This window comes from Polypterus senegalus, chromosome 11 (assembly GCF_016835505.1).
Source record: "Polypterus senegalus isolate Bchr_013 chromosome 11, ASM1683550v1, whole genome shotgun sequence".
Classification (NCBI taxonomy): Eukaryota; Metazoa; Chordata; class Cladistia; order Polypteriformes; family Polypteridae; genus Polypterus; species Polypterus senegalus.
The window spans coordinates 148463216-148526400 of NC_053164.1; the positions used below are offsets into that span (position 1 = coordinate 148463216).

Genomic DNA, 63185 nt, shown 5'->3' on the forward strand with positions numbered 1-63185 from the left:
TATTTCAGATTTGACCAGGAGATTAGAAAAATACGAAAGTGCCCAGGAAGCATTTCCTATCTCCCATTGACATGGAAACGATTATTTTTACATTTTTTTTTTTTTTTAATATTTTTTCCCCCCAAGTATGATTGCTTTTCTTCCTTTGTTGCCCAATAGTGACTGCCAGTATATGCCTATACATACAATATAAACTTCCCGATAACACACGTTAATAATCTGGTGAAAGGCCAGCATACCTTGTGAGAACTCAAGAATATATATTAGTATTATAGGATATTGGTTCATTGTAAAGAGCACAAAGATGAAACTTACACTGGGCAAATTTGGAAGTAGCAATGGACTTTACAGAGTGCCTTGGTATTTTGAGGGTAGATCTTTGTTAACTTTTGGAGTACATGCAGGCTTTTGATTATTATTACATTGTGTTATATTTCATTGTGACAGGCTGATCTGCGAAAGATTGATGTAATTGACTGGCTGGTGTTCGATCCATCACAGAGGTCAGAGGCATTGAAACAGAGTAATGCAATCATGAGGATGTTTATGGGTAAGTGGTAAGCTTTGCTAGATGGCAAAGTATTATACTGTGTGTTTTATTTTTTCACATTGTTTTTCATAATTAAAGTTCAAGCAGGTTATATTGAGCATCATGTCCTAAACATGTCCATATCAAAGTGTAGACAAATGTGTCTTCTGTAAATTAAAACTGTATATGTGGTATCCACTTGTATACTTTGGTACTGAATGTGGAATTATTGAACTAATTTAGAGCCATTGCCTTAATTTCACAATTACTTGTCTGGAATGGAAGTGGTCCAGGTGGTGGTCGATCTTGTGCCTATTGAGTACTGGTATTGGCTTCAGGTTCTCCATGACCCTGCCCTGGCTAAGACTGTCAGGAGAATAAATAATGGCACTGAATAGTGTAAATTTAATAAATCGGGCACCTGAGAGACTTGTAAAGGACTCCAGACTCCAACCCTTTCAGTTATGCAGAATATTTAGTTTTCAGAGCTCACTTTTCTCTATGGCCTTTTTGGATTTCATTTCATTCATTTCAGATGCTAACATTATGAAAGTGATAACATTAAAATGTTTGGAGTTTAGTTCCTGAAACTGCATAGAAAGTTTCACCTGACTCTCGACATAAATTCATGTGACTTTTTGAGTGTAATACTTGGCAATGTAAAGATAAAGAGTAAAGAGTTTGTATGCATCAAGAGTAAAACTTGATTTAAGTATAGCAGATAATTAAGCATATTTATTTTTCATAATCTCTGCCAAATAAACTTTTAATAAAGAGAAGTGCCCATTATATAGTTTAAGATGGTTTGCAACCCTTTGTTGGTGAGATATGGTAAACAAAACTAAATGTTTTTGCCAATTTGGATATGATTCAGGTAATCTGAATTATTACTTGAATGCATTTTGTGTGTTACCCATGGGCTCACCACCTATGGGAGGGGCCAAGGAGGTCGGGTGCAGTGTGAGTTGGGTGGTGGCCGAAGGCGGGGACCTTGGCGGTCCGATCCTCGGCTTCAGAAGCTGGCTGTTGGGACGTGGAAGGGGAAGGAGCCTGAGCTAGTGCGCGAGGTCGAGAGGTTCCGGCTAGATAGTAGGGCTCACCTCGACACACAGCTTGGACTCTGGAACCAATCTCCTTGAGAGGGGCTGGACACTCTCTACCACTCTGGAGTTGCCCCCGGTGAGAGGCGCCAAGTGGGTGTGGGCATACTTATTGCCCCCCGACTTGGAGCCTGTTCATTGAGGTTTACTCCGGTGGATGAGAGGGTAGACTCCCTCCGCCTTCGGGTGGGGGGACGGGTTCTAACTATTTTTTGTGCGTATGCGCCGAACAGCAGTCTGGGGTACCCACCCATTTTGAAGTCCCTGGAGGGGGTGCTAGAGGGCATACCTTCTGGGGACTCCCTCGTTCAGCTGGGAGACTTCAATGCTCACATGGGCAATCACAGTGAGACCTGGAAGGGCATGATTGGGAGGAATGCAATCCCCCCCACCCCCAGATCTGTACCTGAGCGGTTATGTTACTGGATTTCTGTGCTCGTCACGGGTTGTCCATAACGGACACTATGTTCAAGCATAGGGGTGTTCATATGTGCTCTTGGCACCAGGACACCCTAGGCCTCAGTTTGATGATCAACTTTGTGGTTGTGTCATCAGACTTGCGGCCACATGCCTTGGACACTCGGGTGAAGTGAGGGGCGGAGCTGTCAACTGATCACCACCTGGTGGTGAATTGGCATCGATGGTGGGGGAGGATGTCGGTCAGGCCAGGTAGGCCAAAATGTATTGTGAGGGTCTGCTGGGAACGTCTGGCAGAGTCCCCTGTCAGAGGTAGCTTCAACTCCCATCTCCGGCAGAACTTCGACCACGTCCTGAGCAGGGCTGTGGAGTCGAGGAGTCGGAGTCAGAGTCGGCAAAAAGTTAACCGATTCCGACTCCTACTAAATTTAAATGGGAATTAAAAAAGTAAGTTGAAATGTCCCAATTCACAAAGTCATAATGAGCTACTTCTCTGCTGTAAGAATAAAGCCCAATGCATGCAGTGCATAATGTTACCACAAAACGAACATGTCAAGTAACCATGAAGCATGCTTTTAATTGACTGTATGCGTCACTATATGGGATGTAATGCACAGGTAAGGTGGGGCACCGCTTTCCATTGTGTTGTGTTCCACTGTTACAGGGAACTGTGAACCTAGCCTAAAGCCCCCCATACATTTACAGATGCACTGCCGATTTTTCGGCCGTTCAACGAGTCCTCACGCCAAACGCCTGAAAATCATCTGGTGTGTTCTCAGCTCCGTCGGCTCCCTTCACTATGCGCTAGTGATGGGGGCCGAAGGAGCCGAGAACACAGATCTCCCTACCTGTCTCCAGCAGAGGCTCGTTCTGCTGATCAGCTGGCCGGGAAGTGACACAATGCACTAAACTTCCGGCTGGCTGACAGAGGAGACAGCCACTGCAGCAGACCGAGGCATCACATTACTTTGGATTGGGGCGGTGGTCGAGATTTTCGGCAAGCTGGATCTGCCCGTCCATGTGGACACCCGCAATCTGCGGCTGCCAATCAATTGTGTTTGTCTTTAATCTGGCATTATAGTAGAATGTTGGCTTCCTAGCCAGTAGTTCTGTGGTGAAATGACATGTATGTTGCCTTCCTTTCCTTCAATGGATGTAGAAAATACATTAGCATAGTATATACATACAGAGGAGTCGGAGTCAGGGACTCGGAAGATTTAGAAACTGAGGAGTCGGAGCATTTATCTACCGACTCCACAGCCCTGGTCCTGAGGGAGGTGGGGGACATTGAGTCCGAATGGGCCGTGTTCCGTGCCTCTATTGTTGAGGCAGCTGTCCGGAGCTGTGGCCGTAAGGTGGTCGGTGCCTGTCGTGGCGGCACTCCTCGAACCCATTGGTGGACACCGGCGGCGAGGGATGCCGTCAAGCTGAAGAAGGAGGAACAGTGTGGTTTTTGTCCTGGTCATGGAACAGTGGACCAGCTCTACACCCTTAACAGGGTCCTGGGGGGTGCATGGGAGTTTGCCCAACCAGTCTACACGTGTTTTGTTGACTTCGAAAAGGCGTTCGACCATGTCCCTTGGGGAATCCTGTAGGGGGTGCTCCGGGAGTTTGGAATACCGGACCCCCTGATAAGGTAAGGGCTGTTCGGTCTCTGTACAACCAGTGTCCGAGCTTGGTCCACATTGCCGGCAGTAAGTCGAACCAGTCTCCAGTGAGAGTTGGACTCCACCAGGGCTGCCCTTTGTCACCGATTCTGTTCATAACTTTTATGGATAGAATTTCTAGGCGCAGCCAGGGTGTTGAGGGGGTCCAGTTTGGTGGACTCAGGATTGTGTCACTGCTTTTTGCAGATGATCTTGTCCTGTTTGCTTTATCAGGCCGTGATCTTCAGCTCTCTCTGGATCGGTTTGCAGCTGAGTGTGAAGCGGCTGGGATGGGAATCAGCACCTCCAAATCCGAGACCATGGTCCTCAGCCGAAAAAGGGTGGAGTGCCCTCTCAGGGTTGGGAGTGAGATCCTGTCCCAAGTGGAGGAGTTCAAGTATCTCGGGGTCTTGTTCACGAGTGAGGGAAGAATGGAGTGTGAGATTGACAGGCAGATTGGTGCGACGTCCACAGTGATATGGGCTCTGCATCGGTCTGTCATGATGAAAAAGGAGCTGAGCCATAAAGCAAAGCTCTCAATTTACCAGTCGATCTATGTTCCTACCCTCATCTATGGTCATGAGCTATGGGTAGTGACCGAAAGAAAGAGATCGCGAATACAAGCGGCTGAAATGAATTTCCTCCGTAGGGTGTCTGAGCTTTCCCTTAAAGATAAGGTGAGAAGCTCATTCATCCGGGAAGGACTCGGAGTAGAGCTGCTGTTCTTCCACATCGAGAGGAGTCAGATAAGGTGGCTCGTGCATCTGATCAGGATGCCTCCTGGACGCCTCCCTGGTGAGGTGTTCCGGGCACGTCCAACCGGGAGGACGCCCTGGGGAAGACCCAGGACATGCTGGAGGGACTATGTCTCCCGGCTGGCCTGGGAATGCCTCGGGATTCCCCCTGGAAGAGCTAGAAGTGGTGACCAAGGAGAGGGAAGTCTGGGCATCTCTGCTCAAGCTGCTGCCCCCGCGACCGATCTTGGATAAGTGGAAGAGGATGGATAGATGGATGGATTTTGTGTAGCTGAGACTCATGAAGTCTAAAAATTGTCAGTTAGTTGACCTGCATATTCACAAAACCAAATTGTGTACCATTCACATACTTCTGCTACTTAAATTACAAAAATGAAATGTCAACAGAATTGCCACCATTTTGTATTACATGCAGAATTAGCAGTTGCCATATAATTCTGAAGCATAGTTTATTTTGGGGTTCTCCATCAATGTGTGAACACTACATTTGCAGTATGTGTATTTTTTACTTTTAGACACCCTGAAGATGAATTTTAAAAAATCATTTTGACTGTATTAATCAGGGTTGAGCAATTTGGAGAAAATATCTAATTACAATTTTTCTGTCAGTTATTGCTATTTGATTTGCAATTAATATATATTTTTTTAAAGTTGGGCATCAGTTCAGTATTCATTGTGTAATAGATTTAAAATATTATGGAGCATTACCACTTGAGATACCATCAATAATTAATACAAGCACTGTGACTTGTGGCTCAGGAGCAGTATCAAAATATTTCACAATCTATAATTAATAGAAAGTTATTTATTGATATCCAGCATTTAGCTTATGAGTTGAAATAAACAGAATAATTATCAAAAGTGCACACTAAATACACTGGCCCAGGATTATGAGTTTTTTTGTAGGCTTTGGGGTTTCTGATTTTAAACAATAGTTAGGGTTCCTAGGTTTAAGAGTAAATAGGACAGAATCAGATGTGAAATTATACTTTTACATAACCGCATAAGAACACTTGTGGCAGAGCTATTGCCTCAACCAAATCTTAAGGCAGTTGCTCCATTTCTCTGGGCAAACACTAATAAATATGAATTTCTAAGTTTAAAGTGAATCCTATTGCACTTTTTTTTCAACAAAGCACTGATTTCAAAATAAACAGCAAAGATGCTGACATACTAATCAATTAAGCGGAAGTTTAAAGAGGTGATTTGTAACAAGAGGTTGGTGCTACTTTGAGCAGCTGACAAGCTCACATCAACAGACAGACTTCTCACTCGGACGCCACACGACCAAGTTAACAGAGGAACAGCATTATGCCAAGGCCTCCAAAATAATAAAACAAGGCAGTAAAGTCATTGCATACACAGCTTATCACAGAAAAATATGAAAGTAAAAATGTGCCTTATGTGGAGCTCCTTTAGTACAACTTGGTTAGGATCCATGCCCAGGTCATCTGCAGTGGTTGACCTTGGCACATGTTGTTCTGTCTAATTCTGTTCTGCCCTTTCGCAAATATTGAGTAGTTCAATCATGTAATTAAGGAGCAAGGGCAATGCCTGGCATTTTGCAATATCTTTATTGTAATTTTTTGACATTGATGCACTATGCTTTTGTAATTATTAATGGTCCACATTAGTGACTTTGAACGTGTGCACAATCACCTGCTGGAGGTAATGCTGAGTTACTGTCCATGCTGATTGACCAGTTTGGGAATGATATGTGATCATACTTGCTAGAAGGGTATCAGTAAAAGAATCACTTATTTGATTCTTTGTAAATCTACAAGTATGTACAGTGTATAATTTTTTTACTAAAGAATTTTTTTTTCTCATTTAAAAAAATTAATGGATGGTCCTAGCGGTCTATTTGGATGGGCACAGCGACAGGTCTGACTTGTGAATCAAATAGCACAGCGGTGGGGCAGGGGGAAAAAAGATTTTTTGAAGGGGTCTAGCTGTAACTTTTATTAATGTGAAAAACTAGCTAACCAATCAGAATTACAAAAAGGCCAATCATGGAAGTGAAGGGCAAAACAGATCTACAAAATCCTGCAGCTTTACATAACACATCTAGACTAATTCAGTGCCACAATTAGTGCAGGTAAAATAAGCAACCATTCTTTTACAGTTGAATGTCAGCAGACCTTTTTTAAATAAATTTAAATTTTATTCAAATAGCAATGTTCAGTCTGACAGTCCTATTGGTAATACACACTGCATGATATATATACCCTAAATCATAGCCTTTGCGATTTGCTAATCTCATTATTTCAAATTGCAATTTCAATTTGAAATCAATTAATCGTTCAGCCCTACTATTAAGTGTAATATTCATTACATCTTATGTTCAACTTCAGAAAGCTATTAAAAAAAAACTAACAATATCACAAGTGAGATTATGCAAATGCAGTGGGTCAGGCTATTTCAGCAATTATTGCTAAGACAAATACGTTTTAGGAAATAGAATTCTCGATAGGTTTTGAAAAGCTTTGTACTGTTTTTAAGTTCTTAAACCAGCAGATTTTAACCATCCCTCAACTAATTTATTTTATTTCTTTCTATTAAAGGTTCAAAGAAATACGAAGCTGCCAAGGGTGTTTTCATTAAGATCCCAGAAGACTCTGTACATGAAATCTATAAGCACTGGGGTGATCAAGGATTGGTTGTTCCTGCAGAAGATAAAAATGCAATTCGTGAGCACCTCTGTATCCGAGCGTACCTAGTGAGTGCCTGCTATATTAAAAGATTTTCTTAATGAAGAGTAATGTAAGAGAAAACTTATGAATACTATGTAAACAGAAAAAACATCACTGAAGAAGGTATGAAATTACTATATTGATAGGTTTATTGGTTGATATTGACTATTTTGTTTTGTTGATCAAGGGGTTAGCAATACATTAAGTTAAACAGTAAGAAAAAAACACTTTAAAATGTAGATCATTCATTGCATGACTTAAACCAAGGATGTCAAACACATCTTGGAGGGCCACAGGGGCTGCAGATTTGTTACAGTCACTTATTAATTAGTAATCAATTACTACAGATAATGGAACTGATTTATTTTTTTTTTTTTTTTGTCTTAACATTGACTACCTTTTTAAGATTGATTGCTCTTACAGTGGGTATAAAAAGATTACACACCCCTGCCAAAATTGCAGATTTTGTGTAATAAAAAATGAAACCAAGATAACTCTTGTCAGAGCTTATTCCAACATTATTGCAGTCTATACAAAGAAGGTGAAAACAAATCAGAAACTTCAGTGAAAAAGGAAAAAAATATTATACAAAACTAGACATTTTATATTCACAGTAATTAATAAATATTTTTCCTTAATCAGCATCCAAACATTAAGATAAAAAGCAGACCAATAGAAAACCATCTTCCTCAATCACATTTGCACCTTATGTGTTTCAGTAAAATATATGAAAACAAAAAAATGAAGATCTAAATTATTGTATACTAGCAAAATACCCACGCTTCGCAGCGGAGAAGTAGTGTGTTAAAGAAATTATGAAAAAGAAAAGGAAACATTTTAAAAATAATGTAACATGATTGTCAATGCAATTGTTTTGTGACTGTTACGAGTGTTGCTGTCATCAAGGATTTGATTATCATTATTTCTTTCAATCAGGTTCGTATTTGGAGGATTTGTTGTGTTCAAGTTACATTCCGTGTTTATCTAGTCTATCCCTGACCATCTCATCTTCGTTGTCAACCGTTGTAAAGATAACAGGTTTCATTCATCGAAGTGATCACTACCCAAATCGGTACTCGTGAATCTAAGATGTTTAACAGGCATTCCCGGTATTAAGTTGTGGATTTGCCTGCAAATATTTAGCGGCAGCATGTCTATGAATGTAATTTAAACTTAAGCTTTACACCTTGCTTTCCTATTGATATGTGTACAGTGGCTTGTTCGGTGTCAGAGGGTTGTTCCTTTCCTACTGCATCAATAAGCAGCTCGTCTTCCTCTTTATCTGAGACATCACACTGCATACACGGGTTTACCTTTCCCAGTCCTGCAAAGTCAGTACTGCAGTACTGCGTACACAGTCCGTTCACGTGAGCCGCTTGGAGTACATGCATCGAAGGTTCTTAGCTGTGCTTGTGCTATCTTGTGCAATCTTGCAATGTCCACGGCTTTATTTAATGTTAGCTCAGACCCGGCACTTAAAAGTTTCTCTCGCACTTTTCCTGAGTTTGCGCCAAACACTATTCTATCCCTGACCACCTTGTCTTCGTTTGCATAAGCACAGTCCTTTACCAGCAATTTTAACTCCGTTACAGCAATTTTAACTCAGTTACAAAGTGATCAAAAATCTTGTTTATGCCCTGCTTCTTCTCATTAAACTTGTATCTCGCGAATATCGTATTCATCGTAGGCATGACAAACGCCAGCGGCAGCCTGTCTATGAACTTAATTTAAACTTAAGGTTTACACTGTGCTTTGTTTCTGCAGTAGCTGCACTTATGAATATGCTTGTATGCGTCACTCGCTTCATATTCTTTTGCTGCCTTCTCAATTGTGTAATGCGTTTTTTGTTCCACGCTCTTTGGAGCTCTTGCTTGTTCTCTACGTACTGCGTACACAGTCCGTTCACGTGAGCCGCTTGGAGTACATGCATCAAAGGTTCTCAGCTGTGCTTGTGCTCTCTCGTGCGATCTTGCAATGTCCACGGCTTTATTTAATGTTAGCTAAGACCAGGCACTTAAAAGTTTCTCTCGCACTTTTGCTCAATTTGTGCCAAACACTAGTTTATCCCTGACCATCTCATCTTCGTTTGCATAAGCACAGTCCTTCACCCGTGAATATTTAGTGGCAGTGTGTCTATTGGATTGCTGCTGACGGACGGCCTTATATATGGGCAGGCACTCAATTACTTACATGGGAAGTTGGAGAATTAGTGATGAGTCAGTCAGTGAGGGCTTTGCCTTTTATTAGTATAGATATCAACCTGGTCAGGTCAACCAAACAATTTTATAGTGATCTCAGGAAAAAACTATTTTGGAAATGTCTGATATGAGAAAATGAGAGCACTAAAAAGACACAGAATTAAGATGTTTCATTAAGAGCATTGCTTGGCTTTTAATTAAGAATTAGGTTGGTCTGCAGGTTGTGTCCTATCGGTAAATGGATTTGAGACTACCAAGCTATTTACCTCGCTTTGCATCTTGTTGTTTGATGACTGGGTAAAGAAAAAATAAGGGCTTTCAGTCTTAAAAAAAACAAGTGAATGAAATCCCACAATCACTACAGCCCTCCACAACCATAGTGTGACACCCCCAGCTAGCTTAAAAACATTTGGACTCTTTCTTACTAAAATAGTTGAATTTTTAAAGTTAGTGGGGGTGAACTGTAACATTTGACTTGTGTGTGCTTTTTCTTTTCTGAACTCTGTTGCCTTTTCTGTTAGGAAGCCCATGAAGCCTTTAATGACTGGTTTAAGCACATGAACACTGCTCCCCAGAAGCCAGTCCTGCCTCCACAGGCCAAGTTCAAAGAGGAGGTTGCCTATGAGATGAAAGTAAAAGATTATGAAGTAAGTATAATCAAAAAACGTACAATTCTTGAGTCCTAGGAAGTAAGGTATAATCGTCAGCATGCAATGCTTACTATGTATAAAGTAAAGATTTTTTTTCCAAATCATTTGCCAATATTTTTTTTTAACTTTATTTTTTAAAAAATACTAGGGGGCTTCTCTTCGCTCGCCAACCCCTGTGTTTGGTTAATCGAATATACAATTTGAATTTTTTTTTTTCTTTGGAATTGTTTCAATTTCATTATTTGCACTTTTACTTTAAAGTTTCATTAAAAACAATATTTTTTGGAGACACATTGTGACAACTCAACGTATAATTGCCTGTGAATGAATATTGTTTCTGTTTCTCTAATAAATAATTCGACTTTTTCTAATGTTTGTCCCTGTGATTTGATTGTCATAGCAAAAGCTATTCTCACAGTAAACTGTAAACATTTTAATATGAATGGCATATCACGATCTCCTTTGGTGTGTAATGTTATTCGCGGAATATATACATTACCTTTCTTTTTGCCTATTAAAATTTGCATTGTTTCTCTGTGATCGTAAATATACACCTGACCGAATTGTGTATTCATTGAAATTCAACTTGTCGTTGCTTTAACTTTAGCAGGACCACAGATTCTCATAGCGTATGGTCTATTCTTGTGTAAATCCACGTTTTGTGCATAAGAATGATGCGAATGCGAAATGACTTTGCCTTTTATTTCTGACCTCGATCCTGCTCTTTTTTCAGTTACACCTGGTTCTGATGATTAATCACCTTTTGTTTTGCGGTAATGCAATCTTTTCTATTTTTTCTTTGATACTGTAGTGATTGACATGATAGTGTCACAAAAGTTTTACTTGAACAATTGCTGACTTCGCAACCCCAAACACAACTTTCTAGCACCCTCTACAATCCCTCATCCCCTGTGTCTCGCCCCCCCCCCTTACCACATCAATCAATACCCCGCTATCAGTCTTCCGTGCTGTACTACACCCTCCCTCAATCAGAACGAACAGTCACTTAAAACCAAAAAGGCCGCAGCCTGGCTGGGACACTGCAGTACTTGCAAATTTTACAGGTTTCATAATCTCTTATCTGCCTTTTTTTCTCTCCAACGCTTTTGGGTGTCTATTCTCCGTATTGTCCTTATACACTTTAAATGTCTTGAGAGCACAGGATCTGTGTGCACTATGTTCTTTTAAATGACTGACTGTTTTTTGATGGATGTACTCTTATATGATATCTGTTGTAAGTAGGGCGTGTCTTGCAAGAATCTCATGTTCCAAGTCCCCGCGAGTTGACCCTGGGACAGTCTCTTGGCATCAAGTCTCATGTTTATGGTCCCCGCAAGACGCTCCGTGGCAAGTCTCTCTTGTCTCGCGGGTCTTTTAAATGTCTTTCGAGAACTTCCAAAAAGATCACGTATCGTTGTCTTGCTTTTGCTTTCCAGGATTTCTTTTTATAATAGAGAGACAATAGTCACAATGGTTTGTGTCTAATCAATAAACAAATGCAATGCTTGGTTAACCATAAAGCAATCCACAACTGGCCCTTAGTTTTGCCTGCACAGCAGCTGTAAAACCTGCTGAGCTGCTGTGCTGTGGCTGTTACTCTTGATTGCTGTGCTGCTTTTTTCTACACAAAGCTGCTCACCATGAAAGTTTTAAGTGGAGAAGGCATTATAGAAAAATGCAATATATTCATTTAAGAATCTCATTCAAATCTTTCTGGTTTACTTCATTGTAGAATAACACTTTAAATTGGAAAATTACTTTAAAAAGTGAATATTTAAAAACAAAATGCAAAGTGTTATGTGAATAGTAAATGGAAAGCAAAATGAGACCAATTAAGAGTTAAAAGATGAGAGTTCCACATTTTTTGCTTTTTAAAGTTTTTCAGTCGTTGAGTTATAGCATTGTGTTTATGGAAATATGTTTTATTAATACTGCATTTTTGAGATATAGTGCTTATGGTGTTACTTATATTTGTAATGCGAGCTGTACAGCTTTTGACAAAAGTACTATATTAATGTTTTCTGTGCTGTAATGTATTTTCTAAATGTAACCTTTTTCACACTAAGTAAATAACAATATAATGGTTTGTCTTTCAGGTATTCATTAAAGTACAGGGCATTAACTTAATATTAACATCATATTAATATATAGTTAGTGGCCAATCTTTATTTGCTCTACTTCTCTAGAATCACATAGGTACCTCTTTTTGCCTCCAGACCAGCTTGAATGCTTTAAAGCATGGATTTCACAAGGTGCAGATTTTGGTCTTTGCCAACTACATAGCATCATAAAGGTCCTGTAATTTTTTTCCTGCCAGAGGTACTGTAATGGATTGTGATGTGGAAACTTTGCAGGCTGTTGGATCAAACTGAAGTCATTCTCATACTCGTGTAACCTCCTAGAGGTGATGTGAGCTTTCTGCTTTGCTGGAAAGTCCAGTTCTCTAAAAAAGAGAGCAGTCCATAAAGTAATACACATGATGTTTTGGCATTTAGAGCACTCAGCTGACATTAGGAATTCAGTTGTGTGCCAATAGAACATTTCCCATACCATTGTACTGCTTCTGTCAGACTGTGCTTTTTGTTATTTTTCTATTTTCTTATTTTTAATCTGTGTTAAGATGTCATTTGCAACTTTTTGAGTGCTTTGTTTGGAAAATTTATTTCATTTTTGTGCAGTTCGAATATCAGACCTGGAGCAGTCATTTGAATGCACTGACCAGTGATGTCAAGGACAAAATATACAATGTACTACTTTTTGTAGATGGGGGCTGGATGGTTGATGCCCATGAGGTCAGTGACAGTTTTTTTTTTGCTATTTGTTTAGATTGTCAAGTGTATAGTGTACAAACTAAATAACAATTTTAATTTTAAACCTTTTTTTTAACTGCTTGTTGAACCCCAATAACATCAATGTTTGGGTTTTAATACACATAGTAATAGCAGGAATCAAAACCAGGCAGATTAAGCAACAGAAGTTTGGAAAATATGGAGGAAATGTCAGTGATTGTCTCTGTTGATTTTATTGCTTTTTATATTCCTTCTTAATTTTTTTTCCATGCCACTTTTTTACATTGTGCATAATTGCCCATTTTTTCCAACTTTTTTTTTGTCTATATCTACTGAATGTTGTTTTTTTACAGACAAAAGTTTGAAAGTAGCACTGAATGCTTTCATCATTAAATGCAATAGCTGCAACAAGTTTTTTACTTTGTTGTTAATCCATCGCATATGTGACTCCCATTTTGCACAAAAACCAAATGGTATATAAAATTTAACTAATGCAAGCAACTGTTTAAAAATGGTGCTCATCTTGGACAGATGTCATCTCACTTAAATTTATTGCTATCTTTTTAGAATGCAGAAGAGGACCAAGAACGTTCCCATCAGATGACATTACTGAGGAGGCTCTGCCTGCCAGCCATGTGTTTCCTGCTGCACAGTGTGCTGCACAGCACTAAACATCATCAGGAGTGCTTGCGATTAGCAGACATTGTGTCCTCTGAGCAACATAAGCTTTATCAGGTTATAGGAATTATTTTCACAAATAAAAATGATAAAACTATTTTAAACCTTTATTTCTTGAAGAGACAGGATGCATTTTGCATTGTCTCAGAAGTATAAATTAATCCCCATGTTATTACATAGACCAACTTTTCTGGTCTTACTCCTGCTTAGTGTTCATAAACAATAGCACTATACTGTAATATCAGTACATGTTAGGTTTTCAGATGGACATATTTTCTTCATAGCTCATTTGGCTTTTCTGTAGGAATAAGTTTAGTGACTATTTTGACAGTTTAATCATTTAGCTAGCAACATGCCATTAGACTTCATAAAATGTCATGTGAGTGGCTCCTGCTGGGAACCCCAGTGTGTGAGATAGGCGGAGTGGTGGCTCTGAGGCTAGGGATCTGCACTGGCAATCGGAAGGCTGCCGGTTCGCATCCCATAAATGCCCTACTCTGTTGGGCCCTTGAGCAAGGCCCTTAACCTGCAATTGCTGAGCGCTTTGAGTAGTGAGAAAAGCGCTATATAAATACAACGAATTTTTATTATTATTATGTATTTCTCCATTTCATAACACCAGTAGATTTTGTTATAAACAAACTAGATAAAACACTGTATTAAAGAAAGAATCATGAATTATTAGGAATTACAAAACTTCAGCGTTTGTGTTTTCCTATTGCACCCTGCATAGTAATTTCTTTTTTTTCCACTTTCTTTAAGGAGATTAAGTGAAAGGCATTTAATATCCACTACCCATCATGTGTGGTGTTTCACAAATATTATAGTGGACTGACAGCTTAGTGCCTGACACATTGACCACAGATTTCTTTTTCTTTACTTTGTTATAAGAGTTACACAACCATTCATTACAATAATTTATGGTATGTAATCTACATAACTGGAATGAATGAAAGAAGGTTGCTTCTTAAAATGATGGTATGCTAGAACTTCAAGACAATACACAAGACAAACTGTCAAAATGATTACATTTGTATATGTCCTTTCACATAAAGGTAGCCATAATTGACACCACTGATTTAGTTGTCTTAAACTTTTAAATATCTCAAATGGTTTGAATAGCATGCATAGATATTTTAAAACATTTTATTGAGATAAATTATATTAAGCTTTTTTACTGTGGTTTCTTAAACATTGGACAAATTGTTTGTGCCTTCATCTTTTCTTTCTTCTTGTTTACTATGAGAAAAGCTGATGGAAAGTGACTTCCAATGCAGTTGTGACAATTGGAATATTTTAGTTTTTGAACTCGCAGTTTAATGTTGTGTTGATATTCAGTATTTGTACAGCTTTAAGGCAGTACTGTTTTTACTACTTGAATAGTAAGTTATAAATATTTACGTGTGCATTTAGTTACTAGGGCACATCACTGGTATAGATTCTTATGAGAAAATACTGCATCCCTGAAAAGGATTTTGTGGCTAAACACGCATAACTGTATGGAAATCTGATTCTGGTGCCAACAGGTGAACTTGGCCTAGCTTAATATGTAAAACTGAAGTATTTCACTTTTCAGTTAACCAAATGAAATCAATAAACTATTTCTCTTTCAGATAGTAAAGTGTACCTACTAAAACCACTTAAAAATATCTTGATGCAGAAAAAGTAATTAAAGCAATTAATCCCCTTTAGGTGTACCAACATAGGCACATGAATTGCATATGATTAGAGAGCACCTTGTGGAATCCAAATTTTCATAAAGAGGAAAGAGTAGTCTAGTTTTCTTACAAATGCTTATCTGTATGGTGGTTATAATACTCAACACATTATACTCAAATCAGTAGTAAAATAATTTAAATTAGGTTAAAAAAATTGAAAGATTAATTGTCTTCCTGAACATACAGGATAGTGTAATACACTGTGGTACCTAGCAGTGTGTTATTAGGTGCTCAACAGTATAGAGTGGATTATAAAACCATAGCATTTGGAGAAAAGTTAAGAAAATTCTGACACCACATACATGTGGAAATTCTTTAAAAAATTTTGGTTGTTCTGTGAGGTAAACTCCAAGTTGAATAAAATGGCCTTTGTGAAAGACACCTTTGAGAATCTGCATGTACTCAACCTGACAACAACATGCTAAATCATGTGTTGCCATAGATGATTATTTTTTTTTTTATTTCAATTATCTTTATTAAATATTAAGAGTTACTATAAAACGTTTTTTAAGATAATTTAGAAAAGTAAAGAATGTATGTAGTTTCAAGCAGAATTATGTATGTATGTATGCATATATGTATGTATGTATGAAAATGGAACTTAATTTTAGTAATTTGCTGGGTTTTGCCATTCTTGCATTCAGTCAGTGTAATACTAAAGTGGATGATTGGAAGAAATCATTTGTAGACAAAAAGATGCTGGGGAATATTTTTCTTGATAAATTTATAGTATGCAGTTATTGAGAATGCAGTATTTGAGAAGAATTACACACAAGTTTTGTGGCATTAATTAAAATCTGGCATTCTATTTAAAGTAGCTTAGCATGCTTTAAATTAAAATCAATTTGGTCAACTTTTTAAATTGAGAATTTAAAAGTGAGCAGAAGTAGTACCAAGAGATTTGTGTTTTAGATGAAACTAGGTGTTAATTTATATAAACTACTGGAATTATTTTTTTCTTAAAAAAAAAAAAATCATCCCACATTCAATTGCTACCATAGTACATCTTGTGCTAACAGTGTTCACTATGCAAATCTGTTTGTGGGCATTGTTTCTGCTTCTTCCACACTCTTCTTTAGGTTAAGACACTTGTGTGTCTGCTATATATTGGGGCTGTGGTTTAATTATAGGTCAGAATGAGGCATTGTTGAATCAGCAGACAGCTACCCTGTCTGTGACCATCAAGTTACTGATTATTTAGTTTATTTGAAATTGACTGTGTAACTCTTTGACCAGCTTAACACGTGTAAAAGACATAAAATTGCCTTTTATGAACACTCGCCAGGGTTAAGTGCAGCTTGTATGTGTTCTCCAAAATTTGGCCACAACATGCATGGTTTGCTATATTGAATGGAACAAACAAACTACTATGGACTTTGTGCTGACTGTTATGCAAGTAGCTAATTTGCTTCCTGAATAGTAGTTACTAAAATGTATTCAATTGGCCATGTAACAGTTGCATGGTACCATATTATTAATAACCTTCAATGTCATTTCTTTCATTGTCTTGCCACACCTTTTTTCTTTAAAGGTCGCATCCTTCAGATCCCACAAGATATTTTCACCCATTTTGAAACTACCTTAATGCAATTCAGGGTTACAGTGAGCTAGAGTATATCTAGGCAGCATGATGCACAAAGCAGCAAGAACCAGCACAGGGCAACACCTTATCATGTGGCACAATCAAAGGCGTCCACTTATGCTTACTCATGATTGGCCTTATTCATATCCTCATTTAGGATACCCACTGAAAACCCCATGCTGAATGTGTACGTTCTACGCAGCCAGTGGTCATGCTGGGATTTAAACCTAATTTCCAGAAGCTTTGAGGCAGGAGTGCTTACTGTTGCACTATATTCAACCCAAATCCCACAAGAACCCCATGGAGCTATAGACATCTACCTAAAGAAATATTGTATCTTTGTTATACTATATATAGCATGAGCTTAAATGAAAAAAATAAAACCTGTGGAGATGTTAATATATAAATGATAGCATTTGTTTTCTGATATGCTAATTGTTGTTCTTAACAGGTATTTTCTAAGGAGGAGCTGAGAAGGTTTCTGCTGAAGTTGAGAGAGTCTTCCGTGGAGCTGTTGGATCAAGGACTTGACCCCTTGGGTTATGAAATTAAATCGTAATAATTGCTTTAAACTACATTTTCTAATTCTGCGATCTTTGTATTTAATAAAAGTTCAACATATTTTCACTTTTGTTTTGATAGTGTATAATTATTCCATATTTTAAAGCTGTGAGTTTTATCCAAGGTTCAATAAAAACCATGGACACCTAAAGGCTATTTCACATTACAAATTTTCCAGCAATTTTCATTTGTAGACTTCATTTACATAATCGTAGCAAGTCCGTGGCAGCTGCAGCATGCCCATGTTTCCTCAAGTCGTGTAGTGTGACACTCTGTCCAACTAGGCTGCAACTTGCCCCAACAAAATCATAAAGGATTGATTTTGCTTCAGGTTGTAAGAGTGGCCTGTGTGTGCATGAGAGTTAACAACCAGCGAGTGCTTTCCCAGAAGTAAAATGGGTGTAATGCAGCAAAAAGGAACACAGGTGTTTCAGACTTCAAAAACAGAAGAGAAGCTTGTGTGTCTGACATCTAGTGCTTTATGCACCACAATTATTTAGGAAGATGTGACAAAATTGTATATAAACAGCTCAAAACAATTAAAGGAACACGTTGAAAACGCATCAGATCTCTATGGGGGGGTGGAGGGGGATCCTGCTGGATATCTATACTGATATAGACTGGGTAATGTGTTGGGAAAGAAAGGATACCACATCGTTTAATAGAAATGAAAATAATCAACCTACAGAGGGCTGAATTCAAAGACACCCCAAAAATCAAAGTTAAAAAAATGAGGCAGGCTAGTCCATTTTGCCAAAATTTCATTGCAACAACTGCAAATCACACTTGGTAGTTTGTATGTCCCCCACGTGCTTGTATGCATGCCTGACAACGTCGGGGTATGCTTCTAATGAGACGATGGATGGTGTCCTGGGGGATCTCCTCCCAGATCTGGACCAGGGCATCATTGAGCTTCTGGACATTGAGGTGCAACCTGGAGGTGTCGGATGGACTGAAACATAATGTCCCAGAGGTGTTCTGTTGAATTTAGGTCAGGTGAGTGTGGGGACCAGTCAATGGTATCAATTCCTTCATCCTCCAGGAACTGCCTTCATACTCTTACTGCATGAGGGTGGGCATTGTAGTGCACCAGGAGGAACCCAGGACCCACTGCACCAGCATAAGGTCTGACAATGGGTCCAAGGATTTCATCCTGATACCTAATGGCAGTCAAGGTGCTGCTGTCAAGCCTGCAGAGGTCTGTGCATCCCTCCATGGGTTTGCCTTCCCAGACCATCACTGACCCACCACCAAACCAGTCATGCTGAACAACGTTACAGGCAACATAACATTCTCCACGGCTTCCCCAGACCCTTTCACATCTGTCACGTGTGCTCAGGGTGAACCTGCTTTCATCTGTGAAAAACACAGGGCGCCAATGGTGGACCTGCCAATTCTGGTATTCTATGGCAAATGCCAGTCATGCTTCACGGTGCTGGGCAGTGAGCACAGGGCACACTAGAGGATGTCTGGCCCTCAGGAAGTCTGTTTCTGATTGTTTGGTCAGAGACATTCACACCAGTGGCCTACTGGAGGTGATTTTGTAGGGCTCTGGCAGCGCTCACCGTTCCTCCTTGTCCAAAGGAGCAGATACTGGCCCTGCTGATGGGTTAAGAACCTTCTACGACCATGTCCAGCTCTCTTGGAGTGACTGTCTGTCTCCTGGAATCTCTTCCATGCCCTTGAGACTGTGCTGGGAGATGCAGCAAGCTGTCTGACAATGACACATATTGATGCGCCATCCTGGAGTAGTTGGACTACCTGTGCAACCTCTGTAGGGTCCAGATAACGCCTTATGATACCAGTAGTGACACTTACCATAGCCAAATGAAAAAACAAAGGATCAGGAGGGGAAAAATGTCAGTGGCTCCTCCCTGCCAAACCATTCCTGTTTTGGGGGTTGTCTTATTGTTGCCCCTCAAGTGCACCTGTTGTTAATTTCATTAACACCAAAGCAGCTAAAATGATTAACAGCCCCTCTGCTACTTGACCGACCAGATCAATATCCCAGAAGTTTCACTGAGTTGATGCTATACTCAGATTAAAAAGTGTTACTTTAATTTTTCTGAGCAGTATATGTTTACTAGAAGTTGTGTAATGTGGTATCAATTTAAATTTTTTTGTCTAAGAAAAAAGAGAATGATAGTAGTAAGGTTTTATTTTATATACTTTAAATACACCTGATGAATAAATTTTATATATTTTTAACATGAGTAGTGTAAACAGATTTATTCCAGCACCAGGTTAACTTTACAGAAAGTTTTTTGAGAGACTTGCCTACAACCAACCAAAAGTGTGGATCAAATCAAATTGCAAGAATTTCTGTTGCCACTGATGGATTTATTTGCCTTGGTAAAAATAATTGGCTTTGTACTTTGATAAGATTAAGAATTAGATGACTTGTATCGGCTCAGTATTGGTAAAGGCGGAGAGCACAGATTTGTGTGAAGTGTTTCAGTATATTCCATGAATTATTTGAGCACCACACTTTGTAGTCACGACTTCATGACTTGGACTTGGTTTATTTTACTTTATGTTTATGTGTTGGGCCTGGCACATTTGAACAGTTTTCCATAAGATTGCCATCACTAAAGCTTTTTTCAGGTGTTATCCAGCTGAAAAATAAACCAGAAAACATATGGGTGCAGATAAAAACTTTTATTCCTGAAGGTCTGTCCTGTACTACTAAAGGCAGGTGTTCCTTTGCAGAATGAAGATGTAACACACTCCACTTTGTCCAGTTTGTTTTTTATATGTAAGTATTTTACCATTTCTCCCCTTCTTAATGCATCTGGCAGACATGCTTTCACATAATTTAGATATAGTATGATCTTTATTAATATGCAGCAGATTTAAAATTTACAAGCATTTCACATGGTGTAAATGGTGATATCACCCATCACATTATAAGCGTTACTTAATTTCTGTTTCATTGATCATATCGCCTTAGTGATTATAATTCACATTACTGTTTATCCAAACACCTTCATTCATGAAAAACAAAGTGAATAAAAAATTATTTTGCTATTTTCATTAACTATTTTAGTACCATTTTGTCAGTTGACATCAGATATCTGATGAGCTGTTTTGAACTTGGCAGAACTGTGCTTAGCCTTCCAGAGGCAGACATTGGCCTTGATGTAAAAGACTGATGTAGATTGCTCCTACCGTCCTAATTCCAGACAGAAAAGCCTGTGCATTTGCACATCTTTCTTGGGTGGGTCACAGTTGTGTATATTTGAAATTATGCAACTCCACAAATATAGTCAGAAAAATGTTTTGTCCCAAGCAAATAAACCAGTGTAGGATTCCTCAGGTTCAGAAAAAAATGCCATTTTAGCAGTTGTCAAAAACATCTGTAAAGCATTGTCAGACTGCATAGCTTCACATACGGAACATTTTATGCTAAAGAGGTACTTTGAATAATCAATTGTCTACAGTTTATACTGTGTGTATGTATACATACGCTGAGCTGTGTGAACAATACAGACTAACAGTGGTGGCATAATATGGTTTGGGATATTTTCTTGCCCAGTTGCACATCATTTGAATGCCACTGTGTACCTATGCATTGAGCAGGAATGTGTTGCCAAAAGTCAGCAGGAAATGGATGATAGTACTGAGTCAGCATGGATCAAAGTCCCTATGGAATCTTTACAGTCCCACGTTATATATCCAGGCCTCATAAATTTAGGCATTCCTGGAATTCTACCTGGCATTAGATAGGCATACCTGATAAGGTTAGCAATGAGAAAGAATGTAGATTTTAGGATATACAATTTGTGTGGGGGCTGGAGTTACCAGTCATATGATCTTAAACTTTCAAAATTACTGTTAACATTAGTAAATGATACTGTAAAGTACAATAAAACTTGTTCAAAGTAATTGATCAAGTCAGAATGTGAGTTTGACAATTTCAATGTAATAACCAGAACATCTGAATATGTTAAAGATAAGCTAAGTTCTGTTGATAACAGAAGACAGGAAATCCATACTCCCCAAGAAAGTAAAGCTCTGGCCTTCCAAAATGTTGAGCAGAGGTCTGATTAATATCTAACTGATTCCAGTCAATTTTTGCTAAGCACTTCTATGAACAAGGTTTTGCTGTTCAAACTACTGTCCACACTTGCGATAAAATGCTTTTACAATGTTCTCTTAAAACTTTCATTTCAAAGAATCTGTTTTTTTCATGTTTAAAATGAATGTTCTATATGAATAAACAATTCTTCTAAAGTTTGAGTTTCTAAAGTTTTCTTCTAAAGCTAGTTTTGGAGAGGTGAAATTAGAGGTTGAGATATTTTTTGATTGGCTAAACATTGTACAGTATTGCATATCTCAGTGGTTTTAAGTTGTATTCCCTATGTAAGACAAAGACAGTGCTATGTACATTGTGTAAATAACTTCCATCCATCCATTATCCAACCAGCTATATCCTAACTACAGAGTCACGGGAGTCTGCCAGAGCGCAAGGCAGGAAACAAACCCCGAGCAGGGCACCAGCACACACGCACACATCAGGGACAATTTACAATCGCCAATGCACCTAACCTGCATGTCTTTGGTCTGTGGGAGGAAATCAGAGTACCCAGAGGAAACCCACATGGACATAGGGAGAACATGCAAACTCCACGCAGGGTATGACCCGGGAAGCGAACCTGGGTCTCATAACTGCGAGGCAGCAGCGCTACCCACTGTGCCACCATTCCGCCCGTAAATAACTTAATCACAGTTTTTGAAATGTATCCTTGATTGCCGTCTAAAGTACCTTATGATACTACGAAATTACATGATACAAAACTGCAGATGTTCTACCAGACGGTTGTGGCGAGTGCCCTCTTCTACGCGGTGGTGTGCTGGGGTGGCAGCATAAAGATGAAAGACGCCTCATGCCTGGACAAACTTGTTAAGAAGGCAGGCTCTATTGTAGGAGTAAAGTTGGACAGTTTAACATCTGTGGCAGAGAAACGGACACTAAGCAAACTCCTGTCAATCATGAATAATCCACTGCATCCACTTAACAGTGTCATCTCCAGACAGAGGAGTAGCTTCAGTGACAGACTTTTGTCACTGTCCTGCTCCACTGACAGACTGAGGAGATCGTTCCTTCCCCAAACTATGCGAATCTTCAATTCGTCCTTGGGGAGTAAATTTGAACATTCATTTTATTTTAATTTTTTTCATTTTTATTACTATTTAATTTAATATTGTTTCTTTGTATCAGTATACTGCTGCTGGATTATGTGAATTTCCCCTTGGGATTAATAAAGTATCTATCTATCTAGATGGGTTGATAACATTCTGGAATTGCTTAATGTGTGAGTGGGTATTTTCTGAGACAAAGGACCTTATTTATGTAAGCACAAATTTACAATTAGTTCAGCACACATAAACTAAAATGCACCAAATCTGATGACCTGCCTATTAGTTGTGATTGCCAATTGCTTTTTTTTTTTATATAAATATGCTGAGCACCACATTCTCTCACATGATTCAGTCAGTAAATAAGTGTCAATTTGTTAGAGTGAAATGTCAAGCCATATTGAATGGAGAATGTCACAAGGGTAATATACTGTGTCTCATTATTTGATAGCTGCTATGTGACAAATTTCTAAGGTATGACAGTCTCTTTTGCCAATTAAAATAATCACCCACACATATTCAGTATTCCATTTCACTTTTTTTTTTAATGTTTTATAGCCTTATGCTAAAATTTTTAAATTCATGTTTTCCCTAATCAGTCACCACTCTATACCCCAGAATAACAATGTGAAAACAGGATTTTAGAAATTTATGCAAGTTTACTAAAGATAAAAATGCTGAAATAACACGGTGACACAAGTATTGCAGACTCAATGTTATGACACTTAAAATTTGGCACAGGTGCAACCCATTGTATTGATCATCACTGAAATGTTTGTAAACCTTGGGTGATGGCCTCCTGTAATATATTCAGTTGATTAGGGCTGATCTGGAAAGGCACACACCTACCTATGCAAGGTCCTACAGTTAACATTGTGTATCAAAGCAAAGCCCAAGCCATGAGCTTAAAGGAATTTCCTGCAGAGCTTATTGAAGGGATTGTGTTGAGGCACAGATCTGGGGAGGGCTACCACAAAACATCCTGCAGCATTGAATGTTAAATTCATAACTCTTAAATGGGAGAAGTGTGGAACAGCCACAATTCTTACTAGGGATGGTCATAACTGAGCAATTGTGGGAGAAGGGTTGTGGTAAGAGATCCTCATCCTGTATGGAGATGATGAAATTTCCAGAAAAGCCACAATTACTGCATCACTCCACAAATCTGGGTCTTATCCTCACTAAGAGACACATATAGGCGTGCTTGGAGTTTGCAAAAACGCATCTAAGGAGTTCAACTGTGAGAAACAAGATTCTCTGGTTTGATGAAACCGATATTAGCATAATGTCTGGGGGAAACCAGTCCCAGTTTCCTGAAAACCACACAGCATGGTGCTACAAACAATATTATTTTCCAGGGTATTGTTTGTAGCACAATGCTGTGTGGTTTTCAGGAAACTGGGACTGGGGGAAAGCAGAACGGACCAAAGTGCAGACATATCCTTAACCCTTGACTACTCGCACGAGTGCATTTTGTACACCAATCTCAGTTATTTTTGTCCAGCATCCTTCTGCTTGAACCTACCAGCATCATCCTCCGTCTTTCCTCAGCTTGATTTAGCACAAGTACAGTGTTGCAATGGTTTCCCTCCAGTGCGTTCCCATAATATTTTATGAGTGGGTGTACAGTCGCAAGTTCCATATGGTGCATTTGGTACACCTCACAGGTACTTACTATGTATTACAACGATGAAATGTTCTTCTTGCAATGACTTTGTCTGCAAAGAACATTCAACAACTGAAGTGAAATGTGATACATGGGCAAATCCTGCAGTGGACGAAAGTGTGACCGTTGCCGAATGAGCACTGGAGAAGTGGATCAGGTTTATTTTCAGATAGTCCTGGATTGTGTCGTACTATTCAGTAATGTGGCATTAAATTACATTAAAAACATGTATTATTTCAAATTGCTGAAATATTTTATATTACAACCTCACAGTGTGTATATAAATTGCCAAATTCAAAACTAGTGCATAAAGAACACCGCGCGATTACTTATCAGAGGAAAAATGGTGCGAGTAGTTAAGGGTTAATGAAAACTTTTCTGGAGTGCCCTGGACTGAAGATTCACCCTCCAACAAAGCACAAAGCAAAGACAACACAGAAGTGAATTGGATTTAATTCCGGGAATGTCCTTGAGTAGCCCAGTTCCGAGCTAGGGACAATGGCAAAAAGGCAGCATTCTAACGAGCCTTCGATTTATCACAGCGTTTTCAACTATGTAGAAGTTAACCCTTCGATGTTTGGTGCTAGTCAAGCGTGAGGCGGTTAGACTGCTTTTAGGTTATTTCTTTTAATACGTCTGTCGATGGATGTAAAACTGTATTTAGGCAAACGCATATCCTTGAATTCTGTCCTGCGTGAGTAGTCCCATCGATGATTTGTATCTTCTCATGCCGACCTCGGCGACCCTGAAAAAATGGATTAGGAGTGTTTAAAAATATTTGAATTATGTATCCATTATGCGATCACTTTCCACAAACTAACGAAATCTGATAAACTGCTTATTATCTTATTTATAACAAACGGTGGCTGCCTAAGTGAACCAAACACTCAACTTCCTACAAAGGTAACATTGTTTCCGACTTACTCCACGTCAGCCTCTGCGTATTACTTCACTTCCTCTCTCTGGGGACGAAACAGTGGCGACCCGCCCAAGTCTCATACTGATTGGCGGGACGTGTCAACGTGGCGTGTAGCGTATCATTGGCTGAGCCGGAACCCGCGTAATGAATGGGCGCTTTGGCAGAGGCGCTAGTTCGGCTGCCGAGGCAGTGGTGGTGACCCTGCTGAAGGCTTTGCCGGTAGAATGGGCGGTATTGTATGTAAGGTGCGTGCTTAGAGGTAGCGGCGCAGGCTAGCAAATCGTCATGGCTACCCGAGTGTGCGAGCTGTTCGGCCACCGGCGCATCGCTGCGGGACTGTTGGTCAACCTGCTTTCCTCCATATGCATCGTATTTATCAACAAGTGGATTTACGTGCAGTATGGCTTTCCCAACATGACACTGACATTGGTGCACTTTGTAGTAACTTGGCTAGGGCTCTACCTCTGTCAAAAGATGGACATATTCGCTCCAAAAAGTTTGCAGCCTTCCAAAATCTTCCTTCTGGCATTGAGTTTCTGCGGCTTCGTGGCTTTCACCAACCTGTCCCTTCAGAACAACACTATTGGCACTTACCAGCTCGCTAAAGCTATGACCACGCCGGTGATTATCGTCATCCAGACTGTATACTACAAGAAGACATTCTCCACCAAAATTAAATTAACCTTGGTAAGTGCGAGATCTCTTTCTATGCCACGACCCTGTTTTGGATATGAAAGTTGGGGACCAAATCTGTTGTGACGACTGGTTCCTTTTTTTTTCTCCTGTAAACTCTTTGTAGCTCACGTGTGCGAACTTTGACCGTTTACAATGGTTGAATTGCTGTAGGCAAATCCCAGGTTTCGTGCAAAATATCGTCTATAATGTATTGGCTCCTTCATCTCTAAAGACGCTGGGTAGGTAGGCAGCAATGCCCGCCTGCCAGAATACAGAGGGAAGGAGTGATTGCCGATGACTGACATCATTTGGCGCTAAATACAGAGCTCGCTTCACTTGGAATAAAAGTTGGGCCCTTTAACAGGGTACAAGTGGGATGACATCACTGCGTAGTCGTTACAGTTTGATTACAATGGGACAACAGTTAATATATCAAAAAAGATTCAGTGGGTCAGAAACTGCACCAATGAAGAAGTTCATCTGTTTCATATTGTGAATAAGTAGGCCTCATTTTTAGTTCATTTTCAACCTGCCTTCTTGCCATTAACAAGCAGGCCATTATGCAGGTTATCTCCATCCACCCCTTTCCATTTCTTTTATGTAGAGTACTGTATTAAGTGCTACACACATTTGATGTGAAAGTGTTTGATCTGTATCAGTAATCACTTCACATATTGGGTTTTGTTGTTGTTGCAGGCAGTGTGGTGTAGTGGTTAAGGCTTTGAACTTCAAACCCTCAGGGTGTGGGTTCAAATTTTTGCAGATGACAGTGTGTGACAATGAGCAAGTCACTTTGCCAAAGTTCCAATTGGAAAAACAAATGAAATGTAATCAATTGTAAGTCAAATGTTTTGTCTCCTTGGAAAAAGGTGTCAGTCAAATTTGTAAATGTACAAGGTGTTTCCATACAGCTGCTTAGATTTGTCTGTTATCTTTATATTTTTGTGGGTTTTCCAATATCCCACCCTACCAGCATGGTAAGATTAGTTGATGAATAAACTTCCCCAGGCTCGATATGTTAAGAGTTCCCTTTATTGGACTGACTCTAGTGAAAATTTGATTGCTTCTTTCTGTCTAATGCTGACACAATGAGCCACTGCAACCTTAAAAGTGAATGAAAACTGTTTGAAAATGGATAAACAAGTGACTAGAATCTCTGGCTATTTTGATCCTTAATCCTTAATTTAATTCCGAAAATTAAATTAAAATAAATACATGAGCAGTTTAGTTGACGTGTTGGAAAAAAGTGTCCTGGAACAAACTGGTTTCAATTGGGTGGCTGAATTAATGAGTTTTGTCATTTTTGACAAAATTATAGTATCCTATGTATTCTAAAGCAGGGATTCAGCTTGTTTACAATAAAAATGCATGTTCTGAAAATAACTGTCATCTGCAGGCTGTAGTCTTAAAATGTCCCAGAGCCACTTCTGAGTCCAGTGTCCCACTGATTTTATTTGTGCACTTTCCATCTTTTTCTTAGAGAAGGTACAGTAATTGCGATAAAACAGTATCTATCATTCTTAGTCCCTTTCTTTACAATGTTGTAACTGCAATATAGGAAAAGCAAGGATCATTTGTATCCATTCTCGAATAATCCAAATCCAACCTTTTTACCAGTAAATAATTTTTCAGTATTTTAATAGCTCCATTCTCAGTTGGCTCCTGTTGATACGTGGAGCTCAGAAGACTTAGGGGCTCCACCCCCAGGTTTGTTTTACTGGATATGTCCTTCTCAAAAAATTAGCATATTGTGATAAAGTTCATTATTTTCTGTAATGTACTGATAAACATTAGACTTTTCATATATTTTAGATTCATTACACACAACTGAAGTAGTTCAAGCCTTTTATTGTTTTAATATTGATGATTTTGGCATACAGCTCATGAAATAATACAGAATTACAGAAAATAATGAACTTTATCACAATATGCTAATTTTTTGAGAAGGACCTGTACAATTTAAAGAGATTGTTATTTTCATGGGAATTGTTACATATGCATTATTTTCATTTTTACTTTGTAACTTTTGTAAAAATAATACTTGTCCTTTATTCTTGGCCCCGGGCATGGTTACATTTCTTTCTCGCAGGACGTATAACGCTGCTCGTGTTGTCAAGGGGGTGCGGCTGAATGCACGCGAAGGAGAAGTGATCGGATCATCTGCTGGCTTTCTACTGCTGGCGAGCTGTGTGTTTTGCTTGTCACTTGTCGTTGTTTTAAGAGCTGGGAGCAAGTTAAAGTGTCTCTCGCAGGACTTCAAATTGTCTTCCAAGAAGATCACGTCTCGTCTCCCTAGTCTGCCTCCCCAAGATTTTTTTTGTATGATTGAGAGATTAAATATTATCAATGCAATCGACTTTGTGCATGCTATACTCTTCCACTTTGTTTGAGTAATTCGCACATATTCTTGGTTTATTTCTGTCTGTTTTATTTTACAGATCCCTATCAGTGTGGGTGTTGTTCTAAACTCCTACTATGATGTGAAGTTCAACTTCTTGGGAATGCTGTTTGCAGTCCTGGGTGTCCTCGTCACTTCACTTTATCAAGTGGTGAGTACCAGGGCGTTGTACCGTGTTAACCATTATGGATGTAACGGGAAGTCAAGCAAAATGTTGAGTGAATGCCTTTGTGTTTCTGTAACAACCCAATAGAGGCTTAAACTACAAATGATTCAGACATGCTGCTCATCCACTCTAGAGCGCTGGCCTATGCATGCCCATTATACAAGATGTCTTGTATAAAGAAATGAGGGCAAAACACGTGACGGTAACTCTTTGCATTATTTGACAGTAAACTATCTTTATATATATATATATATATATATATATATATATATATATATATATATATATATATATATATATATATATATATATTGTAGAAAAGAGACAAACCACTCAAAAAAGTTTGGGGTTTTCTGGCCCCGTATACTGTAAATAGCGAGTCCAAGCAGATTTATACAAAAGTAATTCATCTAACAGAGACTGCCAGAATGGCTGAGTGGGTTAAGATTTATGGTGAGGGACCGGAAATGAATAGAGATGAATGCTGGGAAGGAACCGAGGTGGATTCTGGAATTGATGGGGTCTTCAGAGGGAAGGCGGAAGTGGTGATGCGTGGTCAGGTAGACATGGCAGATTCATGGTGGCGGTGTGTCTTTCTTTCTGCAGAAATAAAGAGAGAGAGGTTAGTACCCCGCCAATCCCTTCTGGCATGTGCTTTCACGCTACAGTTTAGGTCCTTACACTGCTCCCTAATCGCACGTGCGTAACAATATATAATGACATATAGCTACAAAACTGCTGCAAGACTAAGAGATAAATAAATATAACTTAATAAATTATTAGGAATAGTAAAATTTTCACATTTAAAATTAAATTGTAAATTAACACTAATTTTTTTTTTTTTGTTTTATTTGGTTTTTTTTTTTCTAATGCCTGAATTATCAGATTGTAGTTCACTGAAGGCTGTGGGGGATATAATAAGAACCAGCCAGTCTGGAAATTATGCCATCATCGTATGTTCACGATGACTACTGTTTGGTAGTAAAATTTAGACAATGCAGAGGAGGCATCTTGAACTAAACCACAAAAAAGAAAAAAAAAGTTAAATGCACAATTTGAAATTTAGATTAAATAAAATTTCTTACCATGATCAAATGAAGTGAATTTCATCTGTCACCTTATAGGCTGCAAATGTAGTTTCCACCCTCCAGGAGTTTATAGTCAAGATTATCATGGTTTGCATTCTAATATATGTATTGTGCCTATTGCTATATAATTATCACCAATTGGGAGAAGAGCTTAATTTCATTCCTGTCTCTCCAGCATCACAAATGATAGGGTTCACTATACCCCGGCTTAGAAGGAAAGTCCACCAAAGATTAATGAGGGAAAACTATGTCCTAGCTGAAAGAAGGCAGTACATGGTCCCAGGCTGTGAATTTTGAGATCATAATGTCTTCTTAAAGGCATGGGACAGAGAAGTCTAGTCATAACTCTCACCAGTGCATTTCTGCAGTAGTTAAGAGGTGGATGCACTTATGAGGCACTGTGCTGCATACTCACAGTTTCACCACTTACACAACTTCGGTGTGGGAGGTTTTTGTCTAGACATGAATTACTTTGTTGTGCTTATACTTTCCTTGTATTTTTTTAATGTTTAGCCACCTCAGCATCTTCTTGGGTATAGTGAGGGTCCCCAAGGATGCACTTTTCTGCTACACTACAAAGAAAGATCAAAATCTTAAATAAACTTTGGGTACATTAAATATTCGCCTACTTCAGTCAATATTTGTTTAAACACATTTGAAAGTAGTTAAAACCTTTTATCACAGATTACAAGTAATTCTATTTTCCTAATTTCCTAATTGTCGACCCGATTATAAATTTTGTTAATTTTTTCCAGTCTTCGATAACAGTTCTTTTTTTTTTTCTTCACTGAATTATTGTAAAAGCTTGCTAGTGTTCCTGTTTATCTGCTGTAAGGTACCTAAATTTAAAGACCTTCCAGAGGTACACACTCATTTTAATTTGACATCATTGTCAATAATGCTATGCCACATTGAGGCCTTCAGTTAACGCTATGAATTATTCCAACTTTTATAATGCTCTTGTACAAGATCAATATGAATACTTGTAAAATATGAATATGTAGTCGTATATGTATAAGGGACATACCAAAATAATTAGTATATTGAAATGACTAAGAAATATCCTACAATATTAAAATGCTCAGTATCAAAATCCATCTGTTGTTATGAATTTGAGGAAAATATGATGTTACATTTTTATAGCACACTGCAAGAAAAAGTTGGACACCAACATGTCATTTATGCAATAAGCAGTTGATACATTTCTTGTGAAGAGGATATCTTGATAGCCAACTTTTTACTCATGGCTTTAGTGTGCATTTAGAGATGTACACAGTGATGCTAGCAGTCCCGGACAATGGGTAGAGAAAGCACTTGAGAACACAGACATCACAAATCAGTCTTGAAATAGTGTTCATCATATCAGAAAGAATTGAGATGTGGCAGATAGTGCATTGAAGATGTGCAGGTAGCAGTCTGCTTTCTTTCAAAATAGCAATAACTGAAGGGAAGCCTGATGGAATAGTGTGATGCTGATAGTGGGGGTCCCAGCATAGTTCAAGTTCCTACTTCAGATAGGAGACAGTTCTTCAAGGATGGTGATGAGCTGATCAGCAGAGTTTTGTAATTTCAGGTTATGCTTGCTTCCCAGATCCACTGATGGAATTTACATGCATTTTGCAAGTAGATGCTTTTTATTTTAGTTGGGCCTTTGCAAACTTGTCTTCTCTTAGCTAGAGCGAACAGGCTAAACAAACCGGGAACCCACCCCCTAAAATTTAATGCCTTGGAGATCTGGGTGTTAAAAAAAGTTAGGCTTGAATACACAATGGGACATCTGAAAATTGAAAGTACCCCTTATGAGAAGGATTTAGAAGTTGTAGTTGACTTATCAGTATCAACTGCCAGACAGTGTTCAGAAACCATTAAGAAGGCTAACAGAATGTTAGGTTATATAGCACGGTGTGTGGAGTACAAGTCCAAGGAGGTTATGCTCAACCTTTATAATGCACTGGTAAGGCATCATCTTGAATACTGTGTGCAGTTTTGGTCTCCAGGCTACAAAAATTACATAGCAGCGCTAGAAAAGGTCCAGAGAAGAGATACTAGGCTGATTCCAGGGCTAGAGGGGTTGAATTATGAAGAACAAATAAAAGAGCTGAGCCTTTTAAGTTTTAAGTAAAAGAAGATTAAGAGGAGACATAATTGAAATGTTTGAAGCTATAAAAGGAATTAGTCCATTGGATTAAGACTGTTGTTTTAAAATTAGTTCATCAAGAACATGGGAACTTAATTGGGAAAATAAAAAAAATCACAAAAACATTGGGAGGTTTTTCTTTATACACAGAACCATACACACATAGAATAAGTTACCATGTAGCGTGGTAGACAGTAAGACTTTAGGGACTTTCAAAACTCAACTTGATGTTGTTTTGGAAGAATTAAGTGGACAAGAATGGTGAGCTTTGTTGGGCTTAATGGCCTGTTCTCATCTAGATTGTTCTACTGTTCTAACTCCACAAACCTTTTGGTGTCCCAATAAAATGTGTCTAGCTTTATCAACTGAAGCATTCTGCAGCATAAACATCTAATTTTTAGACTGCTTAAAAATATAGTAGCCATTAGGTTATATTAGGTTTGCAAGCCACAGCAACATGCTAATTACTAACCATAACTGACTGATTGTATATAATTATGTAAAGAGCCATTCGTTCTATTGATTTAGTTTTTTTGTCTCTACTTTTCTTTATTGTCTCACGTTTTAGTGGGTTGGAGCCAAGCAGCATGAACTTCAGGTTAATTCCATGCAGCTGCTCTACTATCAGGCCCCCATGTCTTCAGCATTTTTACTTCTTATCATACCATTCTTTGAACCCCTGACTGGAGAAGGAGGGATCTTTGGGCCATGGTCTGTCTCAGCGGTGGTAAGATTTTTTTCCTTTTCTCTCCCTACTTTGAAATGTAAATATTTGTTGTATTGTATCTGTACATATGTGCAAGGATAATATAGTGGCACAGTAGTTAGTTCTGAAGCTTTACAGCTACAGTAGATGCAGTTATTTACAATTTTCTAATTTTAATTTGCAGCCCTGATTTTAGATAATTTTTTGGCTTTTATTTCAGCTCACAAAGAGAAAGAAATCATGGATTTGATTCTGTTTTAAAACAAACCATTGAGAAAGAAATTAGGGGGTGAGAATGGATTTAAATATGATTTCTTGTACAGTTTTCTCCAAAGCAGCAGAACAAGTAATCTTACTGGAATAATTTTCCTGTTTTTGCTATTTAAAAATAGTTGCAATTCTGAATAGAAATTCATAATTCCACTTTTATAAGTAATGACAATAGCATAAGTAATGGGTGAGTCTATTAATGACTTAAACACAGGCATTGGCATTTGTGTCATAGCAGATAAATATTTATGTTTGAAATGCAGAGATACAACAGCATTAACATTCAAGATGCCTGTGGGCAAAGGTGTAACTTTGCCTACAAATAACATCCTCATAATTTTAAGATGACTCTGTCTTACCATATTTCTTTTGACATCTGTTCAATGAAATGAACAATAATAAAATTATTTTAGTGTAGAGATGGTGAAATTACTGTTTTATTTTTATTATCACACTAAATAATTTGTACCAAACATTGCCTAAATGATAACTGAATGAGATGATACACAACATCTTTTAAACTGTGTAATGAAAGCTTTGATTTGGTTCAGATCTGTCTTATAAGTACTCCGATGCGTACCCCATGTAATATAGTGTGGTTCATTTGAGACATTTGAAAATGAAGACTGTAAAAACATAGTGTGTTTTGTGTGGGGAATGCATTTATTCACTGACATACTGTACTGTTTAAGCATGGGAAAACACTAAGGAATAACTGGAGCTATTGAAAGTAATTGAGCAAAGAATGTTAATTGCATTCATAGTTCACTTCTTCTTGTTTCACTTAATAAGAAGACTTTCTTTGCCCCTATACTACCACTCCATGAGTTAATCATAAGGCAGTCTAACAGAAACACGGAAAATGCAAGCAGCAAACACAACTTAATATATACAACAGTCAAACATATAGGGCTTGTTCATATTCAGATGAAGGTAAATTAAGCCAGCACTGACAAGCAAAAAATTGAGAAGTCATCTTTTCACTCTCCTTCCATCTGGTAGTTGGCTCAGGTGAATCGCTACCTAGAATTCCAGATTTCATAATAGTACTTATCCAGATGCTATCCACCAAGTCGCATGAACCTTGTAACGGCTGACCCCTTTACCCAGCCGGCAGCTACACCTCCAAGACCTGTGGCCTGGAGAATTTACTGAGAAATAATCTACCTATCAAGCCGTACTTCTAACCAATTAAACTTTTCCCCACAATCGACGGTGTAAATGTAAGTACACAAAAGCAAGATGTAAAATTAAACGGATTAAATATATTAAATGAAACAAGACATTGAAAAAACAGGAAACAGATATTAATATAAATATCCCTCCACCCCAGCAACAACAAGACACCACCAAACATAAATACAACAAAAACCCTCCCTTGCCCCTGTAACATATAACACACAACACAAATAACAAAATGACTGATAAACTGAATGATTGTGAACTTGAGTCCGATTATAAAACTGTCCTGAAAACGGATGACTGAACTAGCGGTAAATGCGGCGTTTGATTTTTCCCGGCGATTGGAGCAACCTCACCGTGATTCCTCGGCGTATGGTGGATGGTGAATCGACCCCGGGGTCTCAGTAGATGGAGGTTGAAAGACAGTCCGGCAAAATGAAAAGCAAACTGGTGAAAAGGCGCAATGTGAAAAAACAAGCAAGTTGAAAAGTGGTTGAAACAAAATGGTCTCCTTCGTTCTTTCTTCTCTCTCTCCTGATTACTTAAATAGTCTGTGTGAAGGCTGTGATTGATTAATTAAGAACAGGTGTTTTCCAGGTTTGCGGCTGTGGTCTCCTTCCATCATCCTTCCTCCTTTATGGGGATGGCATTAACTGCTACACATACAAACAGCAAACGGGACAATAAAACGAGACGCACTCAGGACTGACATTTAACACTAACTATTTGGCCCCGCTACAACCTTACATCATGACCTCAGAAGTCATTTACATAATTATGATGAATATGTCTAGAAGTGGTCATGTTAAACAGATTGTGGGTTTTGGAGAATAATTAGTACTTTTTTCTTATGTTGTTCGATGTCTATATTGTGTGCGTGTGTGTATGTGTTTATAAGCTTCACAAATTCATCTTGTTTCAAAATGTTTGTTGTCATGAACATAGATTCAAAATGCATTGCATTTTTTTGTTATACTGGAAGCAATGCGGCTTCTAACTGTACAAATTTGTAGTTTTAGACCTCTACCCCAGCCTGTGGACTACTTTTTTATTAAAGCTATATTGTAATTTATCCTTAATTACTTTTTTGAAGGAATGATTCAATCAATCAGTCACTGATCTAAATTGGCAGATTTTCACTATAAAAAGACTTGATTGGTGATCAGTAAATTAGCCAATCACAAATTAAAAACAGTCTTTTCAGCCCGTGCTTTTCTATGCTTTATGGTAATTTAGCTGCGGTGAAAATTTACACGAGGTATTATGGTAGCTGAGCCAGCCCGGCAAACCTCCTGCATTGTAAGTACAGAGTAGCACATTGAGGCTTGTTTTAACAGAAAGCAAGAGACGAATGGAATATTAGCCTTTACATTAAATGAAGTGGAGTAATAAACTGAGAAAGAGGAATCTGAAAAGTTGTCCTGTGTTATTAGACAAACAGCAAGAAAAGCTACTTTGATTAATTCATACATTTTTTATTTTGTACTTTTAATTAAAATGGACACCTTTTCAGTTTGAACAGTGAGCTTGTTTTTAAGTGCAGCAGCTTACACTTTCAATTGGAAAAAGAAAAGGGTAAAGATAAATTTGAAATTGCATCTTAGTAAACAATAGGCCTATTAGCTTAACAGTAAAATATTTCTTTTACTTATAAACCTGTTAAGCATGTTAGTATTGTGTCTTCTTGATGAACAACTTATGAACATTTTAATACATTTGTGTGACATTTACTGTATGTTTAGAAGCTATTCTTAAGATTTTAAAGTTTTAAAATAAACACATGTGGTCCTCCTTGCCACTCTCTGTATTTAAAAGTGACATATTGCATTAAGTTTCATTTTAAGATCTGTCATCAAAATACAAAAGATTCTGTAAAGCATAAACATCTTGAAATCAAAATGTTTAATTTCTATCATAAAAGTTAGTTTTTCACCTTTTAAAGCTTGAAATAATAGCACTAAAACAATTACAATTTGCTGAATTTTTCACATTCAACCTGTGAAACATGTTTGTTATTGAAGGAGGACTTTTTCGTCACTAAAAATCTTGTTCAGTATAAACTTTGAGTATAAAAATGAAAGAAATTATTTTGCATTGTTATTCAGTCTTCACATAGCCTATACATCTGTCCATTACATTCTGCAGCCGCTGATTAGTTAATCAGCAACCTACTGTGGTGTTTTTTCCCCAATTTTATCAGAACAGCATTGAACTGAGGGACACTGATTAAACATACACTAATACTTTGGGAGTACAAGTGGATTGGTTACTAATACAATTTTCCATAATAGCACTGCAATTAGAAGAGAAGGCGTAAGTTTCGATACCTAGGGGTAAAAACATCACAAGTAAACAAAGCTTTTTATCAACAAAATTTCGCCGTCTGTATGGAAAAAATTAAGCAAGACTTGCATAGATGGTCAACCCTTCATCTCACTCTAGCTGGAAGAATTAACGTTGTTAAGATGAATATTCTTTCTAAGCTTTTTTTTTCAGAACATTCCAATATACATCAATAAATAATTTTTTAAGCAATTAGATTCAACGATAACCTCTTTTATTTGGTACTTAAAACATCCATGTATCCAAAGGGTAATGCTACAAAGGCCTAAGGCAGAAGGTGGCATGGCTCTACCTAACTTTCAGTTTTATTACTGGGCAGCAAACATACAAGCTATAAAAACCTGGACATGGACACAGATAGATGAACATACATAGGCTTGGTCCGTAATAGAAATAAAATCCTGCCATACTTCTTTATATCCCCTGCCTTGTACCCCCATAATTGCAAGTTATCGCCAATATACTAATAACCTAATTGTGCTTCACTCACTCAGAATATGGAACCAATGTAGGAAGCATTTTAAGACGGAGAAGCTATTATCTGTGGCCCCTCTGCACGAGAACCACCTTTTTTAACCCTCTCAAACATATGCACTTCTTAAAATCTGGAAAACATCTGGGATTAAATCACTTAGAGATCTTTACATAGACAACGTCTTTGCATCCTATGAACAATTACATTCCAAATTTAACTTTCCAGCAACACATTTCTTTCATTATCTTCATATTAAAAACTTAGTTAAACAGAACCTGCACGATTTTCCTCATCTCCCACCTTCCTTTATGCTGGAAAAAATATTGCTCAGTTTTGAGGACTCAGACAGCATTTTTGCAATATATAAAACCATTTTACAGTCCCTCCCTTTCAAAGATCCAAGAGGACAGTGGGAAAGGATCTCTCACTCAACATATCAGAAAAGGAGTGGAAGGTAGCAAAGGAGAGAATTCACTCGAGCTCCATATGCACAAAGCATACAATTAATCAACTCAAAATGATATATTGAGCTAATACTCTCCAAAATGTTTCCAGGGCAAAATCCAACCTGCAAACGCTGCAATCAAGTCCCAGCCTTACTGGGTTTACATGTTTTGGGCCTGCACCAAATTAACATCATTCTGGACCAAAATCTTTAAATGCCTTTCATACAGCCTCGGTGTCACAATCCTTCCTAACCCATTAACAGCTGTGTTTGGTGTTCTTCCAGATGGGCTTAAAGTGGAGAAGAACAAGCAAACTGATCATCTTTACTACTGTGGAAAATGAACGTTCTCTTCATTCCCTTGTACTAATTCATGTCTGATTTAAAAGCATGCTTTGCTGAGCAAAACAGAAAAATATTTTTCCAAAGGACTCAAGGTCTATGCATTCCACACATGAGTCTGCCTTATCACTTTTTCCCTTAGCTTACATCTGAACGCCATAACAAAAGGGGCCAAGAAATCAAGTTGCACAAGGGGCGTTGAAGGGGCTCAAGGATTGTGTATACTAAACGTGTTGACTGTTGCATTTCATAATGATAGTAAATCATTATCAAAACGCATTCTAGGGGTATAAAAACTTGCCCCACCCAACAGATGGGGTTCAGAGGAGCCTTGACGCTGTCATGTATATTGATTGTCTGCTTTTCTGAAACTTTTCTCACTGTGACACTGAAAAATAAAGCTGCTTTATAATTTCACCTGCACGTAGACTTATCTTGCTCAACTGGGAGAATCCTAACTCTACTCTTTTAAGTCAGTGGATAACTGATGTTTTATACTATTTGAAATTGGAAAAAAAATCAGATTCTCACTTAGAGGATCTGTGCAGAACTTTTTCAAAACCTGGCAGGATCTAATCAATAACATTTTAGATTAAGCTCTTAAAGCACCGAGGAAACGGATTCTCTTCCAATTTCTTTTTCTTCTCCATTTATCTATCCGCTTATTAAACTCATCAATTTACTTATTTTTACTAGCTTTAAGCTTTACTCTGTTGGCCATGCTCTCTTTCCCGGGTGTGGGTTGATTTGGTTTCAATCCTATTTTTTTGTAAAAAAAAAAAAATTGATCTATTTGTATGGAATGATTACAATAAAATTAAAAAAAAAGAAGAGAAGGCATAAGTGCATATTGGAATTACATGCAAATCTTAAATTGGAGTAATAGTTTGCTGGAACTGGAGCCAGTCTATTACACCACCATGGTGAAGTTATGTTTATTGTTTAACCATAACTGGATTATGTAAGTAAAGGTGTGGAATTTAAATTAGTACAGCTGTTAGCTTTTTTAGAGGTATGTGTACAACTTTGAGCACTTCTCATTTACACTGGTATTTGTCATTGATGCAAAAGGAATTGGGGACAGAACAATAGTCTTTGGATTTTTACACATGAAACCACCACACAGAATGCAGCACTTTATTTCTGTTTGATCTAGCAATTTCCTTAACTATGAGCAAATCTAATCTGGCAGGCTATTACTGCATTCTCTATTGTAAACAAAATGTTGGTGATCCCTTGCTACTTATATTTCCAGCCCTGCTATGTATTGGATTACTTTACTTTTGTTGAGGGTTAATGAATATTCAAAGGTTAATGGCATTTTTCTTTTTAATTTTGCCGCACCTGATCCATATAAATTAAAATGCCCAACATTTCTAGTGTGGCATGGACCATAATGGTTATTCTTGCTATTGGTAAGGCCTCCCAGCTCTGAAACACTAGGTTCTTATCCTAGTCTTGTCACAGTCTGGAAGATTTCTCACATTCTCGCTGTTTGTACATTAGTTGTTTGTTGTTGTTGTTTTTTCTTCCACAGGCTGTTATTGGGTGACTCCTAACTTGCCCTCTTCTACTAATTCAATCTTTAAAATCAAATATATTTAAAACATTGGCACTCTAGGTGCGAGTGTGTTGGAATAGCCGATGTTCCTAGAATTGGTCCCTGCTTTGCAATGATGCTTCTGGAATCAACTATAGTTGCTTATTATACTAATATTTAGTTTAATTACTTCAGGAGATGGATTGATGGTTGGGTTTATAAAACTAGGTAAACATTTTTTTTTTTCATTCTTTTTTCCCAACTTATTTATTTTTTCTTATTAAGTCAGTCACTTCCTTCTATGTTATGCTTTTCATAGCGTATTGTCTTTTTACCTGCTTTGTTTTTAATATGGTTATGTGAAACCGGATTATAGCTGAGCAGCATCAAACATAAAGCACATTTCTCCAATACCTTCTTTTTCTGACAACACTGTGCCATTATAGGCCAAATACTGATATTTTAGAATGAAAGGGTAATGGTAACAATTCTTCATTTACTTGTCCTGTGTTATGCCAGTGACCAATTTAGGTTTACTGTTGTATGTGGCTTTAATTTTCTTCCTACATTATACAAGTTCTTTTAAGCCTTTCTTTTAAGGCTGTTTATGGTAGTGTTTGCTACGTAAAATATGTCATGGGTTCTGAACAGAATTGCAGTGTTTTTAAGTCTCATGTTTGTCTTTTCTTCAAAAGGTTACCTTAACAACTGCTGACGGGAAATCCTTAAGTTTATGGTGTATGCATGTCACACACAATTACTTGTAATTTACCAGTTCCTATTAAGTATTCAGGATCCAAGCATATTAACAGCCCAGTGTTTTATATTTCTGTTATGTAGTATGGAGTAAAAACACAGGCCAAATATTTGTGAATCATATTTAACATGAAATTAGTTGTGATATGTCAGTGAAAACTCAAGCAAAATTACACCTTTTATTGGCTAACTAAAAAGATTACAATATGCCTCGAAAGCTTGCATATTGTAATCTTTTTAGTTAGGCAATAAAAGGTGTCATTTTGCTTGACTTTTCACTACATTCATAATGGCTAACACAGTACAACACCCTAGTACTTGTGATATGTCATAAATGTTAATGGAAATACAAAGTATTTCCCACTTTGGCAAATGTTGTAGGGTTTGTTTTTTATCTACAGATTGTATGCAAACTTGGTTGAGCTTATTTAATCGCATAAGCTAAGTTTTGTATTTAACTGATTTTTATAGCTATGTTTTTTTCCAAAATGTTTGCATATACTGTATGAAAAAGAAAGAATTCAATTGAAACTTGGTAATAAGCTTTTCAGTCTCCCTTGTTCAGTTAGTGCAGTATCTTCTACAGGATATAAAAGCACTAAATGCACCAACAAACCTTTTAGGAGAACAGTGTAGAATTCCATTAGTACTGTATTCCCTGAAAAACCAGTGCAACTTGTTCTACAAATAAATTTTAAGATTAGTTTCTGCAGAAACTGACCATGTTTGTTCGATAGAAAAGTCAGATCTGGCAGAATAATGTCCTACATATTGAAAAGGCAAATGTTCCCATTTTAAAGTTTGTTTTTTTTTTCCCCCAGAGGAAAAAACTGTGACATTTCATATCTAAAAATGGCACTGTCATTAGTTGGAATCATTATTTAAACAACATTTGAATAAGGTAACGAGAGTTTCCTCACTCGCTCACTCATAGACCACCTATCGTAGTGTTTTAAGGTGCAATGTCGTACAGTTTTTGGACACTTCCTTTAAACTGTGCCACCATGACATAGCCGAAAAGCCAAAAGTCAGCCACAAACAAGTTCCTGTTGTACTTTAGAATCTTGATGTTACGGCTGTGCCTCATGGTCAGTTAACGGTAGGAACTGAACGGGCAGACTTATGAGTTAATGTTAACTGCCACTATGTCACTTACTTTTTAAAATCATTTCTTTTAGTAGTCCCTAAACAGAGTGTTCAATATTGTGTCAACTTTTTCCAAAAATGTGTTATTTCTCACCATTATTTTTTTTTCTTTACAGGTTATGGTCCTGTTCTCTGGTGTTATAGCATTTTTAGTCAACTTATCTATTTACTGGATTATTGGAAACACCTCTCCTGTTACGTATCCTTTCATTTACTCCCAAACAATGTTGTAGGGATGGACCCTGTTGATGTACCTGTTGTATATGGTATGATGAAGTTCAGATTTCCTATTTTTTGGGTTTATCTCCACTCTCCATAGTAGAACAGTGGATGTGTTAATGAGTTAAACTACCATGGCAGTCATCTGACTGGCAGTCAGTCCAATGTTTCTTTTTCTTGGTGTATTATTGTGCTGTACACATGGTCTAGGGCAGTCGTTTCAAACTCCAGGCCTGGAGGGCCATAGTGGCTTCAGGTTTTCATTCTAACCCTTTTCCTAACCAACAAGCAGTTTTCACTGCTAATGAACTTCTTTTCCCTTCATTTTAATAGCCGTATTTTTTAAGGATTCAGTGTTCTGAATTGATTTGTTTTTTCATTAAATGGCAGCCAAACAGAATTGAGATGTGAAATGAGCCAGCAGATGACCAGCTAGGTTGTAATGTCAAACTCCAACCAGTTTCTTAATGAGAAGCCAATTCTTGCTGTTAATTAAACTCGTTATTTAATTCCATGGCTCATTGCTGCTCTCACTCTACCACAGCAAGCATTTCCAAAACTTTTGATTTTCTGTTTTTCCTAAGAACAACGTCAAAATGTTTTGGTGACCTGAGAGATCAACCTTACCATCACATCTCTTTAATTTCAGATATTATGTGATGGGCACAGGGGAGCTGGTCATGTGGTGACTTGTTTTGTGTCTCATTATTGTTTGGCTGCTCATTAAGGAAAAAGAAACAACTAAGGGGCCTGAATCAAGTTAATTAAAATTAAGGCAAAAGAAGTAAATTAACAACACAAACTGGTCATTAATGAAGAAGGTGGTCAGAGTGAAAACCTGCAGCCACTGCGGCCCTCCAGGACTGGAGTTTGTTACCCGTGGTCTAGGGTACCCTATTGTTTTTATAAGGTAATGAAGGTATTCATTTTTTTTCCTTCCCTCTTATAAAAGTTATGTTTGTGATGAAAGGTTGGATCGGTGGCCTGATAACTGAATAATTAATCAGATCTATTAGTAGGAAATGTAGTAGTAGTTCCCAGCTAAATTTACTGCATTGCAAAATTTTTTTAGGCCCCCTACTTTTTTTAAATTACTTGTGAAAGAATACATTTTTAGAATTTTATTAGGTTTTAGTTTCTGCTGATATATTATCGTAAAATAAACTTGGCTGTATTCGCGACTTTTGTAGGGTGCAAGTTATGAGTCATCATAACATATAAAAGAGACATTTAACTGTTAACTATTAGATATGTGTTTCACCATTGTTATGCTTTCATATGGTATATTGCAGGCACTCCCTACCAGTTTTGGAATTTATAATGAACTGGTGTTTGCTTACCAATGTTTTGTTTTTTTTTTCTTTCTCTCTTAAATTGAGGCAACTTTTAATAATCATGTCTATTGAAAACCGTCGATTGTCTACTTAGCTGCATTTATGATAGATTATACTACTAATAGTGAAATCATTTTATGGCTATAGTCACTTAAAAACAAAACAGGCCATTCATTCTATTGGCTCTGAGTTAGCCTCTTATTCAGACATAACTTTGTAATTATTTCTTATTGGTACTTCATTATGGAATTTATAAAAATGTATACAAAAATGTGTTATGACTTCTTAATTTAATCATTTGCAGCAGCAAGGGCTCAGAATGTCTTTCTAAAAATATTTACATCGTTGCTAGCTGCAGTACTGGCTACTTGTTAACTTGCCCGCATTTCTTGCAGGGATTGTCTTTATGTGGCCATGGCTTAAAAGATGCACACCTTTTTCTGTTTCAATTTACTTTCATTGTTTATCATGCCATCAGAGAATGGTGATGTGCTGCCACTTGGTTGGACATACAAGTACAAATTTCACTGTACTCTGTACGTGTTACATTTCTATTACCACTACTGCCACCACCACCACCACCAATAGAAGATACCATGAATGTATTGTAAGAAAACAACATCATTTTGGGAAGTATACATACAAAGGAATAATGCACATTAAGTCAGATTCTCTATAAGTAAGCACAGTGTTTTAATGTGCACATTGAAGTGCAGAGGACATTTGGTACACACTGGCTTAAGGGTGGAGAAAAAGCACTTTCACTGGCTGAACTTATTATATTAGATTGGAGTATCACAAACACATTTGCATGATTGTACAATATCTCTATATTTTAAATGTAAGACTATTTTGGATGTAACTTTAGAGACATTATAATTTTTATAACCAGAAATATACACTGAAATGTAATAAAAACTTGAAACCTTGTGACCCAAAGAAGTCCAAAAGACACTGGCAGATTTGAAGCCTAAACTCAAAATAGGTCCCTTTGTTTTTCCCCACAGTGGAAGCAGACACACAAGGAGATGGATTCTAGATGCTCCTTTGTTTTGCCCTGTTTTTTTTATATAGAATGGGGAGCTAAGGAGCTGTGTGGCTAAAGTGTTTGGAAAGTTTTTTTTTGTTTGTTTTTTTTTTAATTATTATTATTTTACAAATAATATTGTATATCAAACCAATCAATTCTAAGGCACATTTATTGGTTGTGCAAAGTAACTACATGCAGATTCAAAGTAACTCCTTCAGATATTAATAGTTTGATGTGAAGAATGTAATAGATTGCAATGGCTTTATTGGTTATATAAAATGTAGCAATAAATTATAGCATAAATTACCAGAAAAATAGCCTAAGCATATATTAATTAGTCACTTGCCTGTCAAACTATAAATTCTTCTATCTTTATTTTACACCCTCCTATTCCCAAGCTTCTTGTATTGATTAGCAGCAAAGCATATATCCAGATATACCCAGGTAACTTCTACATAATCAAAATTTAATCCTAGAAAAAAAAATTAATAAACCTTCTATCATTATGGACCAATATAATCTGCTAACTTGATTATTGTGCTTAAGCTACATATGACAGAAGTAAAAGCAAGCATTTGCTAGATTTGTCTCATAGCTTAGTACGCCATATTGTGGATGGAACAGATTTTGCATTGCAACCCTCAAAAAGAGAATTCTCAGTCACAGAAAAGTAGGAGCTCAGATGTCTGTATGCAAATTATCAAGCAGCAAGTATGGTATGTGGCTGTAGTGCCTGTGTAAGCTGTAACCTTTACTTTTTTGCCGCCTGTTTAAATAATTTTCTAAAATACCCAGAAGTTAGAGAATATATAGTTTATTATCATCATTTAACATTAAATGCAAATAGAAACCTTGTCATACTTGCTTGCAAGTTTTTAGTTGGTTGTGTTTTAAGTACATGGAGGACTAAAAAGACAACTGCTGGATTATTGTTTCGGGGATCTTAAATGTATATAATTATGTGTTTGCAACCCATTTCTAAAAACCTTCAACATAAAGAGGGTTTACCTGATAGCAGTGTATTTGCCTGTGTAATTGAGTTATAGGTTATATTGAAACACCACAGATTGATAAAAACACAGTTAACATAATATTGTGATAGCCATAGTATAATTATGTTGTTTTGGGTAAAGATTACAGTTTGTTTATGACTACAGGTAGTTACATTGAGCCTTCTTTTTAAGATCTGATCAGGCTATAAAGCTCTTAAATGTCTATGGTTATTATATCTTGTGCTTATGTTAAATGCTGCAAATAGCTGTCTGATAGATTAAGATCATATGTCTGCTAATGATAAACATTTTCTTTAACGTTATAAATTATAGATACAACATGTTTGGCCATTTTAAGTTTTGCATTACTCTCCTGGGAGGCTATATGCTATTTGAAGATCCATTGTCTTTGAACCAAGGCTTGGGTATTTTGTGTACAATGTTTGGAATTTTGTCATACACACATTTCAAACTAAGTGAACAAGAAGAAGGGAAGAGTAAACTGATGTCAAGGCCATAATATCATCGGAAGACTTTTTTTGGAGTTGGAATAGTAAAATGGATCTGCAACACAAGGAAGAATGAAGAATACACAATGTGAAAAATATATTATGCCACAGTTTTATTTAAAGAATATATTGTGCCATATCCTGTATTCTTCTGCCAGTTAGCTTTTTCATTTTCTTTTTATACTGCTGAGGAGGACATGAAAACTACTTGATTCAAACCAAAAACAATTTAAAGTTTTCTAGGGTCACCCCAGTAAAGCAGTGCATTAAATGTACTTAGGGTATATGGTAAAAATTGAAATGAAATCATGAAAACAATAAGTGCTTTTATAATAATATTTGTGTGTGTGCCATTCTTCTCTTCTAAAAATAAGGTATATTTTGGTATTCAGTAAAAAGATGATATAGATATACAGTAGACGATAGCTGAACTATCAGCATCTCCTCAGAGACTTAATAACCTAAGGATGGGAGTACTCCAGGCACCTTTGTCTGTTGAGACTCTGAAGAATTACAGCCTGACCCAAGCATCCTGGCTTCTGTGAGCTCAAAAGACATCACTGCACAAAGGTAAGGATGACAACTCATGAAAACAATTAAGCCAGTGCTAGACATAATCTAAATTGCATTTTTAATACTGTAAGGCAACAATGCAAGATATATAGTTTGTCTTTTTATTTAAAAACAGTAGGTCCGTGTTTTTTTTCTTTCAAAATTATCAAATCACAGACTTTGTGAAGATGTATTGAGTAGTGTTTTAAACAGGAAAATGAAAGACTGTGAAGTCTTAACAGCAAACATCTCATGTCTTATTTTATTATCAACAGTTATCTTTTGTTGAATTATTGTAGTAGACCCAACATAATAAAAATCAGTTGTGTGCAAGTTAATATAAGGTAAGTAAAGTAGTCTGGTATTTTAAGGCATTTGTGCTGCCCTCTTTGCAAATCAGTAGTAATGTTTTATACAGCAAATGATTTCATATTTGACAGGAGTCTCTGTAAATGAGTTAATTAATCTCTGACTGTCTCTGTTCAGGCAGCCTATCCTCATAGATTATCCCAGAGATCTCTTGAAGACTTGCTCTTGGCAGAGTGTCTGCTTTGAAGTTCACAGTTCAACAGAGGAATGTAGTGGGAACTTCCTGATTTCTCGCTTGAAGCCATGTGACTGACTGGAGTGCACAGAGTCACATAATTTGTCATTTTGAAAGTGACATGGTACACATGAGCTCATTTAGGATTTTTCAAAATTTCATTTTGCTAAGATGTCTTAAAGTGTTTTCTTATTTGAAAAGTTGAGAGGTAAGATATTTAGAGTATTACATTATTTGCTCATAGTGTCACAGTGGTAAGCCGCTGAATCATGGATCTTAGATTTTGGGTTCAAATCCTGTACCTAGTCATTTTCCCTATGGACTTTACTCATACAGTGGATTTAGAAAATAAGCAAACTCCTTCACTTTCTGAACACTTATTGTGTTGCAGATATACACTCACCTAAAGGATTATTAGGAACACTTGTTCAATGTCTCATTAATGCAATTATCTAATCAACCAATCACATGGCAGTTGCTTCAATGCATTTAGGGCTGTGGTCCTGGTCAAGACAATCTCCTTAACTCCAAACTGAATGTCAAAATGGGAAAGAAAGGTGATTTAAGCAATTTTGAGCGTGGCATGGTTGTTGGTGCCAGACGGGCCGGTCTGAATATTTCACAATCTGCTCAATTACTGGGATTTTCACGCACAACCATTTCTAGGGTTTACAAAGAATGGTGTGAAAAGGGAAAAATATCCAGTATGCGGCAGTCCTGTGGGCGAAAATGCCTTGTTGATGCTAGAGGCCAGAGGAGAATAGGCCGACTGATTCAAGCTGATAAAAGAGCAACTTTGACTGAAATAACCACTCGTTACAACCGAGGTATGCAGCAAAGCATTTGTGAAGCCACAACACGCACAACCTTGAGGTGGATGGGCTACAACAGCAGAAGACCCCACCGGGTACCACTCATCTCCACTACAAATACGAAAAAAAGGCTACAATTTGCACAAGCTCACCAAAATTGGACAGTTGAAGACTGGAAAAATGTTGCCTGGTCTGATGAATCTCGATTTCTGTTGAGACATTCAAATGGTAGAGTCAGAATTTGGTGTAAACAGAATGAGAACATGGATCCATCATGCCTTGTTACCACTGTGCAGGCTGGTGGTGGTGGTGTAATGGTGTGGGGGATGTTTTCTTGGCACACTTTAGGCCCCTTAGTGCCAATTGGGCATCGTTTAAATGCCACAGGATACCTGAGCATTGTTTCTGACCATGTCAATCCCTTCATGACCACCATGTACCCATCCTCTGATGGCTACTTCCAGCAGGATAATGCACCATGTCACAAAGCTAGAATCATTTCAAATTGGTTTCTTGAACATGACAATGAGTTTGCTGTACTAAAATGGCCCCCACAATCACCAGATCTCAACCCAGTTGGGCATCTTTGGGATGTGGTGGAACGGGAGCTTCATGCCCTGGATGTGCATCCCACAAATCTCCATCAACTGCAAGATGCTATCCTATCAATATGGGCCAACATTTCTAAAGAATGCTTTCAGCACCTTGTTGAATTAATGCCACGTAGAATTAAGGCAGTTCTGAAGGTGAAAGGGGGTCAAACACCGTATTAGTATGGTGTTCCTAATAATCCTTTAGGTGAGTGTAATATTCAATTAATAAATGTGTTTTGTAATGTAGTAAATGTCAGGTCTAAGAGAGCTTAGCCAGTGCTGTAGTTCTTTCAGGATAAATGACTAGAGCTAGTGAATGAAGAAGAAAACCAGGACATTTCTAAACTTCTCAACTTCCATGACATTTACAATGTGCAATAAGCAACAAGACTCTTAATTATTACTGCCAGTAACTCTAAAACATTTTAATATAATTCAATGTGAGGGAAACAAAATTAAGGTATTGGAAGAAACCACCGGAAAATATTAGTTTCCTATGTGTTATTTACCTTTGACTTTAAGTTAATGTTCATTGGAGTCTATAAGCACTACCAATAATGTTGTCTAATTGATCACTGTTAGTAGGCTAATCTATCAGGACATGTTGGGAGTTGGTGGATGGAAATTTTTTAAACTATTCTGTTGAGAAGCTTTGACCATTCCAGCTTCACCTGATGCGGTGTACGCAGCCATCGATGCAGTGGGATTGGAAGAGCAGCCATTTCTGAAGTTTAGCCAATTATAAACTCAACTGAATTAAAGCAACTTAAATGGCAAGCAACAATATTGTGTACATCATGTAGTTAGAAAGTGTTATTACAACAATCTTAATCATGATTCAGAAAAGTAATGATTCTGTAACCCTTTTTAGGGAATGCAATTATCACTATTTCTCAGGGGAAAATACTGAAGAAAATACTTCTAACAACCAGGTCATATTATTTGGAGACCTGATCTTACACGTTGATATTGTGGGAGTGTATAGGTACATTTGGATCAATAATTTTAAATACTAGGGGGTCATGCTGCACATCAGTCATTTAAAAGCCTGTACAGCAGCTGTCCTTTTGTCTCACTGCCTTGTCTTGCTGGACGTTAAAGTGTCTCCAAGAAAATCACGTATCATCGCCTTCCAAGATTTTTTTTTTTTTATAATAGAAGAGATGTCACATGTTAAATGCAGTAGTTTTCAATTCATTTTCAGTTATAGTTTCACAATTTTTGTGTGCAGTCATACTTATTTATGATCACACATACCTTATTTTAATCTGGTTACCCACTATTTAGCTTAAGTCAACTGTCTTTTGCTGGGGTACTTTAAACTGGCCTGGGTGTGAGAGGAAGTTGGTGGCTTGTTATGTTCATATATTGGAAAGAACTAGTTGAAGATATGGATGAATAAAATAATGCATTAAGTAGAATGTTTGTTTGTTTTTTTTAAGTAAAACAGGATTGGGACATAACCCGTATTAGATTTGGTTAGGATTAAATTTTGTGTTATCAGGCACCACACCTGAATTAATGCTCTTTTTCTCTTACGTATTGTATTAATTCTGTAATGATCTACAAAATCTGTAGAACAGAGCTCATGTATTAAATGTTAACATACAATACAATACAATTTAATTTTGTATAGCCCAAAATCACACAAGATGTTCCGCAATGGGCTTTAACAGGCCCTGCCTCTTGATAACTCCTCAGCATTGACTCTTTAAGAAGACAAGGAAAAACTCCCAAAAAAAACACTTGTAGGGAAGAAATGGAAGAAACCTTGGGAAAGGCAGTTCAAAGAGAGACCCCTTTCCAGGTAGGCTGGGTGTGCAGTGGGTGTCAAAAAGAAGGGGGTCAATACAATACACAGAACAGAACAAATCCTCAATGCAATATAAAAATAAAAAATTTAGAAGTACGGAGCAGAATTTAACAGTAGATGATATCACATAATATGATTTGGATTTGTTTAGAGTCCTGTAGACCTCATCCATCAAGCTGCCTTCCCCATTTGGCCATTGAACAGCTGAAATAGTGCTAATCCGATGAAAGGACCCCTTTTTCCCATGATTCCTGCGATCCTCCATCAGGGATGACTTTACCTTAGGCAGGCAAAACAACTTGGCAGGTGGGCCGTGGCACCAAGTGCCACATTTGAGTACCGAGAAGAGAAGCAGAATAGGCGTTGGGTTAATAACCAATTATAACTATCATGTTACTTATGTTTTAGTGCTAATGACTAATAACACATATGCCGTCTGTACAGTTAATCAGCAGCTCTAGTCAGGATATGCTAAACTGAAGTAGTGAGTCTTCAGCTGGGATTTAAAAGCTGAGACTGAAGGGGCATCTCTTACAGTAGCAGGCAGACCATTCCATAGTTTAGGGGCCCCGTAAGTAAACGCTCAACCTCCCACTGTTATTTTATTAATCCTTGGAATCATAAGATCTTAATGTGCGCTCAGGTTTGTAAGTCATGATAAGTTCAGACAAGTAAGCCGGACCTTGGCCATTTAATGCTTTATATGTTAAAAGGAGGATTTTGAAATCTGCCCTAAACTTAACCGGGAGCCAGTGTAAGGATTTAAGAACTGGAGTTATGTGTTCATATTTTCTTGTTCTTGTAATAATTCTTGCAATTATTCTAAACAGTATCCGAGGATTTTTATTATTGCTATCTATTATTGTAGAATAGTATTCTGAGCAAGCTTTAAAGAGGGTTTTTTTTATATATTTTTTAACACTCTCTGTCCATGCAATTTGAAAGACATGTAGCTTTGTTGTTTCTCCATCTGTGCTCCAGTTTTCGACACTCTAATTTAAGAGCTCGAGTTTTTTCATTAAACCAGGGAGAGTTTCTATGTGCTTTGATCACTTTTGTTTTAAGGGGATCCACTGCGTCCAGAGCATCTCTCAAGGTCACATTATAACGTGATGTTAGCTGATCTAAATTGTTTTCCACAATTACACTCGACTTGCTCAAAGTATCTATAAATTTTGACGCAGAATTACAATCTAGATGTCGCACTGTCTTTGTTTTAATCTTTGAGTGCGTTGGCAAGGGCAGGACTAAATCAAATGTAATTAAGTAGTGATCAGAAATAACTTCATGTAATGGAGTAATATTTACATTTTTAATTTCAACTTTGTAAGTTATAATTAAATCTAATGTGGTTATGATTATGAGTTGGACTTTTGACATTCTGACAAAATCCTACTGAATTTAACAAATAAGTAAAACATTTGTTAATCTGCAAAGATAAAAGCATGAAGCAAAGGCCTGAATTCATCTAGAATGGCGAGACCTGGTAATATTTTATGATAAAACATTATTTGTAGAGTTTTAACTATTTTCTGATAATGTCTAGCATGGCTATACAAATCGTTAAGTGTTCAGTAATGCAGTACTAGATAATCAGTAACTTAATCAGAATCGCATAGGTTAGCATCACCCATCTTGTTTTTATAATGAGTGATTGTTTACCTGCAAGTACCAGTTTAAACTGCATTTTCCAAGTGTTTGCTCAGCTTTAAATATAGTACAAATGTTTTATCTCTCTTTCCACTTTAGATGTTTTCTGCCTAGTTCTATTTCAGTTCCTTGAGAAATGCCACTCCTGACTAGTGACTTTCCACTATTCTTTCTCTGTCATATTCACCAGAGCACACTAAGAACTTTTTAGAAATAAATTAATAATTTCATATTTTTATACTATTTTTTTGGTTACGGGTATCAGCAAGAGTGAAAGTGAAGGTCTACAGGACGGTAGTGATACCAGCTATGTTATGTGGGTTGGAGATGGTGGCACTGACCAGAAAGCAGGAGACAGAGCTGGAGGTGGCAGAATTAAAGATGCTAAGATTTGCATTGGGTGTGACAAGGATGGATGGGATTAGAAATGAGTACATTAGAGGGTCAGCTCAGGTTGTACGGTTGGGAGACAAAATCAGAGAGGTGAGAATGCGCCGGTTTGGACATCTGCAGAGGAGAGATGCTGAGTATATTGGGAGAAGGATGTTGAGGATAGAGCTGCCAGGCAAGAGAAAAAGAGGAAGGCCTAAGAGGGGGTTTATGAATGTGGTGAGAGAGGACATGCAGGTGATGGTGTAACAGAACAAGATACAGAGGACAGAAAGATATAGAAGAAAATGATCCGCTGTGGCAACGGCTAACGGGAGCAGCCGAAAGAAGAAAAAGATACTTGTATTCTTTAGTTCCTACATTGGCTTGACTTAAGTAGCCTCAGCCTTAATCCTGACAAATTAACATTACTACAGTATTGGTTGTAAATCAGAACTTTAGTTACAAATCCAGTTCATGAATAGCAGAGTAGCCAAGGAGTCTGAAAACAGTCCCTAAAGTAAAAAAAAGTATCCAAGATGTACATAAAATTCAGTGCCTGGGCTGCTATCAAGATGGTTCTGTTAGAACACATGGGATAATCAGTGACATTATTGGACACATTTAGATAGACAACTCTGAGACTGCTTCAAAGTAAAATTCATTTGGTTACACCTAGGCTGTACACGCATACCTATGTATACAATACATTTACACAGCTCTGGGGAGTTTATTCAACAGCTTTTGATAGTGTTTATTAAGTTATTTTATTTCTATGTTGTGATTAATACTCCAGTATTTGGATTGAAGTTTTTGTCATTGAAAGAGTACGAGAGCAGACAGAAGTTGGTTTAAGTTTATTCATCAAACTGATGAACTTGAGCGCTGGGTGGTACAGTAACAATGCAACTAGTGCTGCAGCTGCCTTGTGAATCTAGTGCCCTGCATTCAAATCTTTTGCCTGTGTGGTTTACATGTTCTGCCCATATTTGGGTGAGCTTTTATCCTACATCTCCTAAGACATACATGTTTGGTTAATTGTCCATTCTCAATTGGTCCTAGTGTTGGTGCAAACATTGATTTTTGGGTGTGTGTAGACCCTATGATGGATTGGCACCCTGTTCTAGACAATTTCTTTCCTTGCACATAGTGATGCCATGATAGACTCTGACCCTGCCGAACCCTGCATTAAGTGGGTTTAATTATGACTGGCTGCTTTTGAGCAGAGCACAACAGTTGATGTTTCTTGAAGTAATGCTTTGCACATGTTGAAGTGGGAGTCCCCAATAGGCCAAGGTACTGTGCATGCGAGTGCCATGCCTCCAGTGGCTACAATGCATGTCTGGGCATGTGGAATGTGAAAGAGGTGATTAACAAAGCCACAAGCACCCCTCCCCTGACGACCGCTGCTAGTTTTGAGCTTTTTTTGTGACATGTTCCAGACAGGCCTGGTGATTCATCAGCATGGGGACGTCCAGCAAAAACAAATCTGGCAAGGGTGGTTGTAGTGGATTGAATGAGATCTGAATGTAACCATTATTTTCTGATGCCAGCTGACAAGGGAAATGAAACTGGCACACTTACCTCTGATGGTTCCTGATAATGCTGATCCAGTACTGCAAGAGCAGCAGCAGTCCAGACTTGACTTTCCGGTAAGGCTGTTCTGACCTATAATATGTTTAATTATTTCAAAACACTGCCAGGTTTCTTTTACATTTAAATTCTTTGCACTCTTTGTTATGAACTGTGAAAGGCCCTACATTAATGTATACCGACATCATCATCCGTATAGATTCTGCAAAAGAAATGAATGTCATTCTTTCTAATTTGTGAGTCATAAATAGTGAAGTGAAAGATGTGCTCTGTCTGACCATGATAAACTGGAGCAAATGCAAGATGTCAGTACTTACTTCACAGAAGAAAAGTGCTGAGTGATCAAAATCAGAAAAACACAACCCTGCCTCGCCCACAGGCTAATAGTCTCAATTTCCTGACTGACATTGTCACTGATATTGTCACTGTAGCTTCAGTTGTCATCACACTCCAGTATAGGAATGATCCTTTCTGAGCACAAGACAAGGCTCTTCTTTGCTTGGCAGGTGGTCACTCGTGTCACCATTTCCAAGTTGCTCTCCAACTAACTAGTTTTCTAGGCAACATCAAATCAAAGAAATGCCTTCACCATTTAGCTGTACAACCCCTCTAAAGCACAGCAGTGCCTTTAATGCTAAGCATCAGAGTCTCTCAGTGAAACCCCTTGTTCCTCAAAACCACTGTCAGCCTTATGCCAGGTTCCCCGAACACTATGCCCAAAGAAACAGACTTCTCTTCCATATCAAGGATTCCTAGTACCTTTCTGAACCAGAATTTTTCAATAGATTTGCTGTAATATTCAGTAAATTGCAGATCTACGAGTTGGCTTAAATTATTGCAAACATAAGGAGGGATACTTTTATGTTTTCTGTTTTAAATCCAGTTGTAGTGTTTTTGTATTGCTTAACGCAACCTTGTCACCCACATTCACACTGCTATAAAGTCCTTGTTACCTGGTGACTGGTAATTCTGCCATTTAAAAATCATGTTTTAAAACACTATTTTCCTCAATAAATGAACAACTATTTTTTGTTATTTGGTCTTTTTGCAGTAATGTGAAATAAATGTATCCCATACTAATCTATCAGGTTCTTCTTAAAATAGATGCATCTTTACTTCTTATACATAAACTACTTTATTTCAGATGTATCCTGTAGACTTACTAGCATTTCTCTTGCTTTTCTCTAGTACTTCCTTATATTTCCTTATAAGGTTGCCAAAACTGATACAGTATTTCCCATGTGACCTCAGCTGGTGCCACACAACTTTACAATGGCCTTTTCTGACTTGTGCTCCTCCTGGCAGTGCATTATCCCTGTTAGCTCACTTAGTCATTTCTACACTGTCCTCCATGATGTTTGGGACAAAGATACATTTTTGCTTGATTTTTCCCTTCTGTTCCACAGTTTAAAATTACATTGTCTCTGGTGTTGCTCTGCCAAGCCTTTCTGTAGCCATCTTCAGGTTCAGCATGTTTTGGGGGCTTGTCCCTTTCAGTTTTCTCTTCAGCATATGAAGGCCATGCTCAATTGGATCTAAATCAGGTGACTGGGTTGGCCAGTCAGGAATTTTCCAATTTTTTATCTTGAAGAAACCCCATTGTTGCCTTAGCAGTATACGTGGAATCATTATCTCATTGTGAGAAGAAGCACAGTCCAATGAGTTTGGAGGAATGTACTGGAACTTCAGCAGATAAAATGTTTCTACAGTCCTATGAAAACGTTTGGGTGCCCCTCTTAATTCTTTGGATTTTTGTTCATCATTGGCTGAGCTTTCAAAGTAGCAACTTCCTTTTAATATATGACATGCCTTATGGAAACAGTAGTATTTCAGCAGTGACATTAAGTTTATTGGATTAACAGAAAATATGCATCATAACAGAATTAGACAGGTGCATAAACTTGGGCACCCCAACAGAGATATTACATCAATACTTAGTTGAGCCTCCTTTTGCAAATATAACAACGCCTCCTATAGCCTTTGATGAGTGTCTGGATTCTGGATGGAGGTATTTTTGACCATTCTTCCATACAAAATCTCTCCAGTTCAGTTAAATTTGATGGCTGTCAAGGATGGACAGCCTGCTTCAAATTTTCCCATAGATTTTCGATGATATTCAAGTCAGGGACTGTGATGGCCATTCCAGAACATTATACATCTCCCTCTACATGAATGCCTTTGTAGATTTTGAACTGTGTTTTGGGTCATTGTCTTGTTGGAATATCCAACTTCAACTTTGTGTTTGAACATTATCCTGAAGAATTTGATATTGGGTTGAATTCATCCAACCCTCGACTTTAACAAGGGCCCCAGTCCCTGATCTAGCCACACAGCCCCACAGCATGATGGAACCTCCACTAAATTTGACAGTAGGTAGCAGGTTCTTTTCTTGGAATGCAGCGTTCTTCTTCCGTCATGCAAATCGCTTTTTGTTATGACCAAATAACTCAATTTTTGTCTCATCAGTCCAAAGCACTTTGTTCCAAAATGAATGTGCCCGTCTAAATGAGCATTTGCATACAACAAGTGACTCTGTTTGTGACGCGAGTGAATCTGCCATACAGATGTTCTTTGTGCAAATTGCGCTGAATTGTAGAACGATGTACAGATACACCATCTGCAGCAAGATGTTCTTGCAGGTCTTTGGAGGTGATCCTTGGGTTTTCTGTAACCATTCTCACAATCCTGCACATATGCCAGCCCTGTATTTTTCTTGACCTGTCAGACCTGGGTTTAACAGCAACTGTGCCTGTGGCCTTCCATTTCCTGATTACATTCCTTACAGTTGAAACGGACAGTTTAAACCTGTGAGATAGCTTTTTGTAGCCTTCCCCTAAACCATGATACTGAACAAGCTTTGTTTTCAGATCTTTTGAGAGTTGCTTTGAGGATCCCATGCTGTCACTCTTCAGAGGAGAGTCAAAGGGAAGCACAACTTGCCATTGACCAACTTAAATACCTTTCCTCATGGCTGGACACTTCCAACATCTTTTTTGTTGAAAGTGGAGTAAATTATTAAGCAGGCTGAGAGGGGTTCCCAAACTTTTTCATATGACTGTATACACTTCAGAATTCATTGTGCAATTGCCATCAGCAGATACCTCATCAGTGAAGATAAGTGTGTCAGTACCTGTGACAGCCATACATTCCCAAGTCTTAACTCCCCCACCACCTTGTATAACAGATGATGTGATATGCTTTAGATCTTATGCCGTTCCTTTCGTCTCCATACTTTGCTCTTCCCGTCACTCTGATACAGTTTCAACTTTATCTTGTCTGTCCACAAGACCTTTTTCCAGAATTTGCAAACTGTAATCTGGCCATTCTGTTTTTATGGCTAACTAGTAGTTTGCATCTTGCACTGTGGCCTCTGTATTTCTGTCCATGAAATCTTCTACAGAAAGTAGTCTCTGACACATCCACATCTTAATCCTGAAGACTGTTTTTGATCTGTCAGACAGGCGTTTGGGGCTTTTACTTAACCATAAGAATGATTCTTCTGTCATTAGCAGTGGAGGTCTTTCCTTGGCCTACCAGTTCCTTTGTGATTACTGATCTCACCAGTGCATCCCTTCTTCTTAATAATTTTTTAGACAGTTGAGTTAGGTAATCCTAAGGCTTTACTGGTGTCTCTAATGGTTTAATTCTTATTTCTCAGCCTCATACTGGCTTCTTTGCCTTTCATTGGTACAACCTTTGTACTTATGCTGAACAATGGCAACTACTGACTCCAAAGGGTAAAAGCACACCAAAGTATGTTATACCTGCGCTAATAAAACAATGAAGCACACCTGTGACGCCAATTGTTCCAATCATTATGGTGCCTGAAATGGGGGGGGCATGTAGAATAAGTGTTGTCATTTCTACATGGTGTGAGGAAAATGTATACAGATACTCTTAAATGAAAGTTTTGATGTGCACCTTAATTAAATCTGAATTGTTTGATTTGTAATTTTTAACTAAAGAGCAGAGGCAGAGGGGTCAATCAAGGAAAACTTTCCCAGATTTGATGTAGAGAAAAGTCAAGCAAAGTGACACCTTTTATTGGCTAACTAGATTCCAGACTTGATGGAAATATGCATCTGCTCATGGACAGTGGTAAGTCAACAAAGACTTCCACATTTGCTAGGACTAACAGAGGTGCTATTACGCTCCCAACTCCTGACAAGCTGTCACTGCTGGACAAGGCGTCAGTTGTGATTTTTCTAATTCTCCTTCCACACATATATGTGACTAACCCCCTGAGTTACTTCAGCTGTCTCTCTGAATAAATGACACTGAATTTCACAGCCCATCACTTGGTCAGTAGCTGAAGAACCTAAAGAAAGCTATGCCCTGACAAGTTAAAGAAGCACGATACATGCCTAAACATGTGATCTGGAAGGTGAGCAGAAGAAGCTAAACCAGGGAGGAGAGGCCAGTCTGAAACATCTAAGGCATGTGGTGTGGTTTCCTTTTTCGGAAGTATAAACTGATGACTCATCATTTAAAGCTCTGCATTGAGGGCTGAGTCATGGATTTTTTCCAGCTGTCATAGCTTAACTCTGTGTTCTCGTCTTTTGCAGTCAAATAAACAGAATAATCACAAGGCTGCTGTGCATGGACAGACTTCATTGCTCCTGCATGTCGATGTGCCTTTCTGAAAGATCAGTCTTAAGGATGCTTTGACCCTGAAGTTCACAGCTGCTGCCAGCTGCTCACACACTAGGTAGATTTTTATTCACTAGTCTAAACAACTCTAGTTGATACATCCTTAAAGACACTTCTCAAATGTGTGGTACCAAAGGGTACCTTTCAGTCTAGCAATTGTCTGAATGAATTGCTGTCAGGGGCCTTCTGGTGTGAAGTTGTCTGTAAAAGATGTCCGCTACTGTATTATGAATTCATCTCATTGATAGTCTTAACCATTTGTTGAAGAAATAAGCTGTAACCTCTGATTCAGCAGGCCTGTTTTTGAAATATCAAAATGTTGGAACAGAGAACTTTATAAGAGTTTAAAGTACATCAAGTGCTGGATGTTGTGCTTTTTTAATGTCAATGAATGAAAGATTCAATTAATGTTGTAGCACTGTAACAAATCTGTGGACTGCCACAGTTAAGTATGATACTGAAATATCTGCAACTGGCAGCCTTAAAGGTTTTTTTTTTGAACAGCAACTTAAATCGTGATTTGGCATTATTAATAAGGGCAGTAATAGTGGCATATTTGCCATCCTATGTAGCAATCTTCACACAGTTCTGGAAAATGTTCAACCTTGATAACTTAAGGGAAGGGCATGGGGTAGCTGTAGAACACAATAATACAATTGTATTAGTAGATTATAGTTACATTTTAAAGTGTAAGAAAGAGTTTCACTGTACATGCCAGAGTAATGTGCAACACCTTCCTGTTCTACAGCGCAAAAGATTAACATGAAGGTATTAAATTAATAACTATATTTCCTTTAAAAGAAAACACAAATTATCTTGCCTGATGTGCCAATTGCTTCCAGTTAGACAGATTTCCACAGATGGATAAGAAAGGAGCTTTATAATCCACCTTAATAAAAGGACGAGAGTTTGTGTATCTGTGTGTCCATCAGTTTGCCATGCCTCTGTCATTCCAACAGATGGTGCATCACAAACATTAACTCTGCTTTTTCCATACCAGATTGCATATAACAGAGACATATGCTTTGCGTTTTTCCTTTCAACAGATGGTGCATAACAAACATCGGCAAAGCGCTATCCCTCTTACTTTTCCTCCTGCCGCTAATACACAAGCAATTTGAGAATGTCGGCAAAATGAAACCTCCGAAGAAAGACAGTCACTTAGCCGCTAACATCAGCAAAATGGTATCCCTTTTACTTTTCCTCCCGCTGCTAATGCACAAGCGATGTGAGCATGTTGGCAAAACGAATCCTCGTAGGAGAGAGACGCCCAGAGTAGTTCCTTTCAATTACCTGACATCTCTGCATTTCAGTTTATTTTCTGACGATTTCAATAATTTCTAGGACCCCAGGCTTTTTACAGCACGGGCTTACATGGCTAGTATTATTTATTATATTATTACAAGCATTGCAAAATACATTCCAATATAGGGTGCACTGCAAACATTAATTACTTAGATTTCAATCTGTCTGAGAACAGGTAGTACAGTTAGTCCATCCATCCATTTTCCAACCCGTTGAATCCAAACACAGGGTCAAGGGGGTCTGCTGGAGCCAATCCCAGTCAACACAGGGCACAAGGCAGGAACCAATCCCGGGCAGGGTGCCAACCCACTGCAGGACACACACAAACACACACCAAGCACACATTAGGGACAATTTAGGATCGCCAATGCACCTCACCTGCATGTCTTTGGATTGTGGGAGGAAACCCACGCAGACACGGGGAAACATGCAAACTCCACGCAGGGAGGACCCGGGAAGCGAACCCGGGTCTCCTAACTGCGAGGCAGCAGCGCTACCACTGCACCACCGTGCTGCAAGCACAGTTAGTGGACTCGTGAATTAACAGGAAAGGCACTATATAATAAACAGATTTACAACAAAGACATTATACCGCATAATATTACCTTTGATTACACACGTTGTGAAGTGTCGCTCTGTGTTTCTAAGTGTCACAATGAGGGGTATACTTATGTCTTTTGCTTATACAATATAGGATATGAAAGACTGAAACTGTTATCAGGTCACTACTTCAAATGCCACATTTGACATTATTTCATACCTGCCTTTCAAACATTATCTGTGGTAAGGTTTTTGAACACAATTCATGGTTGTCTACACCCGGGAAATGCAAGTTTAGTGAGATAGGAGGCAGTTCAAGTGACGCGTAGCCATGGATTGACTCATGATATTTGTTTGTATTTAACCAAACACAGCATTAAAAAGATGGGCTTCCTTTGCAGATGTGATTACAACGTATCTATAAACAGAATACCAAAAACAATGTGTTTAAGCGTGATTTGTGTCAATTATTTTATGGACTGCTACATATCTTGAGTTAGAATTTTATTTAAAAAAGTAAAGCTGCATGGTGTTTGTATGACAGATAAATAATCCATTTAATTCTTGTTCATGTTCAAGAATTTTTTACATAGTTTACTTGTAGGTTGCTATCAACTTTCCCAGGAAAGTTACATTCATAATGTTTAGTACAATCTGTACTTATTGAACATCACTGATAATATTTATATTCCTGTGTGCATGTTTTACAGATTGAATATCCAGAAATCCCATCATAATCCATTTCTCTACCTCCATATCTAGTACAGAGGAATGAGAAACATGAAACTATCCTGCCAACAGTGGAGTGAGTACCCCCTCATTTCTGGTGTGATACTCTCACTCTTATTAAACAAATTGTGGCTGCAGCTGGACTTTACTACCTACCAGTAGATAGAACATTCCATCCATCCATTTCCCAACCCGTTGAATCCGAACACAGGGTCACGGGGGTCTGCTGAAACCAATCCCAGCCAACACAGGGCACAAGGCAGGAACCAATCTTGGGCAGGGTGCCAACCCACTGCAGAGATAGAACATTGGTCCACTGCAAAATGAACAAAACCAGGATTAGATTAGATTAGATTAGATAAACTTTATTAATCTCTTGAGGAAATTCAGATGCATACATCAGCAGAAGCATAAAAAAGGACAGACTCACAGGACAGATATTATAGCCAATCAATCGATTAAATAAATAAATAGAAGCAAACTTAACAAGTACATTGGGTGAAAGTATTGAATTACATGAGAGCAGTGGGCAGAAGAGACCCCCAGAAGTGCCTCTTAGCTCATTGTGGTGGAGTGAGCCTGTCGCAAAAACTGCTATAGAAAATCATTTCCTGAAGGTGATGCAAGGGGGTTTCTCATGATGACATGCAATCTTGCCACCATCTTCTTTTCTAGAACAGCTTCTAGTGTGTCTTGGGTTCACCTTGTGATGGAATAGGCTTTCTTGATTTTATTCAGGCATTAGGGCTTCTTCTTAGCTCATGTTGCATCCCCGGGAGACCACAGCATAGAACACTACACTGGCTAATATGCAACTTGCTGCTCACATCAAAAGACCGGAGTCTCCTTAGCACTTACAGCTTGCTCTGGCTCATCTTGTACAGAACCAGTCCAGTTTGATGTTCAGGTGAACACCCAGGTATTTTTAGCTCTGTACCACTTCAATGTCCTCCCCCTGAATGGGCACAGACACTGCTTGACATGCCAGAAGTTCACCGCCAATACACAGGAGAGTATTCACATCAGATTTTGTCTAATAAGTGTAACAAAAAAATTGTAGAAAGTGTGGAAAAGGCCAATATAAATGGGCAGAACCTTCAGACCTCACTAGAAATATAGTCCAATGCCCCTGAACATCATTGTGCCTCATCATCATCCTCCTCCCACTGTGATGCCTGTCAGAAAAATTTTACAATTGGTTAAATATCTTGACTACAGAAAAATTAAGAGGCATTCTTTGTAAAAGTATATTTTGGCATTAATATCCCAGTGTTTGGCTTTGACATCTTAGTGGGACTCCTGGAATGGCAATTGAATATTCTGTCCACATGATTTTTACAGAGGTACTCCTGTTTCACCCATATCTCCAAGATGTGTATGTTTGATTCATTGTTGACTCTAAATTGGCCAGGTTTTTGCGACTATACACTGAAGAGTGTTCTTTGATGAGCTAATATGCTCCCCAAGGCAGATAGTTTCCTGTCTTGTGCCTGAAGCTGGCTGAATATACTCCAGCTCCTTAAGACCTTTTAATAAAAATTGTGAATTGAGTGAAGGATGTGTAGCTAACCCAGCCACAGGGGATGCACAAACCAGTGTGTTTCTTCGCGCCGGTCCCAAGCCCAGATAAATGCAGAGGGTTACATCAGGAAGAGCATCCGGTGTAAAATTTTGCCAGATCAAAATGTGGACAACAACACAGATTTACATACTGAATTGGTCGAACCCCGGATTAACAACGAACACCACCAGCACTGTTAGCCAACAGGGTGCTGCCGAAATTGGGCTACAGTGTGGCTGGAGAAGAAGAAGAAGAGGGGGAAGGCGTGCCCAGAGGCAAGGGGAGAAAAGGAAGGTAAAAAGAGCACAAGTGAGGGTAGGTATGTTGGCAGTATGACTAGTAAGGGGAGAGAATTAGATGATATGATGGAGGAAAGGAACTTTGATATATTGTGAGTACAAGAGACTAAATGGAAGGGGAGTAAGGCCAGGTGGATTGGAGGTAGATTCAAATTGTTCTATCATGGTGTGGATAGGAGGAGAAATGAGGCAGGGGTTATTCTGAAGGAGTGAGTTGAATGAAGTGATGAACAGTGTACCCAAGGGACAGAAAGTGGTGATTGGGGCGGATTTCAATGGACATGTTGGTGAAGGGAACAGAGGGGATGAGGAGGTGATGGGTATGGTGTCAAGGAGAGGAATGAAGAAGGTCAGTTGGCAGTGGATTTTGCCAAAAGGATGAACATGGCTGTGGTGAATAATCATTTTAAGAAGAGGGTGGAACATAGGGTGACATACAAGAGTGAAGGAAGATAAAAACAGGTAGATTACATCCTATTCATGAGGGTCAATCTAAAGGAGACTGCAAAGTGCTGGCAGGGGAAAGTGTAGTTAGGCAGCATAGGATGGTGGTCTGTAGGATGACGTTGGAGATCAAGAAGAGGAAGAGAGTGAGGGCAGAGCCAAGGATAAAATGGTGGAAGCTGAAAAAGGAAGGCTGCAAGGTTGAGTTTAGGGAGAAGGTGAGACAGGCACTGGTTGGCATTGAAGAGTTACAAGACAGTTGGGCAACTACAGCAGATGAAGTAAGGGTGACAGCAAGAAATGTGATTGACATGACATCTGGACAGAGGAAGGAGAAAAAGGAAACCTGGTGGTGGAATGGAAAAGTACAGGAGAGTATACAGAGGAAGAGGATGGTGAAGAAGAAGTGGGATAGTCAGAGAGATGCAGAAAATAAACAAGAGTACAATGAGATAAGCCACAAGGTGAAGAGAGATGTGGTGAAAGCTAAAGAAAAGGCCTATGATGAGTTGTATGAGAGGTTGTAACGGACCTGTACCTATTGGCTAGACAGAGGGACCAAGCTGAGAAAGATGTTCAGCAGGTTAGGGTGACAAAGGATAAAGATGGAAACGTACTCACAAGTGAGGAGAGTGTGTTGAGAAGATGGAAAGAGTACTTTGAGAGTCTGATGAATGAAGAGAAAGAAAGAGAGAAGAGGTTGGATGTTGTGGAGATAGTGAATGAGGAAGGAGGAAGTAAGGACGGCTATGAAGAGGATGAAGAATGGAAAAGCCGTTGGTCCAGATGATATACCTGTGGAAACATGGAGATACGAGGTGTGGCAGAAAAGTAATGAGACTGGCAACACTGCAAGCAATCTGGCAACGCTGCGCTGTTGTCCTTGATAGAGCATGTGTATCAGTACCATCCCATAGCTCAGTGCGAGTTTCAACTCC

General features: G+C 38.2%; 2 protein-coding genes and 1 long non-coding RNA gene across 3 annotated transcripts in view; 2 read left to right on the forward strand and 1 right to left on the reverse strand.

Moving 5' to 3' along the window:
• The window catches only part of nup107 (nucleoporin 107), a 92131-nt gene extending 74749 nt beyond the window's left edge, over positions 1 to 17382 (forward strand). Inside the window, 6 exon segments of the mRNA XM_039769785.1 lie at positions 448 to 550; positions 7012 to 7166; positions 9860 to 9985; positions 12667 to 12780; positions 13345 to 13512; positions 17207 to 17382. Coding sequence (XP_039625719.1) covers positions 448 to 550; positions 7012 to 7166; positions 9860 to 9985; positions 12667 to 12780; positions 13345 to 13512; positions 17207 to 17314 — 774 coding nt within the window. The 3' untranslated portion in view covers positions 17315 to 17382.
• A 7809-nt stretch (positions 17383 to 25191) lies between these two features.
• Positions 25192 to 45131, forward strand: slc35e3 (solute carrier family 35 member E3). Its single transcript, XM_039769787.1, has 5 exons — positions 25192 to 25727; positions 28154 to 28264; positions 32073 to 32231; positions 40826 to 40908; positions 44618 to 45131. The coding sequence occupies exons 1-5, from the start codon at positions 25326 to 25328 to the stop codon at positions 44802 to 44804; spliced, it is 942 nt and encodes a 313-aa protein (XP_039625721.1). The 5' UTR covers positions 25192 to 25325; the 3' UTR covers positions 44805 to 45131.
• On the reverse strand, positions 28618 to 29424 carry LOC120539580. Its single transcript, XR_005635629.1, has 2 exons — positions 29365 to 29424; positions 28618 to 28879 (listed from the first exon to the last, which is right to left on the reverse strand). It is a non-coding gene; the product is annotated as an uncharacterized LOC120539580 (long non-coding RNA).
• Positions 45132 to 63185: the final 18054 nt, after the last annotated feature.

Coding starts and splice junctions, on each gene's coding strand:
- slc35e3 (XM_039769787.1), top strand. CDS start 25,326: ATGGCTACCCGAGTGTGCGAGCTGTTCGGCCACCGGCGCATCGCTGCG. Junction 25,728..28,153: donor CCAAAATTAAATTAACCTTG/GTAAGTGCGAGA, acceptor TTTATTTTACAG/ATCCCTATCAGTGTGGGTGT. Junction 40,909..44,617: donor GGAAACACCTCTCCTGTTAC/GTATCCTTTCAT, acceptor TATAAATTATAG/ATACAACATGTTTGGCCATT.